A 72,089-nucleotide genomic window follows, 5' to 3' on the forward strand; every position below is an offset into this window, starting at 1 on the left:
TGACTTTCAAAGACGTAGCGGCTTGTGATTGGTCGCGTGGCCGCGACCAATCAGAAGCCGGGACGTGATTCTCAGGTCCTAAAAGCGCTGATTTTGAACAACGAAGCCTGCCGGTTACCCGCGCTGAGTCCAGGGGCCGCCGGAGAGGTAAATATATCAATATTTTTTATTTTAATTCTTTATTTTACACATCTCTATGTATCCGATACCGATACCCGATACCACAAAAGTATCGGATCTCGGTATCGGAATTCCGATACCGCAAGTATCGGCCGATACCCGATACTTGCGGTATCGGAATGCTCAACACTACTGGAGACCAATATATAACGCAAGGACACTGCGGTCAACTCTTTCCTTCATGCCTCTTCTTCCCACCCATGCATGACAAGCCACACTCCGGGGAAACCTGGACTGAAGATGAATTACGAGCCATATCCATTCTTGAGGAGCTCAGCGATGAGCCGCCAGATCCAAAACCCGCAGGTAAATTCACACCTCCCATCCCTAAAAAATTTCCACCCCTTAATTTATATCCTAACATCAAACTATTTGTCAAGCTTGTAACTCAGGAGTTCGAACGCATCAAAACCTCCGGATCCAAGCAAAACCTTACACCCCCCACAAAGTGCAGCCCTTATTGAATTAAAAAATCTCAAAGAGGTGGTCATTAAGCAAGCTGATAAGGGGGGCAACGTGGTGGTTTGGCCTGTACACATGTACGAAAAGGAAGCTTTCAGGCAGCTAAGGGAGACAACCTGCTACAAAAAACTAACCTTCAACCCTTCAGTCAAATTTAAGGGGGAACTACAAGACATTTTGGACAAAGCTTTTGATCTGGGCCTTATAACAGCAGACCTCAAAAACCATCTAATCCCCTTATACCCCAGAATGGCTTGTATATATTTTATCCCTAAAGTACACAAAAATGCAAATTATCCACCAGGGCGCCCGATTGTTTCCGGCAATGGCAACCTGTCTGAAATTGTCTGAAAATATCTAGTCTTTCACCTCAAACCGTTGGTCACCGATCTCCCGTCATACGTTAAAGACACTGTGGATGTCCTCAGAAAGATTGAGGGCATCCCGTTAGATCCTGATATGTGTCTGGTGACCATGGACGTAGAATCCTTGTACACCTCTATTCAGCACCGAGACGGCATCCGGGCCACCAAAACTTTTCTCGAGATGTCAGAGTACCAGCCTGACTTTATAGAGTTCCTCCTTACCTTACTCAAATTTGCCCTTGAACACAACTTCTTCATATTTAAATAGAGCATCTACCTGCAACAACAAGGGACCGCAATGGGGGCGGCCTTCGCATTCTCATATGCAAATTTGTTTATGGGCATGTGGGAGAGAGACATCTTTTTCTCCAAACCTGTGGCCCATATTGAGCGGGTCCTGTTCTGGGCCCGCTACATAGATGATATCCTCATGGTGTGGCAGGCCCGGAGCAGGACCTTCTCGACTTTATCAGGCTTCTAAATAACAATGCATACAATATCAGATTGTCCCACAAACATAGCCAAACGTCTATTGATTTCCTTGATATCCAAATTACGGACTCTCTTGCTGGCTACCTGGAGACCAATACATAACGCAAGGACACTGCGGTCAACTCTTTCCTTCATGCCTCTTGTTCCCACCCATATCCTCTTATTTCCAGCATACCTGTTGGACAAGTCCTTAGAGCCAAGCGAATATGCTCAAATGAAAAAAACTGAGCAGGCTAGTATCCTAACTACCCGATTTCAGGAAAGAGGATACTCTAATAGAAGTATCAAGAGGGGCCTAAAGAGAGCTGAAAAGGCCAACCGGATGGAGTTGCTAAAACCACGTACTAAGACCACCTCTGACACCCAAGTACAATTCATCACCACATACAGTAACGGTTGGCAAGACATGAAGATGGCTCTGGTAAAGTATTGGCTGTTATTAAAGATAGACCGTACTCTCTCCAAGCATCTGTCTGGTGACCCCTCCATCACATACAAGAAATCTCCCAACCTCAAGGACCAGCTAGTCCGGAGTTACTATCCCAGTCCCTCTTTGGAAAAGGCTTTTTCCTCAAGGGGGCCTGTTATGATAAGGTAATTCAGTACAACAATGGACATAGAAGTCAGAGCACATACAGTGACCTGACAATAACCCAAAAACATTGAACGAGCTCTGAGACGTGGGAACTCTGCTGACCGCAATCCCTAATCCTCTCCAACCACACTAGAGGCAGCCGTGGATTGCGCCTAACGCTCCCTATGCAACTCGGCACAGCCTGAGAAACTAGCTAGCCTGAAGATAGAAAATAAGCCTACCTTGCCTCAGAGAAATACCCCAAAGGAAAAGGCAGCCCCCACATATAATGACTGTGAGTTAAGATGAAAAGACAAACGTAGAGATGAAATAGATTTAGCAAAGTGAGGCCCGACTTTCTGAACAGAGCGAGGATAGGAAAGGTAACTTTGCGGTCAACACAAAACCCTACAAAAACCACACAAAGAGGGCAAAAAGACCCTCCGTACCGAACTAACGGCACGGAGGTACACCCTTTGCGTCCCAGAGCTTCCAGCAAGCAGGAAAAAACAAATAGACAAGCTGGACAGAAAAAAACAGCAAACAAAATAGCAAAGCAGAACTTAGCTATGCAGAGCAGCAGGCCACAGGAACGATTCAGGAGGAAACAGGTCCAATACTAGAACATTGACTGGAGGCCAGGATCAAAGCACTAGGTGGAGTTAAATAGAGCAGCACCTAACGACTTCACCACATCACCTGAGGAAGGAAACTCAGAAGCCGCAGTACCACTTTCCTCCACCAACGGAAGCTCACAGAGAGAATCAGCCGAAGTACCACTTGTGACCACAGGAGGGAGCTCTGCCACAGAATTCACAACAGTACCCCCCCCTTGAGGAGGGGTCACCAAACCCTCACCAGAGCCCCCAGGACGACCAGGATGAGCCATATGAAAGGCACGAACAAGATCGGGAGCATGGACATCAGAAGCAAAGACCCAGGAATTATCTTCCTGAGTATAACCCTTCCACTTAACCAGATACTGGAGTTTCCGTCTTGAAACACGAGAATCCAAAATCTTCTCCACAATATACTCCAACTCCCCCTCCACCAAAACCGGGGCAGGAGGATCAACAGATGGAACCATAGGTGCCACGTATCTCCGCAACAATGACCTATGGAATACGTTATGTATGGAAAAAGAATCTGGAAGGGTCAGACGAAAAGACACAGGATTAAGAACCTCAGAAATCCTATATGGACCAATGAAACGAGGTTTAAACTTAGGAGAGGAAACCTTCATAGGAATATGACGAGAAGATAACCAAACCAAATCCCCAACACGAAGTCGGGGACCCACACAGCGTCTGCGATTAGCGAAACGTTGAGCCTTCACCTGGGACAAGGTCAAATTGTCCACTACATGAGTCCAAATCTGCTGCAACCTGTCCACCACAGTATCCACACCAGGACAGTCCAAAGACTCACCCTGCCCTGAAGAGAAACGAGGATGGAACCCAGAGTTGCAGAAAAACGGCGAAACCAAGGTAGCCGAGCTGGCCCGATTATTAAGGGCGAACTCAGCCAAAGGCAAAAAGGACACCCAGTCATCCTGATCAGCAGAAACAAAGCATCTCAGATATGTTTCCAAGGTATGATTGGTTCGTTCGGTCTGGCCATTAGTCTGAGGATGGAAAGCCGAGGAAAAAGACAAGTCAATGCCCATCCTACCACAAAAGGCTCGCCAAAACCTCGAAACAAACTGGGAACCTCTGTCAGAAACGATATTCTCTGGAATGCCATATAAACGAACCACATGCTGGAAGAACAATGGCACCAAATCAGAGGAGGAAGGTAATTTAGACAAGGGTACCAAATGGACCATCTTAGAGAAGCGATCACAGACCACCCAAATGACTGACATCTTTTGAGAGACGGGAAGATCTGAAATAAAATCCATAGAGATATGTGTCCAAGGCCTCTTCGGGACCGGCAAGGGCAAAAGCAACCCACTGGCACGAGAACAGCAGGGCTTAGCCCGAGCACAAATCCCACAGGACTGCACAAAAGAACGCACATCCCGCGACAGAGGTGGCCACCAAAAGGATCTAGCCACTAACTCTCTGGTACCAAAGATTCCAGGATGACCAGCCAACACCGAACAATGAACCTCAGAGATAACTTTATTCGTCCACCTATCAGGGACAAACAGTTTCTCCGCTGGGCAACGATCAGGTTTATTAGCCTGAAATTTTTGCAGCACCCGCCGCAAATCAGGGGAGATGGCAGACACAATTACTCCCTCTTTGAGGATACCCGCCGGCTCAGATAAACCCGGAGAGTCGGGCACAAAACTCCTAGATAGAGCATCTGCCTTCACATTTTTAGAGCCCGGAAGGTACGAAATCACAAAGTCAAAACGGGCAAAAAACAGCGACCAACGAGCCTGTCTAGGATTCAACCGCTTGGCAGACTCGAGATAAGTCAAGTTCTTATGATCAGTCAAGACCACCACGCGATGCTTAGCTCCTTCAAGCCAATGACGCCACTCCTCGAATGCCCACTTCATGGCCAGCAACTCTCAATTGCCCACATCATAATTTCGCTCAGCAGGCGAAAACTTCCTGGAAAAGAAGGCGCATGGTTTCATCACCGAGCAATCAGAACTTCTCTGCAACAAAACAGCCCCTGCTCCAATCTCAGAAGCAGCAACCTCGACCTGGAATGGAAGCGAAACATCTGGTTGACACAACACAGGGGCAGAAGAAAAACGACGCTTCAACTCTTGAAAAGCTTCCACAGCAGCCGAAGACCAATTGACCATATCAGCACCCTTCTTGGTCAAATCGGTCAATGGTTTAGCAATACTAGAAAAATTGCAGATGAAGCGACGATAAAAATTAGCAAAGCCCAGGAACTTTTGCAGACTTTTCAGAGATGTCGGCTGAGTCCAATCATGGATGGCTTGGACCTTAACAGGGTCCATCTCGATAGTAGAAGGGGAAAAGATGAACCCCAAAAATGAAACCTTCTGAACACCAAAGAGACACTTTGATCCCTTCACAAACAAAGAATTAGCACGCAGGACCTGAAACACCGTTCTGACCTGCTTCACATGAGACTCCCAATCATCCGAGAAGATCAAAATGTCATCCAAGTACACAATCAGGAATTTATCCAGGTACTCTCGGAAGATGTCATGCATAAAGGACTGAAACACTGATGGAGCATTGGCAAGTCCGAATGGCATTACTAGATACTCAAAATGGCCCTCGGGCGTATTAAATGCAGTTTTCCATTCATCGCCTCGCTTAATACGCACAAGATTATACGCACCACGAAGATCTATCTTGGTGAACCAACTAGCCCCCTTAATCCGAGCAAACAAATCAGATAACAACGGCAAGGGGTACTGAAATTTAACCGTGATCTTATTTAGAAGGCGGTAATCTATACAAGGTCTCAGCGAACCATCCTTCTTGGCTACAAAAAAGAACCCTGCTCCTAATGGCGACGATGACGGGCGAATATGCCCCTTCTCCAAGGACTCCTTCACATAACTCCACATAGCGGCGTGCACAGGCACAGATAAATTAAACAGTCGACCTTTTGGGAATTTACTACCAGGAATCAAATCGATAGCACAATCACAATCCCTATGCGGAGGTAGGGTATCGGACTTGGGCTCATCAAATGCATCCCGGTAATCAGACAAGAACTCTGGAACCTCAGAAGGGGTGGATGACGAAATAGTCAGAAATGGGACATCACCATGTACTACTGTTGTGAATTCTGTGGCAGAGCTCCCTCCTGTGGTCACAAGTTGTACTTCAGCTGATTCTCTCTGTGAGCTTCCGTTGGTGGAGGAAAGTGGTACTGCGGCTTCTGAGTTTCCTTTCTCAGGTGATGTGGTGAAGTCATTAGGTGCTGCTCTATTTAACTCCACCTAGTGCTTTGATCCTGGCCTCCAGTACTGTTATGATAAGGTAATTCAGTACCACAATGGACATAGAGGTCAGAGCACATACAGTGACCGGACAATAACCCAAAAACATTGAACGAGCTCTGAGACGTGGGAACTCTGCTGACCGCAATCCCTAATCCTCTCCAACCACACTAGAGGCAGCCGTGGATTGCGCCTAACGCTCCCTATGCAACTCGGCACAGCCTGAGAAACTAGCTAGCCTGAAGATAGAAAATAAGCCTACCTTGCCTCAGAGAAATACCCCAAAGGAATAGGCAGCCCCCACATATAATGACTGTGAGTTAAGATGAAAAGACAAACGTAGAGATGAAATAGATTTAGCAAAGTGAGGCCCGACTTTCTGAACAGAGCGAGGATAGGAAAGGTAACTTTGCGGTCAACACAAAACCCTACAAAAACCACGCAAAGGGGGCAAAAAGACCCTCCGTACCGAACTAACGGCACGGAGGTACACCTTTTGCGTCCCAGAGCTTCCAGCAAGCAGGAAAAAACAAATAGACAAGCTGGACAGAAAAAAACAGCAAACAAAATAGCAAAGCAGAACTTAGCTATGCAGAGCAGCAGGCCACAGGAACGATTCAGGAGGAAACAGGTCCAATACTAGAACATTGACTGGAGGCCAGGATCAAAGCACTGGGTGGAGTTAAATAGAGCAGCACCTAACGACTTCACCACATCACCTGAGGAAGGAAACTCAGAAGCTGCAGTACCACTTTCCTCCACCAACGGAAGCTCACAGAGAGAATCAGCCGAAGTACCACTTGTGACCACAGGAGGGAGCTCTGCCACAGAATTCACAACAGGGGCCTAAATGGGGCTTCTACCCATGCGGCGACTGTATCGCTTGCCCCAACATGCTGCGGTCCACCACCTTCCAATCTTGTGATGGAAAAACAACATTCTCCATCACGCAACATATCACATGCAATACTATTGGGGTAATTTACTACATCTTTTGCCCTTGTCCTAAAGTATGCGTAGGCCTTACTTCCAGACCCCTGAAAACAAGAATCAGGGGGCACTATCGAGACATTGTGAACGCTCGTGAGACAGATGATCTCGCACTTCTCAAATCAGTGCCCAAACACTTCAAGATGGCCCATGATTGTAATGCCTCCCTCCTGAAGGCCATATGCATAGATAAAATACATATAGACACTAGGGGAGGGAATTGGAGGAAATCACTTGCCCAATTGGAAGCCCGATGGATCTACAGGATAGGATCAGTTCAACCAGTTGGTCTAAACGAGATTCTCAGTTTTGCCCCATTTCTCTAATATAACTGTTATTTTTAGCTGTTTTTATTATGGTTTTAACTTTTTTATCTCTCCTCTTTCAATAGATCGCGTTATGATTTGCCCACCTATTTATGCTGCACCTTCCCTCATATCACTGTCTACTGTGGACATTCCTGGCACCTGACAATTGGTCTCTGCAGAAACTCCTGGCACCTTTAATATGGACCATCCTCTGATGACACTGCTGCCATTGATGCCGGACTCTGGGCTGACCCTGTATTGCGGACAATGAGTTTTCATTTATACGTTTATGTCTTTCACCCCCCTTTTTTTTGGTTTGTGTCTTTATTATTTCGGTTGCTTAATACCACTGCCCTTAGTAGCATCCTTTACATTTTCCCGTCTCTCTCTCTCTCTCTCTCTGTATATATATAACATAACATAGTAACATAGTAACATAGTTAGTAAGGCCGAAAAAAGACATTTGTCCATCCAGTTCAGCCTATATTCCATCATAATAAATCCCCAGATTTACGTCCTTCTACAGAACCTAATAATTGTATGATACAATATTGTTCTGCTCCAGGAAGACATCCAGGCCTCTCTTGAACCCCTCGACTGAGTTCGCCATCACCACCTCCTCAGGCAAGCAATTCCAGATTCTCACTGCCCTAACAGTAAAGAATCATCTTCTATGTTGGTGGAAAAACCTTCTCTCCTCCAGATGCAAAGAATGCCCCCTTGTGCCCGTCACCTTCCTTGGTATGAACAGATCCTCAGCGAGATATTTGTATTGTCCCCTTATATACTTATACATGGTTATTAGATCGCCCCTCAGTCGTCTTTTTTCTAGACTAAATAATCCTAATTTTGCTAATCTATCTGGGTATTGTAGTTCTCCCATCCCCTTTATTAATTTTGTTGCCCTCCTTTGTACTCTCTCTAGTTCCATTATATCCTTCCTGAGCACCGGTGCCCAAAACTGGACACAGTACTCCATGTGCGGTCTAACTAGGGAATTGTACAGAGGCAGTATAATGCTCTCTTCATGTGTATCCAGACCTCTTTTAATGCACCCCATGATCCTGTTTGCCCTGGCAGCTGCTGCCTGGCAGATATATATATATATATATATATTTATTTTTTTTAATACACTTTGGATACGTGAATAATACTTTAAATTTTCCTTTTTTCCATGCATTCTTTATGGACCTCACTTCCCCTACCTTTCGCCACCCCTTATTACTTTATTTCCCTGGGTTAATGTTCACCCTACTCAGGGTACACGCAAGGCCCCATTTCTGGCCTCCCCCGGTTATCTGCAATAAGACAGTTGGCCTTAGTCATCCCTCAGTTATCTGCTATAATGCAGTTGGCCACTTAGCGCACTCACTCACTGCACTCCCCCTCTCACTGTTAGAATCTATGTCCTCCTCACTGTCTCCGCATCCAGGATCATCGCTCCATAGCCCTTACTGCAGTTCTAGCGGTGAGCGCTCCATCCAGGCTTCCTGCTTTAGAGTTGCCGTGGCGGCGCGTCTAGAGCGGCCCGGTGCCGCTTCCCTGCTCTGACGCGTCTAGTGGGGAGGAGTTCCGACGCCGCATGATGCTGAGACCCGATGACGTCGGCGGATCCTCCCGGCTGGAGCGCCGCTACACAGCCGCTGCCACTAATGTCCGCCTTGTGCATGGTATAAAGCTCCCAGCACATAGCACACATCACCACTGCCCCTCGAAAAAGCTGCACGCGAAACGCGCGTCGAGGAAACGGTCCACCCCAAAGAGGTAATGTGCCTTCGCCACTGGGCGGTATAGTTACTGGGTTGTATATGGCTGCTTTGATTAGCTTGGGTTAACTTAACCCCTTGGTTCTTTATTAGGCTGCACCTGCACCTTGCAATTAGACACCTTACCACTGTGGATAACAGCACTTTCTTTTTTACTTGTCATCAATTCCCCCTCCGGGAACAGGATGTACAAGGACAGAAAGGGCTTATTTTAATTCCGATATTTTTGTCCCATAGACTTGCATTGGTTTCCAGTATCGGTATCGGCGATATCCGATATTTTTTGGATATCGGCTGATCCAATCCGATACTGATATTTCCCGATATCGGAAGGTATTGCTCAGCACTACTTGAGACACATTATTCTATTCTTATTTTAATTCTTAATATCAATAAAAAGTGTTTTTAGGCATTATAGTCTCTCCACATTTCTTGACACTGGATTTTATTCCTGTGTCAGTGTCCAGTAATGTAATATGAAGTGTTACCTTGCAGAGTCAAAGGTTTTGGACTAATATGTATATTAACCAATAATATATATTTTTCATTGAATCGATTATTAACCGGATAAAACCCTATTGTTCTTCTAATTGCTTCCTTATCATAAAACTGGGGTCACTGAGCTCTGGAGTAGCTCGTTTTATTGGTTTTTTCCACAATGCAAGTCAATGACCTAAAAAAGTTAACGTGGAAACTCGGTCTAAGTCAGTCCTACACTATAATGATATTGAGATGAATCTGCATGTCATGTCCCAATCTATACAGTAGAGCTGACAAGTAAATGTAGAATTGCCAGCTCATTGACAGCTCATTGACATTCTTGTTAACAACATTGGAATATGTCACTCTGCTGAATTTGAAGAGGAGACATTTCAGTCAGGGCAGCTGCAGATGGCCATAGAGTCTCTTATCCAGAAGTATCAGGCTGATTATGCAAATGACCCTGTGATCAGAGTGCAATCTGATTTTCACAAATGAGAAATTGAATAAAACGTCTTCATCTCCACCTTTCTGTGAATGCCGAGTGCAGTCTGATGGTTTCCACTGACTCATTGACTTGACAGCAGAGTACTATACAAATATTGGATCAAACATCCAATATACATCCAACATCCAACAGATTAATTACCTGCATCCTAGATGAAGAAGCATTATTAGGACGTCCCTGGAATTTTTTAGGTGTTAAACTTCTTTTAGAAAAATGTTTTTTGCGTAAATTATAGGTGCGCTGGTGAGAATCGCCACTTTCCCGTGAAGATATGGAATATATAGAGGAGGAACGCGTAGGGGTTCTTTCACGCCTACCACCTGATGGCCATTTGTAGACAGAGCCATTATTGAAGTAATTTAGGTCCCTTTGAAATTTTTTGGCCTTTGTTTCTTTAACCTCTTTCTCCCATATAGTAAATTGGTTGTCAAGATTCTTGTTGATGGCTTCAATTTCAGTTGACGGGAGATTATCTAGTAGTTTGAGGCTGGTTGATTCAATGTCAGTGTCCAATTTCTCAAGGGCTTTTTTGTTATTCCCTATGAGGAGTTCAATTAGCGACTTAGAACAAGAGGTACAGGATTCCTCCCATCTTGTTCTAAATGCGGGATCTTCGATGGAGAAGGAAGGCATAATGTGTATGCTTTCCTATTCCCTTCCCTTACTGTGAACTTTATATTGATCCCTTGTATACTCATACGTTGTTTACCTACCATATAACCCGTAGCGCCATTACTTCTTAGGCTGGTCCGACCATAGTTTGCACATTGAGTTTTCACGGATTTTATATATTCCTTGTTACTTCTTTGCTAAACGTGTTGTTTTTAAAAAATGTTTGGAATAAAATGTTAATATTTTAAGGCTATAGCTTTTTTTTCGTTTTTCGGATGTATGTACTTTCCGTAAGCTTTGAAAGAAGGAATATAAACCAGCTCACCCATGATGCAAGAACCAAACCTCGGAAGCACGGACCCGCTGTATCCAGGCGTACAAAGTCCAAAAAAAAGAAAGGAATGTCCAGCTTCACCGAGTCCATAAAAAAGAGTTTTCTTTATTCACAAACTTTAAACATGGAGGATACAGACTTCAGCACAACCATACGGGTAAGAATCTCAACGCGTTTCTGGAGACTAAGCTCCCTTAATCATGACAGCATGAACTCTTTTTTACGGACTCGGTGAAGCTGGACATTCCTTTCTTTTTTTTTTTGGACTTTCCATAAGCTGCCTAAACCTAGGCATGGTATACTTTTGAGGTTATTAAATATTGGATCAAACATGGGCATGTATCAATTTTTTTCCTTCCTTGTATATTCCGTACCAGAGGAAAAATCGGACATGTGCACGACCCAATAGAATAACATTATTCTGAGTTCAATCCGATACATTGTCAATCGCACTCAGATAGCAAATACGGTCATGAGCACGAGCCCTTAGAAGGTGGATTTTGTCCAGATAAACATAATTTTGTGGAATTGAGACCAAGTTCAGTGAGTTGACTGTCAGCTCTATTGTGGTTTTTTTTTACATGATTTTACTCCCTCTATAGCCCCATTACTTCCACAGCGATTTACGGACATCATCGATTTCTACAATGGGACTTACATTCTAAATACCCTATCAGTATGTCCTTGTAGCCTGGGAGGAAACTGGAGAGATGAAGAGGAAACCCACACAAACAAAGGGAACACCAAGGACCCCAACGGTTGAAAACATCAGTGCTGACCACTGAGCCATTCTGTTGCCCAGGTTTTATCGTGTAGGGGAAGAGTGAGATGGTTGTATAACTCGGATGCCGATTGCAATGCAATGCTTGTACTGACCATTGACTAACCCGACCCGAGCGGGAGAGCAAGTATTTCCATACAGCTGTCTGAGAGCCACCGGCCTGTCTGAGCATTGGAGCTATAGGTCTATTGTCCTCAGATTTGTGTAGAATCTGACAGAAAAGTCCCATGTATTCCTCTGTATGAGTGACACCCTGGGGACTTTCTACTACAGATCTCTGCACAGAACCATAATGTGGACATCTAGATAATGGATCAATGCACCAAGGATGTAAAAACAGCAACAAGTGGAGAACTATAAAACCCCGGTGGTTTCTACATCGGAGGAATGTCACTTTTCTACTGTAATTAATTCCGGGACACATTAACATTGTAGAAATGTATATTCTTGTAGACATGTCTAAACTAAGTCTTCATGGTAAAGGAATCCATCCGATGCCCGGGGCACTTCTTACACAGACTTATTCACAACACCTCATTACACTTGGCAGCTCGCTGGCTCTTCGAGGCGGAGAATCTTGCTCACCAATGCCATTCATTTCCTGATAGTTTCACCACTTTTTACGATATAAAACTTTGAAATCTCCATTATGACAAAGCTTTTCATGAAGATAGTAACTCATCAATCTCTGGAAATTTGGCCTCTCCATTTCATCCAGAAGTCTTTCACCCTGAAGAAGAGGAAGAACACAACTTGATCTGACCTGGACCATTAGTGAGTTGATGTTTCCCGGTGAAACGAGCCTCCTGAGTGTTACCTAGTGTCACCGAGAGGGTTGGGACTAAGCTTGGTTTAGTGTGGACTATTTTAGTGTTTTGGGGCTTGTATGCTGATGCGTCTGAGATCTTATAGATACATTTGATCATAAATATGTTTTGTAATCTCATAATCCTCAACTACATCGTTGTCAATCAAGGAGTAAAGACAACTGCATTCATTCCATCTAGTATGGGTCCAATGAAGGAGAAGGAGAGACAGTTTGACTTCATGGTGACCCACTTGTTACTTTGTCTCCTCGTGAGGGGTAAGATACATCAACAATGACAACTTACATGATAACGGTATCCTGTAAGCAGAGACTGACAGCAAGCAACAAAAACTTCTATTATCTTGTCCACTACAGGCAATTGTATCCACCTCTACCACTGTCTGAGCATTCGGTTAGTGACTAGAGGGAGCCAAACTCTGCATTCATACTCCTACAATGTATCTGCTGGAGTTTCCCTCATGAGGTTGGATGGAGGTCAGAAGACCCACATTGCTCACAAAGTTGTACCTCCCACATCCTGTGTCTATACCATAACTGACATCAGGGACCTATGGTGATAGAAATCAGACAAACGTATCCCTGCAGTCTATAAAAAAAATCAGCATCAGGTATAATCACGGCATCATAGGCCCTATACATGATGAAAGCTATGCCATATACAGGACAGATTCCGTGCCACCCATTATATTCAGTGACAGATACACTACATGTATGTAGTGAGCTCCCCCTAGTGGCTGTATAAACGTGTATGCAGTGAGCTCCCCCTAGTGGCTGTATAAATGTGTAGGTAGTGAGTTCTGTCCAGTGGTGCCTGGATAAATCTGTATGTAATAAGCTCCATCTAGAGGTCGCTGGTGGTTACATAAATCTGTCTGAAGTGAACTCCCCCTAGTTGTGTTTGGCTAAATCTGTATGTAGTGAGCTCCCCTAGTCACGGTTGTATAAGTCGGTATATAGTGAGCGCTTTCTAATGGTGTCTGGTTAAATCTGTATGCAATGAGCTCCCTCTAGTGGTGGCTGTATAACTTTGTATGTTGTAGGCTCCTCCTAGTGGTGCCTGTATAATTTGTATGTAGTGAGCTCCCTCTAGTAAAGGCTGAATAAATTTGTATGTAGTGCGCTCCCCCTAGTGGTGGCTGTATACAGTTAGGTCCATATATATTTGGACAGAGAGAACATTTCTCTAATTTTGGTTATAGACATTACCACAATGAATTTTAAACAAAACAATTCAGATGCAGTTGACATTTGGACTTTCAACTTTCATTTGATGGTATCCACATTAAAATTGGATGAAGGGTTTAGGAGTTTCAGCTCCTTAACATGTGCCACTCTGTTTTTAAAGGGACCAAAAGTAATTGGACAGATTCAATAATTTTAAATAAAATGTTCATTTTTAGTACTTGGTTGAAAACCCTTTGTTGACAATGACTGCCTGAAGTCTTGAACTCATGGACATCACCAGACGCTGTGTTTCCTTCTTTTTGATGCTCGGCCAGGCCTTCACTACAGCGGTTTTCAGTTGCTGGTTGTTTGTGGGCCTTTCTGTCTGAAGTTTAGTCTTTAACAAGTGAAATGCTGCTCAATTGGGTTGAGATCAGGTGACTGACTTGGCCATTCAAAAATATTCCACTTCTTTGCTTTAATAAACTCCTGGGTTGCTTTGGCTTTATGTTTTGGGTCATTGTCCATCTGTAGTATGAAACGATGACCAATCAGTTTGGCTGCATTTGGCTGGATCTGAGCACACAGTATGGCGGCTCTGAAGACCTCAGAATTCATTCGGCTGCTTCTGTCCTGTGTCACATCATCAATAAACACTAGTGACCCAGTGCCACTGGCAGCCATGAATGCCCGCGCCATCACACTGCCTCTGCCGTGTTTTACAGATGATGTGGTATGCTTTGGATCATGAGCTGTACCACGCCTTCGCCATACTTTTCTCTTTCCATCATTCTGGTAGAGGTTGATCTTGGTTTCATCTGTCCAAAGAATGTTCTTCCAGAACTGTGCTGGCTTTTTTAGATGTTTTTTAGCAAAGTCCAGTCTAGCCTTTGTATTCTTGATGCTTATGAGTGGCTTGCATCGTGCAGTGAACCCTCTGTATTTACTTTCATGCAGTCTTCTCTTTATGGTAGATTTGGATATTGATACGCCGACCTCCTGGAGAGTGTTGGTCACTTGGTCGGCTGTTGTGAAGGGGTTTCTCTTCACCATGGAGATAATTCTGCGATCATCCACCACTGTTGTCTTCCGTGGGCGCCCAGGTCTTTTTGCATTGATGAGTTCACCAGTGCTTTCTTTCTTTCTCAGGATGGACCAAACTGTAGATTTTGCCACTCCTAAAAGTGTGGCAATATCTCGGGTGGGTTTTTTCTGTTTTCGCAGCTTAAGGATGGCTTGTTTCACCTGCATGAAGAGCTCCTTTACCGCATGTTTACTTCACAGCAAAACCTTCCAAATGCAAGCACCACACCTCAAATTAACTCCAGGCCTTTTATCTGCTTAATTGAGAATGACATAACGAAGGGATTGCCCACACCTGTCCATGAAATAGCCTTGGAGTCAATTGTCCAATTACTTTTGGTCCCTTTAAAAACAGGGTGGCACATGTTAAGGAGCTGATACTCCTAAACCCTTCATCCAATTTTAATGTGGATACCCTCAAATGAAAGCTGAAAGTCTGAACTTCAACTGCATCTGAATTGTTTTGTTTAAAAGTCATTGTAGTAATGTCTATAACCAAAATTAGAAAAATGTTGTCTCTGTCCAAATATATATATGGACCTAACTGTAATTCATATATAATGAGCTCCCCCTAGTTGTGGCTGTCTAAATCTGTATGTAGTGAGCTCCCCTTAGTGGTGTCTGTCTAAATCTGTATGTAGTGAGCTCCCCCTAGTGGTGGCTGTATAAATCTGTATGTAGTGAGCTCCCCCTAGTGGTGACTGTATAAATCTGTATGTAGTGAGCTACCCCTAGTGGTGTCTGTATAAATCTGTATGTAGCGAGCTCCCTCTAGTGGTGTCTGTATAAATCTGTATGTAGCGAGCTCCCTCTAGTGGTGTCTGTATAAATCTGTATGTAGCGAGCTCCCCCTAGTGGTGACTGTATAAATCTGTATGTAGTGAGCTCCCCCTAGTGGTGGCTGTATAAATCTGTATGTAGTGAGCTCCCCCTAGTGGTGTCTGTATAAATCTGTATGTAGTGAGCTCCCCCTAGTGGTGACTGTATAATTCTGTATGTAGTGAGCTCCCCCTAGTGGTGTCTGTATAAATCTGTATGTAGTGAGCTCCCTCTAGTGGTGTCTGTATAAATCTGTATGTAGCGAGCTCCCCCTAGTGGTGACTGTATAAATCTGTATGTAGTGAGCTCCCCCTAGTGGTGGCTGTATAAATCTGTATGTAGTGAGCTCCCCTTAGTGGTGGCTGTATAAATCTGTATGTAGTGAGCTCCCCCTAGTGGTGACTGTATAAATCTGTATGTAGTGAGCTCCCCCTAGTGGTGGCTGTATAAATCTGTATGTAGTGAGCTCCCCTTAGTGGTGGCTGTATAAATCTGTATGTAGTGAGCTCCCCCTAGTGGTGTCTGTATAAATCTGTATGGAGTAAGCTCCCCCATAGTGGTGTTTGGATAAATCTGTATGTAGCGAGCTCCCCCTAGTCGCGGCTGTATAGGTCTGTATATAATGAGCGCTTCCTAATGGTGTATGGATAAATTTATATGTAGTGAGTTCCCCTTAGTGGTGGTTGTATAAATCTGTATGCATTAAGCTCCACCTAGTGTTGGCAGTATATATCTGTATGCAGTAAGTGCCCACAAGTAGCTGTATAAATCCTTATGTAGTGAGCTTCCTCTAGCAGTGGTGACTTTATGATTTTTTTACGTAGCAAACTTCCCCTAGCGGTGGCTATATAATTCTGTATGTAGTGAGCTCCCCCTAGTGGTGTCTGAATATATCTGTATGTAGTGAGCTCCCTCTAGTGGTGGCTGTATAAATCTGTATGTAGTGGGCTAATCCTAGTGGTGGCTGTATAAATCTGTATATAGTGAGCTCCTCCTAGTGGTGGCTGTATAAATCTGTACGTAGTTAGCTCCCCCTAGTGGTGGCTGTATAAATCTGTATGTAGCGAGCGCCTCCTAGTGGTGGCTAAATAAATCTGTATGCATTGAGCTCCCTCTAGTGGTGGCTGTATAAATCTGTATGTAGTGGGCTAATCCTAGTGGTGTCTGTATAATCTGTATATAGTGAGCTCCCTCTAGTTGTGGTTGTATAAATCTGCATACAGTGAGCTACCCCTAGTGGTGTCTGTATAAATCTGTATGTGTATGACTCTGCTTAGTTTTTTACTTGTATCCCCATCTTCTGATTTGGTGCTGCTCCATCCTCTCTGGCTTCTAACCCCTCTGCTTGTTCGTGACATTGGCTTCTGCCTCCTCCTTGTATATCTACACTCCCGGCTGGTTCACGACCCCCAGGCTTGTCACTTACCATGCTCCCATCTCTTCCTCTCAGCCACCGAACCCCCGCTGTACTCCGGCATCTAGATTCATTTTGGTCGCCGCTCTTGTCCTCAGTTCAGGTGCCGGACATTCGGCGCTCTCCTCACTGGCCGGGTCACGCCACATTATCATTCCTTAGATCTTGCCTCCGGCACCATCGCACTACCTAGTGGTCACTGCAGTATCGTGCACTGTGCGACCGGACACTGTATAACTCTGTATGTAGTGGGCTGCTCCTAGTGGTGTCTGTATATTCTGTATATTAGCTGTTTCCAGCCAGCTAACGCTCGGCACGCTCATTGCTATCTAATATAAACCTTGTGATATCTCTCTCTGTCCTTATCAATCTGCTCAGGTGTTCGTTGTTGATAACCAATCCTACGATTTTGTCGATATTGTTGTTGTCGATCAGCTACTGCATCATTGTCCGGATTTTCCTGCGGCCTGTGAGATGGACCTGGCGACTTTTCTTGGCTCATTTTGTTTGGGAGAAGGTGGATGCAATTAAATGTACGTTTACCTTGGCTGAAGTGGTTGAATTACATAGAAAGGAAGTGCTGCTTGTGGTAATGTGGGGGACGGAGTCTCATATGGTAATGTTTGGGGGCGGAGCCTCGTATGGTAATGTGTGGGGACAGAGCCCCGTGTGGTAATGTGTGAGGAGGAAGCCTCGTGTGGTAATGTGTGGGGATGCAGCCTCGTGTAGTACTGTGTGAGGATGAAGCCTCATGTGGTAATGTGTGGGGGCGGAGCCTCGTATGGTAATGTGTAGGACAGAGCCTCGTGTGTTAATGTGTGGGGACAGAGCCTCGTGTGGTAATGTGTGGGGATGCAGCCTCGTGTGGTAATGTGTGGGGACAGAGCCTCGTGTGGTAATGTGTGGGGACGCAGCCTCGTGTGGTAATGTGTGGGGACGCAGCCTCATGTGGTAATGTGTGAGGACAAAGCCTCGTGTGGTAATGTGTGGGGACGCAGCCTCGTGTGGTAATGTGTGAGGACGGAGCCTTGTGTGGTAATGTGGGGGACAGAGCCTCATGTGGTAATGTGTTGGGATGGAGCCTCATGTGGTAATGTGGGGGGTGCGATTATGTGAAGGGTGGGATTATGTGTGGTAATGTGGTTGGGGGCGGGATTATCTGTGGTAATGTGGTGGGGGTGGGATTATGTGTGGTAATGTGGTGGGGGCGAGATTTTATGTGGTAATGTGGTCGGGGGCAGGATTATGTGTGATGATGTGGTGGGGGGGCGGGATTATGGGTGGTGATGTGGTGGGGGGGCGGGATTGTGTGTGGTGATGTGGCGGGGGGCCGGATTATGTGTGGTAATGTGGTGGGGAGCGGGATTATGGGTGGTGATGTGATGGATGGGTGAGATTATGTGTGGTGATGTGGTGGGGAGGGGGGATTATGTGTGGTGATGTGGTGGGGGCAGGATTATCTGTGGTGATGTGGTGGGGGGTGGGATTATGTGTGGTGATGTGGTGAGGGGGCGGGATTATGGGTGGTGATCGGGTGGGGTGCGGGATTATGGGTGGTGATTTTTATGGGTGGTGATGGGGTGGTGATGGGGTGGGGGGCGGGATTACAGGTGGTGATGGGATGGGGGGGCGGGACTATGGGTTGTGATGGGGTGAGGGTGCGGATTTATGGTTGGTGAAGGGATAGGGGCGGGATTATGGGTAGTGAATGGATGGGGGGTTGGATTATGGATGGTGAAGGGGTGGGGGGCAGGATTATGGGTGGTAATGGGATGGGGGCGGGATTATGGGTAATGATGGGGTGGGAGGGCAGGATTATGGATGATGATGGGGTGGGGGGCAGAATTATGGATGGTGATGGGGTGGGGGAGCGGGATTATGGGTGGTGATGGGTTGGGTAGGGCGAGATTGTGTGCGGTGATGTGTTGGGGTGGGATTGTGTGTGGTGATGGGGTGGGGGCATGATTGTGTGTGGTGATAAGTTGGGGGGCAAGATTGTGTGTGGTAATGTGGTGGGGGGGTGGGATTTTGTGTGGTGATGGGTTCGGGGGTGAGATTGGGTGTGGTGATGTGTTGGGGGGCCGGATTGTGTGTGGTGATGGAGTGGGGGCGTTATTGTGTGTGGTGATGGGTTGGGGGCGTGAATGTGTGTGGTGATGGGTTGGGGGGCGAGATTGTGTGTGGTGATGGGTTGGGGGGCGAGATTGTGTGTGGTGATGGGTTGGGGGGTGAGATTGTGTGTGGTGATGTTTTGGGGGCCGGATTGTGTGTGGTGATGTGTTGGGGCGTGATTGTGTGTGGTGATGGGGTGGGGGGCGTGATTGTGTGTGGTGATGGGTTGGGGGCGTGATTGTGTGTGGTGATAAGTTGGGGGGCGAGATTGTGTGTGGTAATGTGGTGGGGGGGCGGGATTGTGTGTGGTGATGGGTTGGGGCGAGATTGTGTGTAGTGATGTGTTGGGGGCGGGATTGTGTGTGGTCATGTGTTGGGGGGTGGGATTGTGTGTGGTGATGTGGTGGGGGGCGGGATTGTGTGTGGTGATGGGGTGGGGGGCAATATTGTGTGTGGTGATGTGTTGGGGGGCATGATTGTGTGTGGTGATGTATTGGGCGGGCGGGATTGTGTGTGGTGATGTGTTGGGGGCGGGATTGTGTGTGTTGATGGGTTGGGGGTGTGATTGTGGGCGGTGATAAGTTGGGGGGGCGAGATTGTGTGTGGTAATGTGGTGGGGGGGCCGGATTGTGTGTAGTGATGTGTTGGGGGCGGGATTGTGTGTGGTGATGTGTTGGGGGTGGGATTGTGTGTGGTGATGTGGTGGGGGGCGGGATTGTGTGTGGTGATGGGGTGGGGGGCGAGATTGTGTGTGGTGATGTGTTGGGGGGCGTGATTGTGTGTGGTGATGTTTTGGGGGGTGGGATTGTGTGTGGTGATGTGGTGGGGGGCGGGATTGTGTGTGGTGATGGGGTGGGGGGCGAGATTGTGTGTGGTGATGTGTTGGGGGGCGTGATTGTGTGTGGTGATGTTTTGGGGGGTGGGATTGTGTGTGGTGATGTGGTGGGGGGTGTGATTGTGTGTGATGATGGGTTGGGGGGCGAGATTATGTGTGGTGATGGGGTGGGGGGGCGCCATTATGGTTGGTGATGGGTTTGGGAGCGAGATTGTGTGTGGTTATGTGTTGGGGGTAGGATTGTGTGTGGTGATGGGGTGGGGGGCGTGATTGTGTGTGGTGATGGGTTGGGGGTGTGATTGTGGGCGGTGATAAGTTGGGGGGGGAGATTGTGTGTGGTAATGTGGTGGGGGGGCGGGATTGTGTGTAGTGATGTGTTGGGGGCGGGATTGTGTGTGGTGATGTGTTGGGGGTGGGATTGTGTGTGGTGATGTGGTGGGGGGCGGGATTGTGTGTGGTGATGGGGGGCGAGATTGTGTGTGGTGATGTGGTGGGGGGCGGGATTGTGTGTGGTGATGGGGTGGGGGGCGAGATTGTGTGTGGTGATGTGTTGGGGGGCGTGATTGTGTGTGGTGATGTGGTGGGGGGTGTGATTGTGTGTGGTGATGGGTTGGGGGGCGAGATTATGTGTGGTGATGGGGTGGGGGGGCGCCATTATGGTTGGTGATGGGTTCGGGGGCGAGATTGTGTGTGGTTATGTGTTGGGGGTAGGATTGTGTGTGGTGATGGGGTGGGGGGCGTGATTGTGTGTGGTGATGGGTTGGGGGGCGTAATTGTGTGTGGTGATGGGTTGGGGGCGTGATTGTGTGTGGTGATGGGTTGGGGGGCGAGATTGTGTGTGGTGATGGGTTGGGGGCGGAATTGTGTGTGGTGATGGGTTGGGGGGCGAGATTGTGTGTGGTGATAGGTTGGGGGGCAAGATTGTGTGTGGCGATGTGTTGGGGGGTGGGATTGTGTGTAGTGATGGGTTGGGGGGCGTGATTGTGTGTGGTGATAGGTTGGGTGCGAGATTGTGTGTGGTAATGTGGTGGGGGGCGGGATTATGTGTGCTGATGGGGAGCGGGATTATGTTTGGTGATGGGGTGGGGGGCGGGATTATGGGTGGTGATGGGTTGGGGGCGAGATTGTGTGTGGTGATGTGTTGGGGGTGGGATTGTGTGCGGTGATGGGGTGTGGGTGTGATTGTGTGTGGTGATGGGTTGGGGGGCGAGATTGTGTGTGGTGATGGGTTGGGGGGCGAGATTGTGTGTGGTGATGTGTTGGGGGGTGGGATTGTGTGTGGTGATGTGTTGGGGGACGAGATTGAGTGTGGTGATGTTTTGGGGGCGTGATTGTGTGTGGTGATGGGTTGGGGGGAGAGATTGTGTGTGGTGATGGGTTGGGGGGGCGAGATTGTGTGTGGTGATGGGTTAGGGGGCGTGATTGTGTATGGTGATGTGTTGGGGGGGTGAGATTGTGTGTGGTGATGGGTTGGGGGGCGAGATTGTGTGCTGTGATGGGTTGGGGGCGAGATTATGTGTGGTGATGGGTTGGGAGGCGGGACTGTGTGGTGATGTGGTGGGGGCAGGGTTGTGTGTGGTAATGAGGTGGGGGGCGGGATTGTGTGTGGTGATGTGGTGGGAGGCGGAGCTACTGTGCAGGGGGCGGGATTAGCGAGTAATCACGATGCCTATTATATATATAGATAGTGAGCTCCCCTAGTGGTGGCAGAATAACTACATATGTTGCTACTTTAGGGGTTTTCACTAGTGAAGAGTGAACATACTCGATACTCGAGATTTCTCGAGCACGCTCGGGTGTCTTTCGAGTATTTTTTAGTGCTTGGAGATTTAGTTTTTATTGCCGCAGCTGAATGATTTACATCTGTTAGCCAGCATAAGTACATGTGGGGATTCCCTAGCAACCAGGCAACCCCCACATGTACTTATCCTGGCTAATAGATGTAAGTCATTCAGCTGCGGCAATAACAACTAAATTTCCGAGTACTAAAAAATACTCGGAGGACCCCCGAGCATGCCTGGGAAATCTCGAGTAACGAGTATATTCGCTCATCACTAGTTTTCACGCCTGTTTGAAGTTTGAAGCAACTTCCCCAAAATGTGTGGGGCGGCACAATGAATGATCTGAGGCGGCACGGTGCATGATCTAGGCTGGCATAAGGCAAGATCTGGGGCGGTACGGGACGCAGCATGGCTTCACCAGCCCATCAAATTCAGGAGATGTGCCTGCACTTCATGCGCCAGAAATGATGCTTCAGTTTCTGACCTGGGGAGAATTTCTGTGAAGACATATGCCACAGAGATGATGCACAGAATCCATTTATGGTGGCATTATCTCATGAAGGCTCTGCATCACTTGCATGTTAGGCTACTTTCACACTAGCGTCGGATTCGGCCCGTCACATTGCGTTGGGCCGAGATTCCGACGCTAGCGTTTGATTTCTCCGGCGCATCCGCTGCCCCATTGGGAGGTGCGAGGAGGTGGGGTGGAGTTCCGGCCGCGCATGCGCGATCGGAAAAAGCGGTCCGTCGGCAGCAAAAAACGTTACATTTAACGTTTTTTGCTCCCGGGGTTCCACCACAACACAGCGCAACCGTCGCACAACGGTTGCGACGTGTCAATATGTCGCAATTCATCGGTAATGTTACTCTATGGGGCAAAAACGCATCCTGCAAGCAACTTTGCAGGATGCGTTTTTTCCCTTAAACGAGGCATTGCGACGTATTCAAAAAAACGCCAGTGTGAAAGTAGCCTTAGTCCTCAGGTAGCACCAGAGCTTCTCTGCTTTGCACCTTGTGTCCTAATGAGTCACCTGCACATAATCTTGGCTCTTTCCTCTCACTTCACCTTGTAACACACAGGAGGAGGCGGGAGGTCTCGTGTAGGCCCCAGCCCAACACTGACGTCTGATGACATCAAGTCTTCACTTTTTTAGTGTTTTTGTGGTGAGGATCTGCTCTTCCAATGGTTCAGTCTGGAAATGAGGTAATGTTCTCCTTCCTCCCTTCTTGCTGAAGTTCTGTCTCTTTGTGCTGTTTCCATCAATGGAGTCTCACTGTTCAAGATCACGTTGGGTCACACGGGTGGTGGGAGAATGGCCACAGACTTCATGTATTGAATCCCGAAGCTGCACAATTTCCATCGTTTACTTTATTTTTTAAACCACTGCAAACTTAATTCCTGCAATCTTTTGATATTTTTTTGTAAACTGTTGACTTCAATTGAAGAAAAAGTGGTGGAAAACATGGTGTAAAGTGGTTGGACGTGCCACGGGCCACCAGTTCTGATAGTGTTGTGATACAATGTTATATATAGGCTGTGAGACCTCCATTAAAGACCATCTTAAGCCTAGGGTGTGGCTGCCCACCAACATGAACTCTTTGCCTTGACCTCTAGGGTGGAAATATACTTTGCTCTGAGGTTTTTCACCTAATTTTTCTCCTAATACATAAACATTTTAAAAATACAGCTTTACTCCTCATCTTCTAAGGGTATGTTCACATTGTGTTTTTTTGTTTGCCAGCATTTTGCTTAGAATAAATCTTTAAAAAGCTCTGAGAAATGCTTGAAATAACTTTCCTATTTACTTTCTATGGTAAAACAATTTTACTCTTCACATATTCAGACTTCTAAGTGCCAGTGAAACACAGAATATAAAGGTGTATTTCGCAACTGAGAAACTGCTGATGGAAAACTGTCTAAATTGGGCAAAATTTAATCAGAAAGCAAAAGAAACAAACAAACAATAAATTAAAAGCTTCAGGAAAAATACTATGCAAAAATAATTGAAAAACTCTTTAACATGTCTGCAGGGAACACATCCAATTTTTTTCTGAAGTTTTCAGACCAAAAACTGAAAACTCAGCAAATAAACTGCCTAGGAATGTTTTTTTCTGTAAAAGCTCAGGGGAAAAAAGCTGTGGGAAAAAACCTGATGAAGAAAAAAAAAAATAAAGCATGATAAAAACGCTGAAAAAATTACTAAAAAAAAAAAATTAAAAAATAAATCACCCTGACACACCCTGGCAAAAACCTCCACAAAATCACAAAAAAGCAACCACAAGAGAAAAAATGACTGCATGTTTACAAAACTCTTAACGAAAGGGGTTTCCTGAAGTGTCTTCTGCTTGAAAGATGGATGCTTTTGAAAAAGAAACATCTGCAATGTGAACATACCCTAAGGCTATGTTCCAAGGATGAGCTGCAGGACGCAGTCAGACGGCCTTATCCAGGGCCGGACTGGGACTAAAATTCAGCCCTGGCATTTGAAGTTACACAGGCCCACTTGTCACATGGTGACTGTATAATATCTTTGTACACTTGTAGGCAGGGCCGGTTTTATGCAAAGTGGGGCCCTAGGCAGAGTTTAAAATTGGGCCCCAAATGCTAACATATTGCACATCACACAAAAGTATTTCGTTTGTATTTACGAGCGCTGAGTTCAGGCCGCTAAATGAGTTTCATCGACAATCCTGAAGTTGTTCAACGCTTGTTTCCCGGCTTCTTTCCACCAGCTGAGGAATAATGATGGGACAAAACGATCACTAATAGATCACTAACACATCACCATACAGTATCATGTTATCAGCAGCACATCTACAGTTTACACCGGCGATGTGGTGCCGAGAACAATGATTTTTGTTCCAGCAAAAACAATCTGAATATGCAGCATTTTATTTGTTTAGTAAAATACACTCCATAGTCCTCCATATATTATAATATGCACCACAGTCCTCCATATAGTATAACACACTCCCTATAGTCCTCCATATATTAAAATACACTGCTCAGTCCTCCATATAGCATAATACACTCCTCATAGTGCTCCATATAGTATAATGCACCACCATAGTCACCCATGTAGTACAATTCACTTCCCATAGTATAATGCACCCCATAGTTCTTCATATAGTATAATGTATTCCCCATAGTCCTCAATACAGTATAATGCAGCCCACATATAGTATAATGCAGCCACCTCATAGAATATAATGCAGCCCTCCTCATAGTTTAATGCAGCCCCCTCATAGAGTATGATGCAATCACCCCTCAAAGAATATAAATATAATACAGCCCCCATAGAATATAATGTAGCCCCAAATATTATTATTTATTATTATAGCGCCATTTATTCCATGTCGCTTTACATGTGATGAGGGTGTACATAATAAAAACAGTTACAATAATCTTGAACAATACAAGTCACAACTGGTACAGGAGGAGTGAGGATCCTGCCCGCGAGGGCTCACAACCTACAAGGGATGGGTGAAGATACAGTAGGTGAGGGTAGAGCTGGTCGTACAGCGGTTTGGTCAATCGGTGGTTACTAGGGTTGAGCGACCTTGACCTTTTTAGAGTCGAGTCGTGTTTCGCGAACCCCGACTATCTTAGAAGTCGAGTCGAGTGGAATCGGCCGATTATGGCAAAAAGTCGGGTATCGCCCGAAACACGAAACCCAATGCAAGTCAATGGGGGAGCATAGTTGGCAGTGAGTGGAGGCCAGGAAAACACCTACACTGCCCATTTTAATGGCAAAAACATCCATTCTTGTTACAGAAGCTTGTCAATCGTAATTTAGCTTATAATAATTGGAAGGCATTTGAAATTGGGGGTCATTTGGCTAAAGTTGTGGGGGGTAGGGCTGGTTCAAGTAATTAGTGTGCCCAGTAAATCTGGACCACGTCACGGCAGTGGAGCAGGGAGAGGTAAGTATTTCAACTTTGCAAGTGCTGTGATCCTGAGCAAGCAGGGGGGGCCCACTCGTTGGCATTGGCACTGGCACAGGGCCCCTCAAAGTACAGCGGTGTGTTTGCACGGCGGGGGCGCCTCCCACCGGCAGCAACACTTTTGCGTACTATGAGAGGCCCTGTGCCAGTGACGTCGCCAACTAGTATTCCTCCCCCCACCTGATGAAGGAACCTGCACTTTCATCTGCACCTTCCTCTTTGTCCCCGTGTAAGGTGGTATGGTATGCGGGAAGAGGAACCTGACTTTCAGCAGGGTCACAATCTTGCTGTGTAGCATGCACGGGGAATTTTGCGTTATTGGTCAATGTACCAGCAGACTCATCTATCACTGGCTGGGCAATGGGCAGGATGAGGAGGAAACACAGATATAGGCCCAAAGAATAAAGTTGGCTAAATGCAGTTCAAAATTGGTAACACAGGACTAACCAGGGGGCATTGCAGTGGAGGACAACTGGAATGAGAGGCTGACACAGAGAGTAGGCCCAAATCAGTAAGTAGTCGAAATGCAGTTCAAAATTGGCAACCGTAGTAAACAGGCGGCACAGCTTTGTTCAGTGGAGGAGAACAGCAAGGAGTGGCAGACACCGATAGTAGGCCCCAACCCAACTAGTAGGCCAAATGCAGTCTAACATTAACAACTACTTAACGAGAGCCTGAAAATGGAATTTCAGGGCAGGAAACCAGGAGAACAGCAAGGAGTGGCAGACACCGATAGTAGGCCCCAAACCAACTAGTACGCCAAATGCAGTTGTTCCATTTAACCACAATTTAATGAGAGCCTGAAGATAGAAGTTCAGGAAGGCAACCTGGAGAACACCTTGGAGTGGAACACACCATCTCTCTACACCCCATACCCAATTTGTAGGCCTAATGCAGTGTAGTTTCCAACAACTACTAAACGAGAGCATGAAGATCGAAGCAATGGAGAGGAAACCTGGGGAACACCTTGGAGTGTAACACACCATCTCTCTACACCCCATACCCAATTTGTAGGCCTAATGCAGTGTAGTTTCCAAGAACTACTAAACGAGAGCCGGAAGATCGAAGCTCAGGAAAGGCAACCTGGAGAACACCTTGGAGTGGAACACACCATCTCTCTACACCCCATACCCAATTTGTAGGCCTAATGCAGTGTAGTTTCCAACAACTACTAAACGAGAGCATGAAGATCGAAGCATTGGCGAGGAAACCTGGGGAACACCTTGGAGTGGAACACACCATCTCTCTACATCCCATACCCAATTTGTAGGCCTAATGCAGCGTAGTTTCCAACAACTACTAAACGAGAGCCAGAAGATCGAAGCTCAGGAAAGGCAACCTGGAGAACACCTTGGAGTGGAACACACCATCTCTCTACACCCCATACCCAATTTGTAGGCCTAATGCAGTGTAGTTTCCAAGAACTACTAAACGAGAGCCGGAAGATCGAAGCTCAGGAAAGGCAACCTGGAGAACACCTTGGAGTGGAACACACCATCTCTCTACACCCCATACCCAATTTGTAGGCCTAATGCAGTGTAGTTTCCAACAACTACTAAGCGAGAGCATGAAGATCGAAGCAATGGAGAGGAAACCTGGGGAACACCTTGGAGTGGAACACACCATCTCTCTACACCCCATACCCAATTTGTAGGCATAATGCAGTGTAGTTTTTTACAACTACTAAACGAGAGTCGGAAGACCGAAGCAATGTGAACGAAACCTGGGGAACACCTTGGAGTGGAACACACCATCTCTCTACACCCCACACCCAATTTGTAGGCCTAATGCAGCGTAGTTTCCAACAACTACTAAACGAGAGCATGAAGATCGAAGCAATGGAGAGGAAACCTGGGGAACACCTTGGAGTGGAACACACCATCTCTCTACACCCCATACCCAATTTGTAGGCCTAATGCAGTGTAGTTTCCAACAACTACTAAGCGAGAGCATGAAGATCGAAGCAATGGAGAGGAAACCTGGGGAACACCTTGGAGTGGAACACACCATCTCTCTACACCCCATACCCAATTTGTAGGCCTAATGCAGTGTAGTTTCCAACAACTACTAAACGAGAGTCGGAAGACCGAAGCAATGTGGACGAAACCTGGGGAACACCTTGGAGTGGAACACACCATCTCTCTACACCCCATACCCAATTTGTAGGCATAATGCAGTGTAGTTTTTTACAACTACTAAACGAGAGTCGGAAGACCGAAGCAATGTGAACGAAACCTGGGGAACACCTTGGAGTGGAACACACCATCTCTCTACACCCCACATCCAATTTGTAGGCCTAATGCAGCGTAGTTTCCAACAACTACTAAACGAGAGCATGAAGATCGAAGCAATGGAGAGGAAACCTGGGGAACACCTTGGAGTGGAACACACCATCTCTCTACACCCCATACCCAATTTGTAGGCCTAATGCAGTGTAGTTTCCAACAACTACTAAGCGAGAGCATGAAGATCGAAGCAATGGAGAGGAAACCTGGGGAACACCTTGGAGTGGAACACACCATCTCTCTACACCCCATACCCAATTTGTAGGCCTAATGCAGTGTAGTTTCCAACAACTACTAAACGAGAGTCGGAAGACCGAAGCAATGTGGACGAAACCTGGGGAACACCTTGGAGTGGAACACACCATCTCTCTACACCCCATACCCAATTTGTAGGCCTAATGCAGTGTAGTTTCCAACAACTACTAAGCGAGAGCATGAAGATCGAAGCAATGGAGAGGAAACATGGGGAACACCTTGGAGTGGAACACACCATCTCTCTACACCCCATACCCAATTTGTAGGCCTAATGCAGTGTAGTTTTCTACAACTACTAAACGAGAGTCAGAAGACCGAAGCAATGTGGACGAAACCTGGGGAACACCTTGGAGTGGAACACACCATCTCTCTACACCCCATACCCAATTTGTAGGCCTAATGCAGTGTAGTTTCCAACAACTACTAAACGAGAGCATGAAGATCGAAGCAATGGAGAGGAAACCTGGGGAACACCTTGGAGTGGAACACACCATCTCTCTACACCCCATACCCAATTTGTAGGCCTAATGCAGTGTAGTTTTCTACAACTACTAAACGAGAGTCGGAAGACCGAAGCAATGTGGACGAAACCTGGGGAACACCTTGGAGTGGAACACACCATCTCTCTACACCCCATACCCAATTTGTAGGCCTAATGCAGCGTAGTTTCCAACAACTACTAAACGAGAGCATGAAGATCGAAGCAATGGAGAGGAAACCTGGGGAACACCTTGGAGTGGAACACACCATCTCTCTACACCCCATACCCAATTTGTAGGCCTAATGCAGTGTAGTTTCCAAGAACTACTAAACGAGAGCATTAAGATCGAAGCAATGGCGAGGAAACCTGGGGCACACCTTGGGGAGGCAGACACCGTTAGTAGGCCCTACCAAAGTTGTACCCCCAATGCAGTTTTAAAATTCCTAGAGGCTGAAAACAAGACTATTGACACTCAGCTTTTTTCAAAGGAACACAACTGAATTGAGTGGCGCAGACAGACACAGATAGTAGGACTTAACCCAAAAATGTGGCTCACTGCAGCTTAAAAAAGTTACAGGGGTACACAAGCAGCAGGGCTCTGGGCAGTGGAGGACAATTTCAATAGTGGACCGCAGACAGACTTTGTACGCCTACTATTAAAAAAAGGATGCTCTATGCAATTAAAAATAGGTTCCAGGGGTCCACGGGCAGCAGTGGTGTGGTCAGTGGACGAGTATTGGAAGGAGGGACCGCAGACAGGCGTAGTAGGCCTAACATAACAAAATTAGGCTGTAGACACTGTAAAATTGGTTCCAGGGGTACACGGGCAGCAGTGGTGTGGTCAGCGGAGGAAAATTGGAATTAGGGACTGCAGACAGACTTTGTAGGCTGTCCCCTGTGGACCATGCATCCAACACATTAACCCAGTGCGCCGTAATGGACACGTAACTTTTTGTGGACATGCCTACTGGTCCATGTGTCTCTTGTCAGGTGCACCTTTCTACTGTTTGATTGCCTGAGTGCTATGACAATGCAGACTTTTTCATGCCGGTGGAGGGCTGGGATGGCTTTTCTCGCAAAAGAAATGTCGACTGGGTAGCTTGAACCGTTGCACAGCGTAGTTCATCTGGGCTTTCTAAATATAAAACAAAGAAAAATAGGAGGCTACATGCACTTTCAGCTGGGTTCCAGGGGTACACGGCCAGCATTGGTCTGGTCAGTGGAGAACTATTGGAAGGAAGGACCGCAGACACGCTTCGAAGGCCTAACATAATAACAGATGGCTGTAGGCAATGTTAAATTGGTTCCAGGGGAACACGGGCAGCAGTGGCCTGGTCAGTGTAGTAGTAGTAGAAAGAACGGACCACAGACAGGCATCGAAGGCCTAAAATAAAAAAATTGGGCTGGCTGTAGGCAATTTTAAATTGGTTCCAGGGGTACACGGGCAGCAGTGGTCTGGTCAGTGGAGGCCTAGTGGTAGGAGTGACCGCAGACAGGCATCGAAGGCCTAACATAATAACACATTGCTGTTGGCAATTTTAAATTGGTTCCAGGGGAACACGGGCAGCAGTGGCCTGGTCAGTGTAGTAGTAGTAGTAGAAAGAACGGACCGCAGACAGGCATCGAAGGCCTAAAATAAAAAAATTGGGCTGGCTGTAGGCAATTTTAAATTGGTTCCAGGGGTACACGGGCAGCAGTGGTGTGGTCAGTGGAGGCCTAGTGGAAGGAGGGACCGCAGACAGGCTTCGAAGGCCTAACATAAAAAAACAGGGCTGTTGGCAATTTAAAATTGGTTCCAGGGGTACACGGGCAGCAGTGGTCTGGTCAGTGTAGTAGTAGTAGAAAGAAGGGACTGCAGACAGGCTTCGAAGGCCTAACATAACAAAATTGGGCTGTTGGCAATTTAAAATTGGTTCCAGGGGTACACGGGCAGCAGTACAATGGTCAGTGGAGGCCTAGTGGAAGGAGGGACCGCAGACAGGCTTCGAAGGCCTAACATAACAAAAATGTCAATACAATGGTATTGTCAGTGCCAGGCATTGAAGGATGTCAGCGCATAGACTAAACATTGGTGGAGCTGTGAGAGATAATTTTGCAAGTGGTAGAGCACTGTTTGAGCTGGGGGGGGAACTGTCTTGTGGCCGGCGGTACAGGCCCAGGGCCCCTCATATTACACCGGTGTGTCTGACGTTGGGTGCGCACCACCACCACCAGAGACACTTTATTGTACTATGAGGGACCCAGTGGCAGTGCCGTCGACCAAAAGCGGGCACACCCACCTCTTCAGAAAAAAAACAGCACTCTCACGGGTGCTGGCGCCAAGTGTCGATACCACGGCCCCGTGTGGGGAGTTTGGCCATTTAGGGAGGTGTAAACATGTCGTATGCTGGACAATCAGGTGCAGCAAATTACGATATTGGAAAAGTCATTCATAATAGTCCACAGGCAAGACCTTTTCATAGGAAAGCTAGGTGTCAGCCGGGCAAGGTGGGGCAAAAGATTTCGAAATCCAGTTGTGGTTCATTTTAATGAAGGTTAGATCATCTACATTTTGGGTAGCCAGACGAGTCCTTTTTCTGTTAGTATTAAACCTGCAGCACTGAATACTCTTTCTGATAGGACACTAGCTGCCGGGCAAGCAAGCTCCTGCAATGCATATTCTGCCAATTCTGGCCAGGTGTCTAATTTGGATGCCCAGTAATCAAATGGGAATGACGGTTGAGGGAGAACGTCGATAAGGGATGAAAAATAGTTTGTAACCATACTGGACAAATGTTGTCTCCTGTCACTTTGAATTGATGCTGCAGTACCTGTCCTGTCTGCGGTCATAGCAAAATCACTCCACAACCTGGTCAGAAAACCCCTCTGGCCAACGCCACTTCTGATTTCTGCCCCTCTAACACCTCTAGTCTGCTGACCCCTGCAGCTCGTGTGAGAACGATCACGGGCGCTGTGTGCAGGGAATGCCAGAAGCAAACGGTCAACAAGAGTTGATTGTTTGGTTGCTAATATTAGTTCCAAGTTCTCATGTGGCATTATATTTTGCAATTTGCCTTTATAGCGAGGATCAAGGAGGCAGGCCAACCAGTAATCGTCATCATTCATCATTTTAGTTATGCGTGTGTCCCTTTTGAGGATATGTAAGGCATAATCCGCCATGTGGGCCAAAGTTCCAGTTCTCAAATCTGCGGTTGTGCTTGGTTGAGGGGCAGTTTCAGGCAAATCCACGTCACTTGTGTCCCTCCAAAAACCAGAACCCGGCCTTGCCGCGCCAACAATTTCCAGTGGCCCCGGAAAAGCTTCCTCATTAAAAATATAATCATCCCCATCATCCTCCTCGTCCTCCTCCTCCTCTTCGCCCGCTACCTCGTCCTGTACACTGCCCTGGCCAGACAATGGCTGACTGTCATCAAGGCTTTCCTCTTCCTCAGCTGCAGACGCCTGATCCTTTATGTGCGTCAAACTTTGCATCAGCAGACGCATTAGGGGGATGCTCATGCTTATTATGGCGTTGTCTGCACTAACCAGCCGTGTGCATTCCTCAAAACACTGAAGGACTTGACACATGTCTTGAATCTTCGACCACTGCACACCTGACAACTCCATGTCTGCCATCCTACTGCCTGCCCGTGTATGTGTATCCTCCCACAAAAACATAACAGCCCGCCTCTGTTCGCACAGTCTCTGAAGCATGTGCAGTGTTGAGTTCCACCTTGTTGCAATGTCTATGATTAGGCGATGCTGGGGAAGGTTCAAAGAACGCTGATAGGTCTGCATACGGCTGGAGTGTACGGGCGAACGGCGGATATGTGAGCAAAGTCCACGCACTTTGAGGAGCAGGTCGGATAACCCCGGATAACTTTTCAGGAAGCACTGCACCACCAGGTTTAAGGTGTGAGCCAGGCAAGGAATGTGTTTCAGTTGGGAAAGGGAGATGGCAGCCATGAAATTCCTTCCGTTATCAGTCACTACCTTGCCTGCCTCAAGATCTACAGTGCCCAGCCACGACTGCGTTTCTTTCTGCAAGAACTCGGACAGAACTTCCGCGGTGTGTCTGTTGTCGCCCAAACACTTCATAGCCAATACAGCCTGCTGACGTTTGCCAGTAGCTGCCCCATAATGGGAGACCTGGTGTGCAACAGTGGCAGCTGCGGATGGAGTGGTTGTGCGACTGCGGTCTGTGGACGAGCTCTCGCTTCTGCAGGAGGACGAGGAGGAGGAGGAGGGGGTGCGAACGGCTACAGCCAACTGTTTCCTAGACCGTGGGCTAGGCAGAACTGTCCCAAAATTGCTGTCCCCTGTGGACCCTGCATCCACAACATTCACCCAGTGTGCCGTGATGGACACGTAACGTCCCTGGCCATGCCTACTGGTCCATGCATCTGTTGTCAGGTGCACCTTTGTGCTCACAGATTGCCTGAGTGCATGGACAATGCGCTCTTTAACATGCTGGTGGAGGGCTGGGATGGCTTTTCTGGAAAAAAAGTGTCGACTGGGTAGCTCGTAGCGTGGTACAGCGTAGTCCATCAGGGCTTTGAAAGCTTCGCTTTCAACTAACCGGTAGGGCATTATCTCTAACGAGATTAGTCTAGCTATGTGGGCGTTCAAACCCTGTGTACGCGGATGCGAGGCTAAGTACTTCCTTTTTCTAACCATAGTCTCATGTAGGGTGAGCTGGACTGGAGAGCTGGAGATCGTGGAACTAGTGGGGGTGCCGGTGGACATGGCAGACTGAGAGACGGTGGGAGATGGTATTGTTGCCACCGGTGCCCTAGATGCAGTGTTTCCTACTACGGAACTGGTGATTCCCTGACCCTGACTGCTTTGGCCTGGCAAAGAAACCTGCATAGATACTGCAGGTGGTGCGGAAAATGGTGGCCCTACACTGCCGGAAGGGATGTTGCGTTGATGACTAGCTTCATTGGCCGAGGGTGCTACAACCTTAAGAGACGTTAGGTAGTTAGTCCAAGCTTGCAAATGCATGGTGGTTAAATGTCTATGCATGCAACTTGTATTGAGACTTTTCAGATTCTGCCCTCTGCTTAAGGTAGTTGAACATTTTTGACAGATGACTTTGCGCTGATCAATTGGATGTTGTTTAAAAAAATGCCAGACTGCACTCTTTCTAGCATCGGATACCTTTTCAGGCATTGCAGACTGAGCTTTAACCGGATGGCCACGCTGTCCTCCAACAAATTTTGGCTTTGCCACGCGTTTTGGGCAAGATACGGGCCCGACAGATGGAACCTGTTGCGATGTTGATGCCTGCTGCGGCTCCTCCGCTTCAGAACTGCTGCCGCCTGCACCCTGTTCCCCCAATGGCTGCCAATCGGGGTCAAGAACTGGGTCATCTATTACCTCTTCTTGTAGCTCGTGTGCAACTTCGTCTGTGTCACCGTGTCAGTCGGTGGTATAGCGTTCGTGATGGGGCAACATAGTCTCATCAGGGTCTGATTCTTGATCATTACCCTGAGGGGGCAATGTTGTGGTCTGAGTCAAAGGACCAGCATAGTAGTCTGGCTGTGGCTGTGCATCAGTGCACTCCATGTCAGATTCAACTTGTAATGGGCATGGACTGTTAACTGCTTCACTTTCTAAGCCAGGGACGGTATGTGTAAAGAGCTCCATGGAGTAACCCGTTGTGTCGCCTGCTGCATTCTTCTCTGTTGTTGTTTTTGCTGAAGAGGACAAGGAAGCGACTTGTCCCTGACCGTAAACATCCACTAACGACGCGCTGCTTTTACATTTACCAGTTTCACGAGAGGAGGCAAAAGAGCTAGAGGCTGAGTCAGCAAGATAAGCCAAAACTTGCTCTTGCTGCTCCGGCTTTTAAAGTGGTTTTCCTACTCCCAGAAAAGGGAGTGTTCGAGGCCTTGTGTAGCCAGTCGACGAACCTGGCTCCACAGCTCCAGACTTAGGTGCAATATTTTTTTTCCCATGACCACCTGATGGTCCACCACTACCACTACCCTCATTACCAGCTGACAATGAACGCCCCCGGCCACGACCTCTTCCACCAGACTTCCTCATTGTTTTAAAAACGTAACCAAACTAACGGTATTTGTTGCTGTCACACAACTTACACGGTGAGCTATAACTTCAGTATGATTTAGCTACCCCTTTACAGGTGGGTGAGACCGCAAGGAAAATCAGGCACAATGTTACACACTCTGGTGGCAACAAATGAGAGAGATGCCACACACGCAGGACTGTCACTGAAGCACAAATGTAAATATTAATCTCCCACTGATTTGTTCTTTTTTTTTTTTTTTTTTCAGGGAGACTTTAGAAAAAAAAATAATAGAATAAAATGAATATTTAAGGAAGAATTTAGAAACCAAATAAAATAAAATGATTTCTTCAGGGAGAATTTAGAAAACAAATAAAACAAAAAATAGGCTTTCTATGGCCCACTGAGTGAGAGATGACGCACACAGGAGTCAGGAGTGGCACACAAGCCCAGAGGCCAATATTGTTCTCCCAATGATTGATGTAGTGATTTTTTCAGGTAGATTTTGGAACCCAAATCAAGCTAAAAAAATAATAGGCTTTCTATGGCCCACAATTGGAGAGAGAGAGATGGCACACCCAGGAGTCAAGACTGGCACACAAGCAGAAAGGGCAATATTAATCTCCTACTGATTTGATTTTTTTTTTTTTTCAGGGAGACTTTAGAAAAAAAAATAATAAAAAAAAATGATTTTTTCAGGAAGAATTTAGAAACCAAATAAAATAAAACGATTTTTTCAGGGACAATTTAGAAAACAAATAAAACAAAAAATAGGCTTTCTATGGCCCACTGAGTGAGAGATGACGCACACAGGAGTCAGGAGTGGCACACAAGCCCAGAGGCCAATATTGTTCTCCCAATGATTGATGTAGTGATTTTTTCAGGTAGAATTTAGAACCCAAATCAACCAAAAAAATAAATAGGCTTTCTATGGCCCACTATTTGTGAGAGAGATGGCACGCTCAGGACTGGCACACAAGCCCAGAGGCCAATATTAATCTCCCACTTTTTTTTTTTTTTTTTTCAGGGAAAGTTTATAAACCCAATAAAAAAAATAATAAATAGGCTTTCTATGGCCCACTATCTGAGAGAGAGAGATGGCACGCTTAGGACTGGCACACAAGCCCAAAGGCCAATATTAATCTCCCTTTTTTTTTTTCAGGGAGAATTTTTAAAACCAAAAAAAAATAAATAAATAGGCTTTCTATGGCCCACTATTTGTGAGAGAGATGGCACGCTTAGGACTGGCACACAAGCCCAAAGGCCAATATTAATCTCCCACTGATTGATTTATTGATTTTTCAGGTAGAATTTAGAACCCAAATCAAGCAAAAAAATAAATAGGCTTTCTATGGCCCACTGAGTGAGAGATGGCACAGACATCCCCACCAAAAAAAAAAAAAAAGGAACTGTCCTTCAATTACTATCTCCCTGCAGTAATCTCAGCCAGGTATGGCAGGCAGCAATAAGGAGTGGACTGATGCACAAATTAAATAAAAAGTGTGGGCAAACAAACAAGATAGCTGTGCAGAAAGGAAGGAACAAGAGGATTTGTGCTTTGAAAAAAGCAGTTGGTTTGCACAGCGGCGTACACACAGCAATGCAGCTATCAGGGAGCCTTCTAGGGCAGCCCTATGAGCTACAGCACTGAGGAAAAAAAAAAAAAATGTAGCTTCCACTGTCCCTGCACACCGAAGGTGTTGTTGGACAGTGCAAATCGCTTCAGCACAAGCGGTTTGGTGGTTAATGGACCCTGCCTAACACTATCCCTGCTTCCGACGAAGCGGCAGCAACCTCTCCCTAAGCTCAGATCAGCAGCAGTAACATGGCGGTCGGCGGGAACGCCCCTTTATAGCCCCTGTGACGCCGCAGACAGCAAGCCAATCACTGCAATGCCCTTCTCTAAGATGGTGGGGACCAGGACCTATGTCATCACGCTGCCCACACTCTGCGTTTACCTTCATTGGCTGAGAAATGGCGCTTTTCGCGTCATTGAAACGCGACTTTGGCGCGAAAGTCGCGTACCGCATGGCCGACCCCGCACAGGGGTCGGATCGGGTTTCATGAAACCCGACTTTGCCAAAAGTCGGCGACTTTTGAAAATGACCGACCCGTTTCGCTCAACCCTAGTGGTTACTGCAGGTTGTAGGCTTGTCGGAAGAGGTAGGTCTTCAGGTTCTTTTTGAAGGTTTCGATGGTAGGTGAAAGTCTGATATGTTGTGGTAGAGAGTTCCAGAGTAGGGGGGATGCGCGAGAGAAATCTTGTAGGCGATTGTGGGAAGAGGAGATAAGAGGGGAGTAGCGATGGAGATCTTGTGATGATCGGAGGTTGCGTGTAGGTAAGTACCTGGAGACGAGGTCACAGATGTATCGTGGAGACAGGTTGTGGATGGCTTTGTATGTCATGGTACTTTTTGTACTGGAGTCTCTGGGTAAAGGGGAGCCCGTGCATGGATTGATAGAGGGGAGAGGCTGGGGAATAGCGGGGGAACGGGTGGATTAGTCGGGCAGCTGAGTTTAGAATAGATTGGAGGGGTGCGAGAGTGTTAGAGGGGAGGCTACAGAGCAGTAGGTTACAGTAGTCGAGGTGGGAGATGATGAGGGCATGCACTAGGGTTTTTGCAGATTCTTGGTTTAGGAATGTACGGATCCGTGAAATATTTTTGAGTTGAAGGCGGCAGGAAGTGGAAAGGGCTTGAATATGCGGTTTGAAGGAGAGATAAGTGTCAAGGATTACCCCGAGGCAGCGAGCTTGTGGGACTGGGGAGAGTGAGCAGCCATTTACTGTAATGGATAGGTTCATTGGGGGGGTCGTGTGAGATGGGGGAAAGACAATGAATTCTGTTTTGTCCATGTTAAGTTTCAGAAATCTAGAGGAGAAGAATGATGAAATAGTGGACAGACATTGAGGGATTCTGGTTAGTAGGGAGGTGATATCTGGTCCAGAGATGTAGATCTGTGTGTCATCAGCGTAGAGATGATACTGAAAACCGTGAGATTCTATGAGCTGTCTCAGGCCAAAAGTGTAAACGGAGAAGAGCAGGGGCCCTAGATCTGAACCTTGTGGGACTCCGACAGATAGGGGGCGAGGTGAGGAGGTGGTGTGTGAATGGGAGACACTGAATATTCGGTCAGTTAGGTATGACGAGATCCAGGATAGGGCCAAGTCTTTGATGCCAAGGCATGAGAGGGTCTGTAATAATAGGGAATGGTCCACTGTATCAAAGGCAGAGGACAGGTCCAGGAGGAGGAGGATAGAGTAGTGTTGCTTGCTCTTAGCAGTTAATAGGTCATTGGTGACCTTAGGGAAGTTTCAGAGGAGGGGTGTGACCAGAAGCCTTATTGTAAGCGGTCAAAAAGGGAGCAGGAAGATAGATGGGGGACAGTTCAAGGTAAACGTGTTGTTCCAGTAGTTTTGAGGCATAGGGGAGAAGTGATATAGGGCAATAGCTAGATACAGAGGATGGGTCAAGAGAGGGCTTTTTGAGGATAGGTGTGATGGATAGGTGTGATGTTTAAAGCTTCAGGGGAAAACACCAGTTGTTAGTGATAGGTTGAAGAGATGGGTTAGAGTTGGGATGAAGACTGTGGCGAGGTTTGGGATGAAGTGGGAAGGGATCGGGTCAAGTGCACAGGCGGTGAGATGCGATCTTGAGAGTAGAGTGGAGAGTCGATCTTCTGTAATAGTGGAGAAGTTGGTTTTGGAGGTGGAGGGCTGGGTAGTTGGGAGGAAGAGCTCTGGGGGAATAGAATATAATACAGCCCACCTCCCCACAGAATATACTGCAGCCCCATCAAAGAGTATGATGCAATCATCCATCATAAAATCTAATTTAGCCCCCATAGAATATAATACAGCCCACCTCCCCATAATAGATAATGCAGCCCCCCATAGTATATAACACAGCCTCCTCCATAGAATATAATATACCCCCATAGTATATAACACGGCCTCCCCTATAGAATATAATATACCCCCATAGTATATAGCAAAGCACGCAGAGTATATAGCACAACCCACATAAGACAGCCCACGTAGTTGTATACAGCACAGCCCACGTAGTAGTATACAGCACAGCCCACGTAGCAGTATACAGCGCAGCCCACATAGCAGTATACAGCGCAGCCCACGTAGCAGTATGCAGCACAGCCCACGTAGCAGTATACAGCACAGCCCACGTAGCAGTATGCAGCACAGCCCACGTAGCAGTATGCAGCACAGCCCACGTAGCAGTATGCAGCACAGCCCACGTAGCAGTATGCAGCACAGCCCACGTAGCAGTATGCAGCACAGCCCACGTAGCAGTATGCAGCACAGCCCACGTAGCAGTATGCAGCACAGCCCACGTAGCAGTATGCAGCACAGCCCACGTAGCAGTATGCAGCACAGCCCACGTAGCAGTATGCAGCACAGCCCACGTAGCAGTATGCAGCACAGCCCACGTAGCAGTATGCAGCACAGCCCGCATCTCTCCTCTCCCACCCCCCCGAGAATGGCCCCACAGTCCAGTCAAAAAAAAAAAACACACTCCTCACCTCTCCTCATGCCCACGTTGCTCCCTGCTCCTGTCTCGGCGGCTGCCGCTGCACTGCCTGGCACACAGTGAGAGCGTACACACCCGCAGTGTCAGAGGCAGAGTGGGGAATGATGGGAGCACCCTGAGAAAGTCTTACAGTGCAGGAACGAGTTCACCAGGAGAATTTCACTGCAGTGAATTTGTATAGCGGTGAAATCTACTCTGCACTGTCTGTGACGGGGTGTACGGCAGAGCAAGAAGGGACAACAGGCCGAGGGATGATTCCACAGATTTATTAACAAGAACGCTGGAACAACACATGCAGGTAGATCTACAGAGTCCACAATTAGTCCAACGGAACAGGTTCGGGGGCACCTCCCGATAATCCTTGTGCCAGCTAACAAAGCAATAATCCACACGAGTCCAAGGGATCCAAAAACAATCTCACAAACGACGAGATATGTCCTCAGCTCAAGTCTCGCCCCGTTCGCTTCCGCAGTCCCAGATGGACATGGGGTCTTGCCTCAGCTAAGAATCCCCACTCCTTCTCCTTCAAGGATCAACTCACATCTGATCTCAAAATAAGAATGGATTGTCTGAGCTCCTGGGATCCGCCCATGAAGGGGGGTAGGGGTCACACCTTCTATTCAATGGTTGGGTCCACCAGAAGATTCTAGACTGGTGGGCTCCAAGTAGTCTATTTAGTATGTACATTTGACTAGCCACCTGCTGTGAGGAAGAATGGCTATTCTTTCACTAGTGGTGTTGACAAAGCTTAATTACATTATAGCTTAGGGCTGCAAGTATTGGGGGAAGGAGACATTGTTACAGGTGAACTCCCAGCCAAGAAAATACATAAATTACAGCTAATAGAAACCAGAGAACAGTTACATACATCAAATGGCATATTATTCAAATACAGGACAGGGCAAAAGTACATATCATGACACTGTCAAACTTTTTTTTTCTCACTGTGCGAGCGGTTATCTCATATGCCATATGACACCATGAGAAACACCCTGGGGGCCGAACCTGAATGGTAACACAGAGTTCCTGGTGATGTCCGTGTTAATTGTCCATGCCAGAACAGTAGGTGTTGGATACGGATGCCGAACTTTACTGTTCAGGTTCTCCCACCTCGAATTGCAAGTACCCAGGGACTCCAATGTACATTTCGCCAGGTGGCTTTCTCAAGGAGTTGACTTCTGAATTCATCTTGTGCCACTGGTTTTTCGCTGTCATTGCCATTTGGTTTGTCTTATTTTCTTTTTGCACACATGAAAAACTGATGAAACTCTGATGGCAAAAACCATGGAGGATCTTTACAAAATTTGATCCAAACAGCTGATGATTATTGAATAAGATAAAATGATGAAAACCAGTCGGTTTTATCAAGTATGCAAAAAAAGATGTGTGATACCAGCCAAAAAGCAGTGGTAAGTTCACGTATGGGTTCTGGTCAAGAGTCATGGTTCAGATATCATGATCTGTACGCAGTCTGTGAAACTCAGATGATTGAAGCCAATCTTATGTAGTCATAATAAAGGGAGACTTGCCTAGTAGAGAATACCGCTCAGAGTAGTCACTCCGCCACAGAGGCTGGAGAATCTGGGAGATACTAAGAATGGAACGATGGACTGAGCCGTCAATGACTGTGAAGAAAAGCAAAAAATACTTAACAGCTTTCCCAGGAATGAATAAGTTCCAAGTTACACAAATTGAGGGAGGCATGCGTAGTTGATTACAGCGATGAGACATGCAGCTACGGCGAGTCAAACATAATATTAGAGCACGCCGAATATACTCTATTAGCACTCCAGCATGCTTGGATAGCACCTTATATGAGCACGCTCTCTCATTGCTACAAGCCACCTTTACTTTCTAGGGCTAGTTTCACATTTGCGTTTAAAAACGCAGCGTTTAAAACGCAAATGCAGGTGGTGAAAAAAATGCATGTTAACGCGCACAAACGCTGCATTTTTTAGACGCATGCATTTTTGCATACGGTTAAAAAACTGCCGCGTTTTTACGCATTTACATGCGTTTTTCCTGCGTTTGCGTTTTTGGTACACATGATGAGAAATTTCACAAGAGAAAAATCAAGATCCAGACACCGCCAATGAGACTATAGAGGGCTTGTGACATGACTCTGTGAACCAAAATATGGAAAAATTGTAGCTCTCAAAATGTGTTAACGCAAAAAAGATTTTTTGGAATAAAAAGCGTCTTTAGTGTGTGACAGCTGCCAATCATAAAAATCAACTAGAAAACCCACTACAAATAGAAATGGCTAGGGTTAGGGTTTGGATCCCTTGGGTTAGGGTTAGGGTTTGGATCCCTAGGGTTAGGGTTAGGATTTGGATCCCTAGGGTTAGGGTTAGGGTTTGGATCCCTAGGGTTAGGGTTTGGATCACTAGGGCTAGGGTTTGGATCCCTAGGGTTAGGGTTTAGATTGCTAGGGGTAGGGCTAGGGTTAGGGCTAGGGTTAGGGTTTGGATCCCTTTATCACCTTGATGGTGGGGGGTGGCTCATCAGTATGTAGACTTGTTTTTCTCTATGGAAACGCATGCGTTAAAAAACGCAACCAAACGCATGTGCTTAAAAATGCATGCGTTTACATAGACAGCAATAAAAAATTTTGTCGCAAAAAAATGCATGCGTTTTTTTGCGGCCAAAAAAACGCCTCAAGAAATTACTACATGTTGCATTTCCGCAACAAAACGCAAGCATAGAAACGACGCATGCGTTGTCAAACGCTGTAAAATGCATACAAAAAAAAGGCATGCATTTTTAATGTTAAATATAGGAAAAAAAACACATGCGTTTATATGCGTTAAAATGCAGCGGCAAAAAACGCAAATGTGAAACCAGCCTAAACCATTTCCTCCCTGTAGATAAGAATTACGTCCAAGATTGCAGACTCTCTTCTTCTCACTTCTACCTTTTGAAAGATAAAGTAGTCAGCCAGTTGTTCAGCCACATCCTCAGTCTGTCCAGGTGGCCTATAGCCTAAACCTACAATAGTGTCCTTTCTGTTCTTCTCTCCTTGTATTCTTAGATGATTCATGCAGGAGTCATCATTTCTCTTCGATCATTTTTAGGTCTTAATCTAAGTTTCTGCTTCTGTTTGAGAGTCTCCATCCAGTGTGGATGCAACTACCAAGTGTTGTGACTTCAGACACCCAAACCATTAAGCATGCAACCTCTAAGCATCTGTGCCTCTCCGTGAGAAATATATATATATTTTTCATATGCCCCAAAAAGTGCCTGCAACATCCCAGCATGATGCACACATTTTTTTCCAAATGTTCTCTCCTTTTCCATTCTGTACTTATGAATGGTCACTTTTGTTTCTTTCTTTCTTTTGTGAACTTTAATCTCGCGAATTAACCTTTTCCATTGTGACTACAATGGAAACAAGGCTATTTGTCTCTTTTAGGATCTTATTGATTATATAGAATATGAATGTTTGATTATGGGGGTCCTACTCCCACCAATCATCTAAATAAAGCTCCCCAATCAATGTTTAGACATGTACACCACCAGTATGCCTACAGTAGCGTTTGGGATTGAGCTGCAGTACAACCGACAGTCACAAACCTATGATAATAATGGAGGATGCACTACTACAACTTTTCCTCTATTTAGCTAGTGATTGAAGATACCAGGTGGTAGATCGATACAAATCTACCACAGTGAGGGTGATCAATGAGTGGAACAGGTTCCCACGAGAGGTGTTGAGTTATCCTCCAGTAGAAGTCTTCAAACAGAGGCTGGAAAGACATCTGTCTGCGATGGTTTAGTGAATCCTGCATTGAGCAGAGGAATTAGACATGATGACTCTGGAGGTTCCATCCAAATTTAACATTCTAGGATTCTATGATTCTAAATCTGTTATTTGCACTGTATCTTCTCATCATCATTACTAAAGTTCTGGAAAACTCCTTATCAATTCTTGCAGCTCTCTGATATATCTTTTGGGGTTGTGCTCGTCCTCTATTATCTCTCTAATGTGTGAATTTATTTTACAGGTAGAACGTGGTCAATGCTGACAAGCGGCCATGACGTCCAGTAAGTAGACTTCATGATGGCTTTTCCTAAAGGGGTTGCCCAGTCCAAATCATTAAGTCTGCAGGCACTCTATGTGACTGCAGACCTTTGAATCCCCCAGTTCATGCACTGTGCGTTGAGGGGATTTGCTGGTTTCTGACCTGGGACCAGAGAGTTTGTATGAGTTATACGTACTACCGGCCAATGGGCATGGCCTCTCTCTCCAAACGCTTGTACTGAGCTGAGGCCGCGACCCGACTAGTGATGCGGCAGTCCAGCAGGAGTGTCCAACTAGAGGGCGCGTCGCACAACACTTGTTTGGTTCAAGGCCCCACCCACTGGCCGGGGGTATGTATAGCTATTACAAAGCCTCCGGAACTGGGTCGGAAACCGATGAATCCCCACAGCACACGGTGCTGGGGAGATTCATATGTCTACAGTCAGAGTGACTGCAGACTTATTGATTTGCATCGGACAACCCCTTTAAGGCCGGCGTCACAATAGCGAGTATTACGGACGTATGAGCACATAAAATACGTCCGTAAAACACACATTACACATGGATCAATGATTCTCAATGGGTCAGGTCCTATCAGCCGTATATAACGCATCCGTATTATGCGGCTTTCTACGGCCGTACAAAATCGCAGCATGCTGCGTTTGACACCGTATTGCACAAATAATACGCCAATGAAAGTCTAAGGGGGCGAGAAAAATACGGATTACACACGGACCAGCAGTGTGACTTGCGAGAAATACGCAGCGGTGTTAGAGAGAAAAGCCGGCAATTCAGTGCGGTGTACAGTAAAATCACACTGACAGCTTACAATAGAATAGGTAGAATAAATGTGTACACATAGAATAGGTGTGTATATATATGTGTGTGTGTCAGTGAGGCACATATATGTGTATATATTAATATTTCATACAGCGCTAGACAGCTTTAAAGCCGGTAATTCAATTGCCGGCTTTTGCTTTCTCCTTCCTAAACCCGACATGTTATGAGACATGGTTTACATACAGTAAACCATCTCATATTCCGATTTTTTTTTTGCATATTCCACACTACTAATGTTAGTAGTGTGTATGTGCAACGTTTGTGCGCTCTAGCTATTAAATTTAAAGGTTAAATGGCGGAAAAAAACTTGGCGTGGGCTCCCACGCAATTTTCTCCGCCAGAGTAGTAAAGCCAGTGACTGAGGGCAGATAGTAATAGCCTGGAGAGGGTCCATGGTTATTGCCCCCCCCCCTGGCTAAAAACACCTGCCCCCAGCCACCCTAGATAAGGCACATTTGTAAGATGCGCCTATTCTGGCACTTGGCCACTCTCTTCCCATTCCCGTGTAGCGGTGGGATATGGGGTAATGAAGGGTTAATGTCACCTTGCTATTGTAAGGTGACATTAAGCCAGATTAATAATGGAGAGGCGTCAATTATGACACCTGTCCATTATTAATCCAATTGTAGTGAAGGGTTAAATAAAACACAAACACATTATTAAAAAGTATTTTAATGAAATAAACACAAAGGTTGTTGTAATATTTTATTGTACTCTCAATCCGCCATTTAACCCTTAAATTTAATAGCTAGAGCGCACAAACTTTGCACATACACACTACTAACATTAGTAGTGTGGAATATGCAAAAAAAATGGGAATATGACATGGTTTACTGTATGTAAACCATGTCACATATCATGTCGGGTTTGTGAAGGAGATAGCAAAAGCCGGCAATTGAATTACCGGCTTTTCACATATCTCGCGCTGAATGAAATATAAATACAGTGTATGCGTGTATATATGTATATGTATATATATATATATATATATATATATATATATATATATATATATATATATATATATATGTATATATATATATATATATATATATAATATATTGTGGTGCAGTGACAAGTGTTGCAGCCAGGGGGCGCTGCATGTGCACTTCGGGATGCACATGGAGACATAATTGGGTTGAAACAGCAACTGGTCATGTGATTGATGGACGCTATGTATCACAGAGGTAGGTGGCCCTGTGATGGAAGCCTGGGTATGTTTTGCTCAAACAGATCTACTACTGAGGGATTTGTTTACATTGGGAAGGCTTCCAGGTGATTGGAGAGATGGGTGGGTCTAGTCACCTACAAACCCACCCAAAGAGGCGTGTCTGAATACGTAAGTTGGTTTTGTGTTGAAGGACCTGTGGTGATGTCACACTCACCTGACTAGCCATGTGACAGGTACCTGGGTGTGGTTACACCTATGAAAAGTAGGTGTGTGTAGCACACGGTGGGAGTGTTTTGGGAGACTGCAACTGTGGACAGACTTCCATGTGTCCTGGCTGGACACTACAGAGTGGCCTGGGTGCTGCAAGGTCCTGGACGGTCGGTGTTGGAGGCTCCTAGGAGTGGAGTCCTCCTGGAAGCACCTGGAGACCGTAGACCTGGATGGTCTGTGTTGAGGACCTGGGACTGACGTGAAGTCAGTGTGAGGAGTGGACTCCTGAAAGGTAAACCTGGACTGGGGGAATTGTAATATACAGCAGAGAAGCCTATCTGCTACATGTACTGTCTGATGTCCTTTAACCCTGCTGTTCTGTTCGGTCTGGGGAGACCTATTTTGAACTTTGGTATTTTTTGGGGTGTTCAAGATGCGGTTCTGAAACTTGTGGTTGATTGACTTAAATGAGGATGGGTCGGTCGGCCACGGGTTTCAGAGCCGCATCTTGAATATTTTAAAGAATATTGAAGTTCAAAGTCGGTCATTTTTGACCAACAGAACAGCAGGGTTAATGTTTCGTGGCTGGATTGCAATGGACTGTACATCATATGGTTTATGCAGTTTAATAAACCAGACTCATGTGAGGTACCGTGCCAGAGTGCTTGAATCTTGTGCCAAGCGAATGTCCCCCAACGCCTGCGAGAAAATATCGCAGTACGGACGCCATACGGATTACATACGGAGGATGCCATGCGCAAAATACGCTGCCACACCCTGCCAACGGAGGAGATACGGATAACTATTTTGGGAACATTTCTGCGTATTACGGCCATATTATGGCCGTAAAATACGGACCGTATTGTCTTACGCCGAGTGTGACGCCAGCCTAAAGAAAATGACAATTGCAATGAGTCTGGAATGTGTGATTGTCTGGAGTTTACATTAAGTTTGTGAATAACAACTTCAAAGGTTCAAATAGAACAAAAGCAAATAATATATAATCTGTGAGCTGTGATTAACTATTGAGCTGTAAGAATTTACTTGGTTCCTAGATGCAGCCACAAGAGTTTTGACTTCCTACAGATTAATGTTAGGCAGTTCTTCTTACACCAAATAACCTTTTTATTAGTTTTTATCACATATCTGTGGCTTTAGATTGGGTGTCTGCAGTGTTTTCAGTGTGCCCACTTTTGTAGCTGATGACCCTACCTTCACAAGGCTCAGCTGTTTTTAATGTTCACCTCACGATGAAGATATCTAGGTGGCATGTCATTTTTTTTTCATTTAGTCGAGGAAATTTACAATTTTGTTGTGGACTATCCAACAACCCATAGATGTTATTACATTTTACAGATCAGAATTCTCCTCTCATCCAAACCCAACCTTTAGGACCATGGAAATCTCGCACTCCATCCACAGACTCTGTTACGTATGGACTGGGAGACCTTACAAAGGTTAGAAATGTTTGTACCATTAAGTTCACAAATGTTATAGTTGAATTCTCCAGGCAAACATTTATCATTTATTTATTACAGGTAGAAGAGATTATATTTAAAGACAAAGGTAAAATAATAGTAGAGTGTTGTCCTTTATGACAAGCCCTTCCACAGCTGGTGGCCACTCGTTCTTGTATGGTCTTCTGATAATCTCTCGAATGCTCAGAAGATTTTATATTGTAGCATGTGATTCAATGCTAGGTTGGAAAAGTTACTGAAAATAAATTCTGAGACCAGGACATCTGAGGTGAACATTTGGGCTAATACTATAAGAAATTGGCTAACAAAGAACCCTTTATCTCTTTGGCATGTTGCATTCACAGTAGTTGTGCTATATATTGATTTTCTCTGAATATATTTTGACAGTACTGTTGACCATGTTTTAGTCTTCCAGACCCGTGATGGACAAACCCTTTATTCAGTGCACTCCGAGAAAGAACAGCCGGGGCCAACCCTAAACCTATACCTTAAGGACTCTTTTGAGAAGGACGTAGTTCGGCTTCATTTGCTTTCATATAATGGATGCGATGACCATGAGACGTATGTAAGTTTTGTGAAGTCTTAGGTAATTTAACCAGATCAGTTAGATCAGTGTGTTAAGTGAGTTCTCAAGTGAAAGGTCACTGGCTCGAATCAAAAATCAGCCATGAATAAGATTACTAAGAAAGAGAAATGGCCTCATCCGCCTCATCGATGGCTGTCTCTCGACCAAGGAAATTGCCAAACTGCATCATGTGTGTGCCATGACAAATGGAAGAATGCGAATTGAAGTCCATCCATCTATATAAAAGCCAAGAAGTGGACATCCAGGCAAAATATCAGTGAACAAGTTGGCTCATCCTAAAGTCTATCAATTCTGACTTGACAAGCACGGCAGTAGAGGTGGCTTGTAAGCTTTGTAATAGTGAGATCACAGATGTCCATGAAAGCACTGTGCCATACACATTACCTGTCTGGAATAGTGGATGGAAGAAAGATGGTAACAGACTTCAATATAGCCAGCGTTGGCTCAAATATTCTAAAAAAACAGGAAAAGTGGTCAGTTGAAGATTTGAAATGGGTGACTTGGAGCGATGGAGTAAAAGTCAATAGACAAGGCCGTGATGGGTGCAAATGGGTCCAGAAGAAACAAGGGAAGAATGGGTTAGAGGATCAAGAAATTGCATTCATTTCAGGGGAGGAAGCCTGATAATATAGGCTTGTTTCACAGCCACAGGCTGTGAGTATTCTAAAAGATGAGTTACTTTGTACCAGGACCGGACTGGGACTAAAATTCAGCCCTGGCATTTGAAGGTACACAGGCCCACTTGTCACATGGTGACTGTATAATATCTTTGTACACTTGTAGGTTGCAAGTGAGGGGAGTGTAACACGACTATATAACATATAATCACAGCTGTATCCAGCATTACAGCTCAGTCCTATTTATTGTTTTTAGTTGCAGTACCAAGAAAAGCCGCTACTTTACCTACATTACTGGATCTCGTAGATAAGGAAGGGATGAGATGACCAAAGGCTATGGAACCTCATTTTGAAGCTCCATAAACTTTGCCTAGAGCCACTTTTGGTACCGCTGAGCAGGACGAGACCCGGTGACTCTGAAGAGCGGTGACATCAGTAATGTCACTCACAGCTCTTCAGATATTCCGGGTCTTGCGCTGAGCTCCGCAACTGTGAAGAGCGGCATTGTTACTACCGTCACCGCTCTTCAGAGTCGCTGGGTCTCGCCAGGTCTTGGCTAGTAGTGGGGATGTCCGAAAGACACCTCTCCATTACTTACATCAGGGATTGATAGCAGCTGACATTACACAGCTGACACTAACCCTAAACATCATTACATATACCAGAATTAAATGCTCTGGCGGCTGGGAAAAGCAGTAGAGTTAGCACTATTCCCAGACGCCGGGTGCTAACTACAGCTGTCATCATCCTTGCCTGGTCTCCCTGCAAAGCATTTCTGTTGTATTTACAGGCGATGATATCAGGCCGCTAAACGAGTGTGATCAACAATACTAAAGTTGTTCACTTGTTTCCCGGCCTCTTTACACTAACTGAGAAAGAATGAAGGGAACAGAACAATCACAATTAGATCAATCTGTTCCCATACAGTATCATGTTATCAGCAGCACAACTACAGTTTACATCTGTGATGTGCTGCCGAGAACAAGGATTTCGGTTCCCACATAAACAATCCAATCACTCGATGAATAGGCAGCATTTTGCTTGTTTAGTATAATACACCCCATAGTCCTCCATATATTATAATGTGCACCTCAGTCCTCCATATAGTATAATACACTCCTCAGTCCTCCATATAGTATAATATACTCCTCAGTCCTCCATATAGTATAATACACTCCTCAGTCCTCCATATAGTATAATACACTCCTCAGACCTCCATATAGTATATTACACTCCCCAGTCTCATCCATATAGTATAATACGCTCCACAGTCCTCCATATAGTATAATACACTCCTCATAGTCATCCATATATTAAAATACACTGCAATTCCTCCATATAGTATATAGAGAATATAATGCAGAGTATATAGAGAATATAATGCAGCCACTCATATAGTATAATGCAGCCCCTGCATATATAATATATGGTAGCCCCTCATAGAACATAATGCAGCCCCCAGAGAATATAATGTAGTCCCTCCATAGAATATAATACAGCACCCCATAGAATGTAATGCAGCACAGCCCTCATAGAATGTAATGCAGCCAGCCCTCATAGAATGCAATGCAACCAGCCCTCATAGAATGCAATGCAACCAGCCCTCATAGAATGCAATGCAGCCAGCCCCCATAGAATGTAATGCAGCAAGCCCCCCATAGAATGTAATGCAGCACAGCCCCCATAGAATGTAATGCAGCCAGCCCCCATAGAATGTAATGCAGCTAGCCCCCATAGAACGTAATGCAGCCAGCCCCCATAGAATGTAATGCAGCCAGCCCCCATAGAATGTAATAGATCCCCCCCATAGACTGTAATGCAGCCAGCCCCATAGACAGTAATGCAGCCAGCCCCCATAGAATGTAATGCAGCACAGCCCCCATAGAATGTAATGCAGCCAGCCCCCATAGAATGTAATAAATCCCCCCATAGAATGTAATACAGCCCCCCCAATAGCCCTACAATCCAGTTATCACTCACTGATATATTTAAAAAAAAACACTCTCCTCACTTCTCGTGCGCCATGCTGCTCCCAGCTGAGGTCTCAGCAGCTGCAGTCTGCCCGCCTGACACACAGTAGGTGCTCTATGTTATGACATCATCGTGCACCCGCAGTGTCGGAGGCAGAGCGGGGAATGATGGGAGAGGGAGCGACAGGAGACGCTCTCTTCTCCATCATTGCATTCATAGACGCCGGTATAGTTGAATGCGGTGGCGCTGGTGAGGTGGAGTCGGCTGTGAGGGGGAGTCGGCCCGAAGGCCAGTCCGGCCCTGCTTCATACACTCGAGTACTATGGGAATGAAAAGAACTACAGTGTTTCAGCAATGACCCAAATCATATGTCAAGATTGGTGAAGAAATGGTTCAATGACGATGAAGTAGAGATGCTGGATTGGCCTCCACAGTCCCCAGACCTCAAACTGATTGAACAGTTCAAGTTACAGTTGAAGAAAAAGCTGTAGACATACCCAAGTGAGTTGACCAGTATGCATCAACTTTGGGAACATGTAGAAGAAACCTGAGATCAGATTTCGGTTGAGATATGCTTGAATCTGATTGAACATGCCTGGAAGGATTCAGGCAGGGATAAAGCCAAAGGTGGATTTACAAAATAATGAAAATTCAAATTTAGATTTTTTACGAGCAAAACTTTAGTCTCACGTTCAAAGCCAGAGCGGAGAGATATGGAGCTTGAATGTCAAAAGATGGAAACATTGCTATCCTTTCGCTCATCAGTGTAAATGAATAGTGGACTCACAGAGTCAATGTTACTGGTGGGCCTTTAGCACCCCAGCCTGACACCGTACAAGCTATCTACTCGGACACATGCTCCATTTTTTTCTCTCTCTCTTGTTGCAGATTGTTGCCCCTTCGAATCATCCTGTGGGCCATGTAAAAATTGATTCTATATCTGGAAATCTGAATATTAGCATTCAGATATCTGAGGACACATCTACATATATTGCTAGCCTTCCAATGTTTCTACACACGCAGAAGAGCACTTCCGTAGAGGTGAGTGAATTCATCAATGAAAGAACATTGATAGGATAACGATACATTGGTTGGATGAGCAGATTGAAGGATTTTATCTCACCTCCTGACCAAGGTTTAATAGCAATGTGCTCCAGGGCTGGCGCCATCCCAGAGGGTTCATTTTTGGTCTTCCCTCGTGCCTGTGTAGCGTGTCCATCTACATTATTTTACTTTGTATATGTATGTTTACTCTGTTACGAAATTACATAGCGATATGGTTTGTTTTATTTTTAGTACCTTTTCACGGTTGCCTCTTTTGCATATTGGTTGGAAGGGCAGATAAAACAGTTTTCATCTTTACCCTTTTATATAACCGATATATCTTCCAGCATTATTAAGGCAGAAATTCTATCTACGTCATATAATTCTAAGAACAAGTTTCTTCTTTTCATCCCCAAGATACTAAACGTGAACGGGTCTCATCAAGTAGCCAAAATAACAAGAGAGAGAGAATTGAATTCGGCGCATGTCGTCTTCCAGTTCACTGAAGACCTGAATTCCTGTACAAAAACTGTATTCCTCGGGGCTTTTCTCTACTTGGTGAGTGTCTACAGCATTCAGCTATGATACAGAGCAAGAAAAGAGCCAAAGGTATAAAATATTATTCAATCTGATTTCTGGATCTTTTCTCTTAGGAGTTGTTCAATTGACCACCTGCCATGTACCTTTCTCATGTGAAAATATGACCAAACACTCAATGGGACCCTTAGACCCCAGTCCAGAGCCTCTCACCTAGCCAAATCAGTTCTTATGCTTCTCACTGACGAGGGCCAACAGCCCGAAACACCATGTCTGCAAATTGAGATACTGATTTGGCTTTTATCCTAAGTCATATTGCACGTCTCTTTAAAGGGTTGATTGTGACTTGCAGGATCGCTACTTCCAACAGCTGGCGCTATAGGGTTTAAGTCCTCTTTTTCTCGGAAGAGGCAATTTGCATATTCAATGGGATTTAGTAATTATGATGATTTAATCCCTGTTAAACCCATGTAATTATGCTTTTCACAATTGAAGTTACTCTAAAATGTAGTTACTCAAAAACTTTTCCCTGAAAGTTTGAGTCAAATGTATTCACCACAAAATTAATGTTCCTTATTATGCTCTGGGTTTTCTTCAAACCTCAGAGCATAATAAACAGAAGTTAAAAACAAATAATACCTTCCTGATCACTTTTCCGGCTGCTTACTGCCTGCCATTCGATTCTCAAGACCTCCATCTGCGACTAAGGCTACTTTCACACTAGCGTTAACTGCAATCCGTCACAATGCCTCATTTTGCAGTAAAAACGCATCCTGCAAAAGTGCTTGCAGGATGCGTTTTTCCCCATAGACTTGCATTGACGACGGATTGCCACACGTCGCATCCGTCGAGCGACGGATGCGTCGTGCTTTGGCGGACCGTCGGGAGCAAAAAACGCTACATGTAAGGTTTTTTGCCCCTGACGCGCATGCGCGGCCGGAACTCCGCCCCCACCTCCCCGCAACTCACAATGGGGCAGCGGATGCGCCAGAGAAATGCATCCGCTGCCTCCATTGTGCAGTGCGTTAAACACTAGCGTCGGAATCTCTGTCCGACGCATTGCGACGGGGAGATTCCGACGCTAGTGTGAAAGAAGCCTAAGCCTCAGAAGTTCCAACACATTGTAAGGTGAGGTGACACTGTAGATGATGAAGGTGAGTAGTGAGTTGACACTGTTCAAGACGTAGGTAAGCAGTAAGTGGACGCTGTGGATGTTGATGAGCAGTGAGGTGACACTATAGATGATGGAGGTGAGCAGGGGCGGTTCCATGTTGTTGAGGGCGCCGGGCGAAAGAGTCTCAGTGGGCCCCCCCTTTAACACATACCAAGATTCATGATGCACAGATACAGCAGAGAAATCTAGGTATAGTAAAATGCCAGATTTCACTTCTTACATGAGTGACCGCTATTGTAAATTCTACAATACCATACAGCAGAGGGGCTTTATATAAGTCAACCCCTTATATGCCAATTTTTGTGACCTACTCCCACTTCCTCAGTTACCAGTAGGCATTTTATCGTTAGCTAAACTTGCTGTAATGAAAAAACTGCATACATTGAATATGACAATTTTTTTACGGAAAACTTTGTAAAGTAAACATTAGAAAGTATTAACATAGAATATTTGTAAAAGTGCAAAATGGTAGCATATAATACAGCCATGTAGTATATAATACAGCCACATAGTATATAATACAGCCATGTAGTATATAGCACAGCCACATAGTATATAACACTGCTAAGTAGTATATAGCACAGCCCACGTAGTATATAGCACAGCCCACATAGTATATAGTACAGCCATGTAGTATATAACACAGCCCACATAGTATATAACACAGCCATGTAGTATATAGGATAGCCCGCATCTCTCCCCCGAGAGTGGCCCCACAGACCAGTACTCACTGTTATAGTAAAAAAACAAACACGTGGCTGTGTTATATACTATGTTTGCTGTGTTATGTAATGTGGCTGTGCTATATACTACATGGGCTGTGCTATATACTACGCGGACTGTGCTTTATGCTTTGTGGGCTGTGCTTTATACTATGTTGGCTGCATTATATACTATGTGGCTGTGCTATATACTACATGGCTGTGTTATATACTACGTGGGCCATGCTATATACTATGTGATTGTGTTATATACTACGTGGGCTGTGTTATATACTATGTGGGCTGTGTTATATACTACGTGGGCTGTGTTATATACTATGTGGCTGTGCTATATACTACATGGCTACATTATATGCTATGTTGGCTGTGCTATTGTAGCACCCCAGAAGTTTGGGTACCACAGTAGTGCTTCCTTCCTCTCGGGGAGGGTAGTGCTATGCCTGAAGACAAGTGATATTCCCTTTGGCAGGTTATCACAGACACACAGCTTCTAAATACAGACCAGGAGGGGGAGTTCAAAACCCTATTTTAGGGCAGCTTCCCTGGATAAAGATCCTGGTTTGGAGGAGGTGTCAGTTCAGTTTGTACAGACAGTCTGTGAGCGAGGACAGACAGGAAAGGAGCAGAGGAGAGATTCAGGGCTCAAGGAGGCTGAGAATAGGCCTCCGAGGAGTCAGTACGCAGAGACCGGATACCGGGAGCCCGAGGCTAGGGTGGAATTACAGGACACTCAGCAGAACGAGAGGGCATAAGATCACACAGACATTGTCCAAACTATGACACTAGATGTAGGTGAGCAGTGAGGTAACACTAGATGATGTAGGTGAGCAGTGAGGTGACACTGTATATGTAGGTGAGCAGTGAGTTGACACTGTAGATGATGTAGGTGAGCAGTGAGATGACTGTAGATGATGTAGGTGAGCAGTGAGTTGACACTGTAGATGATGTAGGTGAGCAGTGAGATGACTGTAGATGATGTAGGTAAGCAGTGAGTTGACACTGTAGATGATGTAGGTGAGCAGTGAGATGACTGTAGATGATGTAGGTGAGCAGTGAGTTGACACTGTAGATGATGTAGGTGAGCAGTGAGATGACTGTAGATGATGTAGGTGAGCAGTGAGTTGACACTGTAGATGATGTAGGTGAGCAGTGAGTTGACACTAGATGATAGAGATGAGCAGTGAAGTGACACTGTAGATGATGTAGGTGAGCAGTGAGGTGACTATGTAAATGATGTAGGTGAGCAGTGAGTTGACACTAGATGTACGTGAGCAGTGAAGTGACACTGTAGATTATGAAGATGAGTAGTGGTGACACTGTAAATTTGAGTATAATTCAATTTTACTCAAATTTGCAGATTCCACGGTCGTAGTCATGATGAGACCCTCACTTACAGCACAAATTACGGGAGAGAGGAGCACAAGTTATGCACTGGAGGGCACACAGTAGAGGACAGGCTTGATAGAAATCATTGCTGTAAGATCATTTGGATAAAATCTGAGTGCTTCTGACCCCAGCAGCTCTTGGGTAGAAATAAGTTCATTTTTCCCTGTAGCTGCCCTTTCCGTGAGGGCAGCATTGTAATGCTATTAATTTCAGATGAACCCTCTATCAGCAGGTAAGAAGTGTTATCTGATGTGACTGGTTCCTGTGACATTAATAGTTACATGGTTTTTTCTATCTGTATTTTAGAGCTTTCACCTACATGAGATTTCAAGATTGGAAAATTCCTCTCCAACTTTTAAAGACGTATGGATCATTGACAGTGTGGACTGGGAGGATCGATTTGGTTTTAGCAGCCAATCTTGTGAAAAACGGAGGGATGTAGATGTGGACATTTCCAGTGACCAAAGTGGCTGCTGCAGTAGTTGTGGCGCTGAATGTATGGCTTGTCTGTGCTGTATTGGGGAAGTATTTCTCCGTTGTGCTGAATGCTGCAATTGCTGTTTAGGTTGTCTTCTGCTCGTGCTGTGTTGTAGTGACTGATTGTATTTATTAAAAAAAAAATGTGCATTTGATTATCAAGCTGTTGTTTCTTTGTCCTTGAGGGCTGAGGCATTGAGGTTAGCAATCATTCAGCTATTTTCCATTGGTAACACAAGTTTTCAGCTTAAAGGTTGACATAACTATGCAGTGTGCTCACCCTATAACCTAACATATTGATCCAGAGGAAGGCGATTCCCATAGGGAAGATGCAAATATCTCCTTTTTAGGGGAAAAATACTTCCGGGCTCCAGATAGAGCAATCAGACTAGTTCCATAGATAATCGTCCCATCACATACTCTAATGCCCGTAACATTATATTAATCAGGAAAGGTACCCAGGTCTCTTTGTATTTTTTTTAATGAATAAATCATTACTACATGATGTGGAACAGAGATCTATCATCTCACTGCTCTTACAGTAAAGAATCTACATTTGTATTTATGATTAAACCTTCTTTCCTCCAGACAGAGGAGAGCACTTGTCACTAGGGTTGAGCGAAACGGATCGGACAAATTCAAAAATCGCCGACTTTTGGCAAAGTCGGGTTTCATGAAACCCGACCCGATCCTAGTGTGGGATCGGCCATGTGGTCGGCGATCTTCGCGCCAAAGTTGGGAGGAGGAGGAGGATTATTTCCCATTGACTTGCATTGGGTTTCGTGTTTCGGTCGATCCCCGATTCTTCGTGATAGTCGGCCGATTTCACTCGACTTTTGAGAAAGTAAAAGTCGCTCAACCCTACTTGTCACCATTGCAGGCCTGGTTGTAGAAAGATCCTTCTACGGATCTCTGTTCTGAAATGCATTTTGGCACAGAGACTCACCGGACCTCTTTGCTGAAATAAAAGTGTTCTGCCCATCTTATTGTGCAGAAAGTTAATTATCTTGTAATTCAAGTTGTGGCCACTGGAGGTCATCAGTTGCCTACTTTTCATGTTGTTTACCAACCTTTCACTCAGAACAGCAATGTCTTCTGGGTAAGTTCCGCCCTCATTCTTTTTGTGGAAGACAAGCTTCAGTAGCCATTTTCCTCTGTCTCGCTTACTGTCTCGCTTACTTTCTTACCCCTGTCCTAACGGATCTCGGTACGTTTATAAAGGTTTAATGCATCTTATGTTTGTGTTAGTATTTAAGCCTTATGCAGCTCCTATAGTCAGATATAGTTAGGCAGATTGTGATTTGCAGCTTGCAGTTAGGTTAATGTGTACTCTGCATTTAGATAGAAACATCTTTGTATAGAATAGGGCAGTGCTGCAGAATTACTGTGTAATGCACTCTGTATAATTTCTGCTGTAATGTCCCAGTTATTTGTGATTGCACCCTGTATGTGCATATACTGAAATGCTGTTATTCTTTACAGTTTTTCACCAGTCATCCACTATGATCAGTCATCCACTATGATCAGTCATCCACTATGATCAGTCATCCACTATGATCAGTCATCCACTATGATCAGTCATCCACTATGATTATTCACTGAACATCCACTTTGTACATCAACATCATTCACTATTCGATCATCTACTATGAATACTGTCCACCATTGTTGTTCAACGTTATAGTTTTGGTTATCATCACCCTAATAAATAAGACTTAAGCATCAACGCAGTCTGTTTACTGGGATGTGGATGAAGGTTTAGCCGTATGTTGGAATCCACACAGCATCCTACGTGGAGGAAGACAGAACAGTGAAAAACGAGACCACCAGTCGCAGGCGGTGATTGTAAAGTAAGAACAGATTAGCTGCCTTCAGTGAAACTGATAGCAGGTCGCAGGCTGTAGTTGATCAGACTGTACGGAACCGCTAACACACACACTGCTCCGCATTCGGCTATCACAGCAGCCGCCATACAGACTATACTGCATCTCGCCAAGAAGAGCTATATCATTCCCGCCACGCGGAAGCTCACCGCACACAGACTCAGTTTCCCGCCAAAAGACTCAGCAGTACGCAGCTAAGCGCACAATGTCTCGAAACAGCACATCCTCACTCAAGACGAGGTCACGAGCAAGCTCTAGCAGGTCATCATTAGCAGAGCTGGCTGCTGTCGCTCGTGCTGAAGCTGAAGCAGCCAAAGCGAGGTCTTCCTTCGCCGAGAAAGAAATGCATCTAAAGCTGAGACAAACAGAGCATGAAGCAGAAAATGCATGTTTGCGGGCAGAGCAAGAAGCAGAAGGTGCGCGCCTGCAAGTGTCTCTAGAAAGACTTATGGTAGACAAAGAGGCAGCAGCTGCAATAGCTAAGGCAGAGTACTTGGAAGCCATGAAGGATCCTGATTATGAGGGACGCAGCAACGTTCTTGGAACAGATCTAGAGCAGCAAGATCCAGCTCAGCGCATCGCAGAGTACGTTCATCGACACTCCAGCATGGACAACACCCTAGATAGACTACAACGATCAGCCTACGCCGATTATCATCGATCCAACCCCGAACTTCACTACTACAAACAAGAAGACGTCCAACACAGAGGAGTCGACCACAGCTACCATTCCACTGAGAAGAAGGTACAGCTCCCACCTCACCTCAAAGAGACATCTTCTTAACCAGAAAGGTACTATGCAGACTGTCCGAAGCCAAGAGCGTCTCACAGGTATGGTGATGCACCACACACTAGACATGGCTATAACATACCGGCTCGTACCAACACTGATCAAGCCAAAGTTCTTTGCCCGCCGAGAACTGGTAACAAAAGGACTTGTAAAGTTCACTGACACAGCTGAAAACTACAGGTCATGGCGAGCTTCGTTCCAGAACGCCATTCAGGGACTGGACCTTTCTAGTAGTGAGGAGTTAGATCTCCTGGTAAAGTGGCTTGGAACTGAATCGGTTGAGCACGCTAAAAGACTAAGAGACATTAACATAGAATACCCACACATAGGTCTATGTAAAGTGTGGGAAAGACTTGACGAATGCTATGGGTCCATAGAAGTAATAGAGAATGCTTTATTCAAAAGAATTGATGATTTCCCTAAGATAGGGCCCAAGGGTTATCAAAGACTTAGAGAATTGAGTGATTTATTGATAGTTACAGGTCGCTCAGAAGGAAGGTCACTTGGCTGGATTGGCATTTTTAGACACTGCTAGGGATGTCAATCCAATAGTACAAAAACTTCCTTACAATCTTCAAGAAAGGTGGATTATACATGGTTCACGGTATAAACAAATTCATAACATACCATTCCCTCCTTTTACTGTATTTGTTGAGTTTGTCACCCAGCAAGCCAAGATCAGAAATGACCCTAGTTTTGATTTCACTGTCATGTTCCACTACCCCTGGTGTCAAACCCAGTAAGACACCCGTGGCAGTCCATAAAACTGATATTGATTCCACAGGTCCTCCACACAAGACAACTAAGCCCCCTACGGAAGAGAGCAAACCTCAGGATGTCAGTAAGCAGTGTCCTATACACAGGAAACCACATCCTCTACTAAAGTGCAGAGCCTTCAGGGAGAAGACTTTAGAGGATCGCAAAGGTTTCCTCAAGGAAAACAACATCTGCTTCAAATGCTGTGCTACAACCTCTCACTTCGCCAGGAACTGTGGAGCTAGCGTGAAATGTGCAGAATGCAGCAGCACGGATCACAATACAGCCTTGCATCCTGGACCACCTCCAGGAGTGTTGTCACAAGCAGAGGAGCACGATGAGAAACAGAAGAACACCGACGAAGACACCCCTGCGGTCACCTCCCAATGTACGGAGATCTGTAAGGGACTCAAGGGAGGAAGATCCTGCTCAAAAATCTGCCTTGTCCGAGTCTATCCAACAGGCCACAGAGACAAAGCGCTCAAGATATATGCAATCCTAGATGACCAAAGTAATAGGTCTTTAGCCAGGTCCATCTTCTTTGACAACTTCAACATTGTAGGCCCCCGGTTCTCCCTACTCCCTTAGGACATGTTCAGGTACCGTCGAGACGGCGGGGAGGAAAGCAACCGGATACAAAGTGGAGTCCATGGATGGCCAGACCCGTCTGTCACTACCGACCATCCTGGAGTGCAACCAGATTCCTGACAACAGGTCTGAGATACCTTCACCAGAGGTGGCAACGTATCACCCCAACCTGAAGCGTATAGCCCACCTGATACCTGAGTTGGAACCAGAAGCGCCAATAGCTTTACTTCTGGGAAGAGATATACTACGAGTCCACAAGACTAGAGAATATATCAACGGCTCACAGAATGCTCCATACGCGCAGAGGCAAGACCTTGGATGGGTCATTGTAGGAGATGTCTGTCTAGGAGGAGCACACAAGCCGGTCTCAGTCAACAGTATGCTTACCAGCACACTAGAAAATGGACGTCCATCTCTCTTCCAGCCGTGTCACAATAGTCTGCTGGTAAAGGAACTACCGAGCAGCACTCCCCTACCTTGCCCTTTCTCAGTTCCTATCAACGAAGACAACGCCTGTGAAGGTGAACAAGACCACATAGGATGTACAGTCTTCCACAGGACGAAGGAAGACAACAAGGTAGCGATGTCTATAGAAGACAAGATATTCCTGGACATCATGGACAAACAAATAGTCAAGGATACGTCGAATAGTTTGGTCGCACCTCTACCATTTCAACCTCAGAGGAGACGCCTACCCAACAACAAGGAATTGGTCTACAGCAGATTCATCTCCCTAAGACACAAGCTTCAGAAGTCACCTGAGACAAAGGAACATTTCTTTACCTTCATGGGAAAGATATTCCAGAACAACCACGCAGAGATTGCACCTGCACACGGAGAGGAGTGTTGGTACCTGTCCATCTTCGGAGTGTACCATCCTAAGAAGCCAGGTCAAATTAGAGTGGTATTCGACTCAAGTGCCAAATGCGAAGACATGTCATTGAATGATGTCTTACTGTCGGGCCTAGACCTCAACAACAGACTTCTGGAAGTATTACTCTGTTTCCGTAGATATTCAGTGGCATTTATGGCTGACATACAACAGATGTTCCACTGTTTTCTCATCAAAGAGGAACACAGAAACTACCTGAGGTTCTTCTGGTACCGTGACAACGACCCGGACGAACACATCGCAGAGTTCCGGATGCGGGTACACATCTTTGGGAACAGTCCTTCCCCAGCGGTCGCAATCTACGGCCTCCGACATTCTGCCAAAAAGGGTGAAGAAGAGTATGGCTCGGATGTCAGGTCCTTTGTGAAAAAGGATTTTTACGTGGATGACTGTTTGAAGTCCACACCGACAAGTGAGGCTGCAATCAGTCTACTAAAGAGGACTCGTGACATGCTCGCTCAGTCTAACCTAAGGTTACACAAGATTTCTTCCAACGGCCGAGAGTTGATGAAAGCCTTTCCCTCTGAAGACTATTCCAGTGATCTAAAGGATTTAGACCTCAGCATCAACCCCCTTCCCATGCAGCGGAGCCTTGGATTGCTGTGGGACCTGAAGACAGATACCTTCACCTTTCAGATCAGCAAGGATGAGAAACCCTTCATGCGCAGAGGAGTTCTTTCCTTCGTGAATAGTTTATACGACCCCTTGGGGTTCGTAGCTCCAGTAACCATCCAAGGGAAGCTGATGCTCAGGGACTTCACCCAAGACACTACTGATTGGGATGATCCACTTCCAGCGGGAAAGGCTGACCTGTGGGCAGAGTGGAGGAAGTCTCTTGAAGCCCTGACCAACCTTCGTGTGAAACGACCGTATGCTCCTGTGCCATCCACAGAGGTCAAAACGCAAACACTTTGTATTTTCTGTGATGCATCAGTCAAAGCGATTGCAGCAGTAGCGTACCTCAAATCCACAGACGTAAGCGCACAATGCCATATCGGGTTCGCTATGAGCCAGACGAAATTGGCGCCACTTCGTGAACACACGATACCCAGACTGGAACTCTGTGCTGCTGTCCTCGCAGTTGAGTTGGCCGAAGTCATCTCGGATGCGATGAGCCTGAAGATCAAGGATGCAGAGTTCTACACTGATAGCAAGGTGGTACTGGGGTACATCTATAATGAGACACGACGTTTCTACGTCTATGTCAGCAACCGGGTACTTCGGGTAAGAAGTTCCACCGACCCTAATCAGTGGCACTACGTACCCACTCACCACAATCCTGCGGACCACGCGACTAGATCCGTTGCACCCAGTCATCTGAAGGACACTTCATGGTTCACAGGTCCTACCTCTTTGTACCGTTCGATGTCCCACATTAGCAGGCCTGAAACTTTTGAACTAGTGGGTCCAGATGCAGACGAAGAGATCCGACCTCAAGTGTCTGCTCTACATACAGAGATTTCAAGCTGCCACCTCGAATCTCACCGGTTCAGCAGGTTCTCCACCTGGAAGTCACTTGTTCGAGCTATAGCTTGTCTATTTCATGTAACCCAGTCCTACAAGACAGCACTTTCTAGAGATTCTGGAGATCCATCCATCCTTACTCCTGCAATTTTACTCACACAGAAAACCTGTGTCCCGAAAGCTCCACTCGGAGAATTGAAGGACAAAGACCTCTACAGATGACAATGGAGGCAAGTACAAAGTGTGTCCAACGTCTTCTGGAATAGATGGAGGAAACAGTATCTCTCCACTCTGCAAACCAGGACAAAGTGGCAGAAAGACCGCCCAAACATTCAATCTGGCGATGTTGTACTCGTCAAAGACAGTCAGTTACATCGGAACGAGTGGCCACTCGGCCTAATCATTAAGACGATTCCCAGTAAAGATGGGAAAGTGCGGAAAGTAGAGGTCAGAATGTGCAAGCTTGGAGAAAACAAACTGTTCCTCAGGCCCGTTACCGAGCTTGTATTATTATTTTCCCCAAAAGAACCTAATTGTGGCATCTATTGACGCCAAGCTGGGAGTGTTCTGCCCATCTTATTGTGCAGAAAGTTAATTATCTTGTAGTTCAAGTTGTGGCCACTGGAAGTCATCAGTTGCCTACTTTTCATGTTGTTTACCAACGTTTCACTCAGAACAGCAATGTCTTCTGGGTAAGTTCCGCCCTCATTCTTTTTGTGGAAGACAAGCTTCAGTAGCCATTTTCCTCTGGTCTGAAGAGAGGCACACGTGCTCATGTCTCGCTTACTTTCTTACCCCTGTCCTAACGGATCTCGGTACGTTTATAAAGGTTTAATGCATCTTATATTTGTGTTAGTATTTAAGCCTTATACAGCTCCTATTGTCAAATATAGTTAGGCAGATGTGCTTTGCAGCTTGCAGTTAGGTTCAGGTGTACTCTGCATTTAGATAGATGCATCTTTGTATAGAATAGGGCAGTGCTGCAGAATTACTGTGTAATGCACTCTGTATAATTTCTGCTGTAATGTCCCAGTTATTTGTGATTGCACCCTGTATGTGCATATACTGAAATGCTGTTATTCTTTACAGTTTTTCACCAGTCATCCACTATGATCAGTCATCCACTATGATTATTCACTGAACATCCACCTTGTACATCAACATCATTCACTATTCGATCATCTACTATGAATACTGTCCACCATTGTTGTTCAACGTTATAGTTTTGGTTATCATCACCCTAATAAATAAGATTTAAGCATCCACACAGTCTGTTTAATGGGATGTGGATGAAGGTTTAGCCGTATGTTGGAATCCACACAGCATCCTACGTGGAGGAAGACAGAACAAAAAGCCTCTGACCAATCAGAGACTGACGTTGGTATTCCCGCGAGTATGACATTTTTTTATCATTATAAAGAGCTAACATATTCCACAGCTCTTTACAGTTTGCACACATTATCATCACTGGGGGCTCACAATCTAAATTCCCTATCCCTATGTCTTTGGAATATGGGAGAAAATCCACGCAAACATGGGGAGAACATATAAACTACTTGCAGATGCTGTTCTTGCTGGGATTTGAACCTCGGACTCCAGCGTGCAAGGCTGCAGTGCTATCAACTGAGCCACCGGGCTGCCCATTGCTTGCAGCTGTCAGCTTCAAAAGAGGACATCACATGTTATTGGAGGGGATCAAGGTCAATAGAATTGTTTCATTTTTTATATGTTAAAGAACAACAAGGCATATGTATACCAGGATGGGCTCAAGATGTGGAACACATATATATCAGGATGGGGAACAAACAGTATATATAAGGAGTATACAATATATAACAGGATGAGGGAAATGTATACCAGGATGGGCTCAGGATGTGGAACATATACACTTATCAAAAAAAATAAAGGGAACACTAAAATACCACATCCTAGATATCACTGAATGAAATATTCCAGTTTTAAATCTTTATTCATTACATAGTGGAATGTGTTGAGAACAAAAAAAAACTAAAAATGATCAATGTAAATCACAACTAATATCCCACAGATGTCTGTGGTTGGACTGATGCTCAAAATCAAAGTGGAAAATGAAGTTACTGGCTGATCCAACTTCAGTGGAAATGCCTCATGACAAGGAAATGATGCTCAGTAGTGTGTGTGACACCCATGTGCCTGTATGATCTCCCTACAATGCCTGTGCATGCTCCTAATGAGGTGGTGGATAGTGTGAGGGATCTCCTCCCAGACCAGGACTAAAGCATTTGCCAACTCCTGGATAGTCTAGGGTGCAACATGAAGTTGGTGGATGGTGCGAGACATGATGTCCCAGATGTGTTCAATCAGATTCAGGTCTGGGGAACGGGCGGCCAGTCCATAGCTGCAATGCCTTCATCTTGCAGGAACTGCTGACACACTCCAGCGACATGAGGTCTGGCATTGTCCTGCATTAGGAGGAACCCAGGGCCAACCGCACCAGCATATGGTCTCACAAGGGGTCTGATGATCTCATCTCGGTACCTAATGGCAGTGAGGCTTCCTCTGGAGAGCCCTTGGAGGGCTGTGTGGCCCTCCAAAAGAAATGTCACCCCACACTATTACTGACCCACTGCCAAACCGGTCATGCTGAAGGCTGTTGCAGGCAGCAGATTGCTCTCCATGGCCTCTCCAGACTCTGTCACGCCTGTTACATGTGCTCAGTGTGAACCTGCTCTCCTCTGTGAAGAACACAGGGCGCCTGTGGCGAATTTGCAGGGTGTTCTGTGGCAAATGCCAAGCGTCCTGCACGGTGTTGGGCTGTGAGCACAACCCCCATCTGTGGACGTCAGGCACTCAGACCATCCTCATGGAGTCAGTTTCTAACCGTTTGGGAAGACACATGCCCATTTGTGGCCTACTGGAGGTAATTTTGCAGGGCTCTTGCAGTGCACCTCCTGATCCTCCTTGCAGAAAGGCTGAGGTAGCGTTCCTATTTCCCCCTCCACATTTCCTGGTGTACTGGCCTGTCTCCTGGTAGCACCTCCAGCCTCTGGACACTATGCTGACAGACACAGCAAACCTTGCCAAAGCTCGCATTGATGTGCCATCCTGGATGAGCTGCACTACCTGAGTCACTTGTGTGGGTTGTAGAGGCCATCTCATGCTACCACGAGTGTAAAAGCAGAACCAACATTCAAAAGTGACCAAAACATCAGCCAGAAAGCATTGGTGCTGAGATGTGGTCTGTGGTCAACACCTGCAGAACCACTCCTTTATTGAGGGTGTTTTGATAATTGATAATAATTTCCATCTGTTGTCTATTCCATTTGCACAACAGCATGTGAAATTGATTGTCAATCAGTGTTGCTTCCTAAGTGGACAGATTGATTTCGCAGAAGTTTGATCTACTTGGAGTTATATTCTGTTGTTTAAGTGTTCCCTTTATTTTTTTGAGCTGTGTATATACCAGTATGGAGAACATATAGTATATTCTAGGATCAAGAATATACAGTGTATATCAGGATGGGGAACATATATAACAAGATAGAGAACATAGAGTACACACTAAGATGGATTCAGGATATGGAACATATATACCAGGATCGGGAATACACAGTATATACCAGGATGAGGGACCTGTATACCAAAATGGACTCTGGATATGGAACATATATAACAGGATAGTGAAAATACAGTATATATCAGGATGGGGAACATACAGTATATACCAGGATGTGGCCTGGATGAGGGACATATATACCAAATTGGGTCTAGAAAGGGGCAAATTACCACATAATTGGGAAGAGGACAACAACATGTATGTCCTCTTAGAATGCTACACAGGCCTTTACATCTAAGTAACATGATGGGGCAAATTTCGCACAGAGGCTATTGGACTCTAGATATACCACTGGCTGCCCCTGCTGTTGTGCTTTGCTTGATTGGGGGCATATGGCATTGCACCTTTCAGGCTAGGGACCACGTGAGAGGTTCACTGTGTCGTAGCAGAGTCTTTATACAGCCTGATTAGAATAATGGAAACAGGAACACATGGGCTACTTGCACAGTGAACAAGTCTGTATGATCATGTTCACACACCTCCTCTTGGGCTATCTGCACAAAAGCTGTTCTACCCTGTATGCACACATGGATTTTTCCTCTCTGAACCCTGTTCACACAGGTTATATACAGATGATCAGGTTTTTAAATACATCAGATAGGGATTGCATACATTAGTTAGGACTGCTCTGATAAGGGTATACCGTGAAGATTGGTAGAGCAGCTTAGTATACATTTTTTGCAAAAAACGTATCAACCAAATACCCTGTTTTTTACATCTTTTACTAGCACTTGCGGATTACTGCAACATTTTTTCAAACTGAGTGTTTTTGGTTTTACTATTCTCTTTTGTGTCTTCAGGTTTCTTGGTGGTGTGTGAACATGATCATACAGACTTGTTCACTGTGCAAGTAGCCCATGTGTTCCTGTTTCCATAATTGTTCTCTTGTGTCTACAAGACTGGGGAGTTCCACCACTCCTCTTGGGCTATCTGCACAAAAGCTGTTCTACCCTGTATGCACACATGGATTTTTCCTCTCTGAACCCTGTTCACACAGGTTATATACAGATGATCAGGTTTTTAAATACATCAGATAGGGATTGCATACATTAGTTATGACTGCTCTGATAAGGGTATACCGTGAAGATTGGTAGAGCAGCTTAGTATACATTTTTTGCAAAAAACGTATCAACCAAATACCCTGTTTTTTACATCTTTTACTAGCACTTGCGGATTACTGCAACATTTTTTCAAACTGAGTGTTTTTGGTTTTACTATTCTCTTTTGTGTCTTCAGGTTTCTTGGTGGTGTGTGAACATGATCATACAGACTTGTTCACTGTGCAAGTAGCCCATGTGTTCCTGTTTCCATAATTGTTCTCTTGTGTCTACAAGACTGGGGAGTTCCACCACTCCTCTTGGGCTATCTGCACAAAAGCTGTTCTACCCTGTATGCACACATGGATTTTTCCTCTCTGAACCCTGTTCACACAGGTTATATACAGATGATCAGGTTTTTAAATACATCAGATAGGGATTGCATACATTAGTTAGGACTGCTCTGATAAGGGTATCCCGTGAAGATTGGTAGAGCAGCTTAGTATACATTTTTTGCAAAAAACGTATCAACCAAATACCCTGTTTTTTACATCTTTTACTAGCACTTGCGGATTACTGCAACATTTTTTCAAACTGAGTGTTTTTGGTTTTACTATTCTCTTTTGTGTCTTCAGGTTTCTTGGTGGTGTGTGAACATGATCATACAGACTTGTTCACTGTGCAAGTAGCCCATGTGTTCCTGTTTCCATAATTGTTCTCTTGTGTCTACAAGACTGGGGAGTTCCACCACTCCTCTTGGGCTATCTGCACAAAAGCTGTTCTACCCTGTATGCACACATGGATTTTTCCTCTCTGAACCCTGTTCACACAGGTTATATACAGATGATCAGGTTTTTAAATACATCAGATAGGGATTGCATACATTAGTTAGGACTGCTCTGATAAGGGTATACCGTGAAGATTGGTAGAGCAGCTTAGTATACATTTTTTGCAAAAAACGTATCAACCAAATACCCTGTTTTTTACATCTTTTACTAGCACTTGCGGATTACTGCAACATTTTTTCAAACTGAGTGTTTTTGGTTTTACTATTCTCTTTTGTGTCTTCAGGTTTCTTGGTGGTGTGTGAACATGATCATACAGACTTGTTCACTGTGCAAGTAGCCCATGTGTTCCTGTTTCCATAATTGTTCTCTTGTGTCTACAAGACTGGGGAGTTCCACCACTCCTCTTGGGCTATCTGCACAAAAGCTGTTCTACCCTGTATGCACACATGGATTTTTCCTCTCTGAACCCTGTTCACACAGGTTATATACAGATGATCAGGTTTTTAAATACATCAGATAGGGATTGCATACATTAGTTAGGACTGCTCTGATAAGGGTATACCGTGAAGATTGGTAGAGCAGCTTAGTATACATTTTTTGCAAAAAACATATCAACCAAATACCCTGTTTTTTACATCTTTTACTAGCACTTGCGGATTACTGCAACATTTTTTCAAACTGAGTGTTTTTGGTTTTACTATTCTCTTTTGTGTCTTCAGGTTTCTTGGTGGTGTCTGAACATGATCATACAGACTTGTTCACTGTGCAAGTAGCCCATGTGTTCCTGTTTCCATAATTGTTCTCTTGTGTCTACAAGACTGGGGAGTTCCACCACTCCTCTTGGGCTATCTGCACAAAAGCTGTTCTACCCTGTATGCACACATGGATTTTTCCTCTCTGAACCCTGTTCACACAGGTTATATACAGATGATCAGGTTTTTAAATACATCAGATAGGGATTGCATACATTAGTTAGGACTGCTCTGATAAGGGTATACCGTGAAGATTGGTAGAGCAGCTTAGTATACATTTTTTGCAAAAAACGTATCAACCAAATACCCTGTTTTTTACATCTTTTACTAGCACTTGCGGATTACTGCAACATTTTTTCAAACTGAGTGTTTTTGGTTTTACTATTCTCTTTTGTGTCTTCAGGTTTCTTGGTGGTGTGTGAACATGATCATACAGACTTGTTCACTGTGCAAGTAGCCCATGTGTTCCTGTTTCCATAATTGTTCTCTTGTGTCTACAAGACTGGGGAGTTCCACCACTCCTCTTGGGCTATCTGCACAAAAGCTGTTCTACCCTGTATGCACACATGGATTTTTCCTCTCTGAACCCTGTTCACACAGGTTATATACAGATGATCAGGTTTTTAAATACATCAGATAGGGATTGCATACATTAGTTAGGACTGCTCTGATAAGGGTATACCGTGAAGATTGGTAGAGCAGCTTAGTATACATTTTTTGCAAAAAACGTATCAACCAAATACCCTGTTTTTTACATCTTTTACTAGCACTTGCGGATTACTGCAACATTTTTTCAAACTGAGTGTTTTTGGTTTTACTATTCTCTTTTGTGTCTTCAGGTTTCTTGGTGGTGTGTGAACATAGTAACATAGTAACATAGTAACATAGTTAGTAAGGCCGAAAAAAGACATTTGTCCATCCAGTTCAGCCTATATTCCATCATAATAAATCCCCAGATCTACGTCCTTCTACAGAACCTAATAATTGTATGATACAATATTGTTCTGCTCCAGGAAGACATCCAGGCCTCTCTTGAACCCCTCGACTGAGTTCGCCATCACCACCTCCTCAGGCAAGCAATTCCAGATTCTCACTGCCCTAACAGTAAAGAATCCTCTTCTATGTTGGTGGAAAAACCTTCTCTCCTCCAGACGCAAAGAATGCCCCCTTGTGCCCGTCACCTTCCTTGGTATAAACAGATCCTCAGCGAGATATTTGTATTGTCCCCTTATATACTTATACATGGTTATTAGATCGCCCCTCAGTCGTCTTTTTTCTAGACTAAATAATCCTAATTTCGCTAATCTATCTGGGTATTGTAGTTCTCCCATCCCCTTTATTAATTTTGTTGCCCTCCTTTGTACTCTCTCTAGTTCCATTATATCCTTCCTGAGCACCGGTGCCCAAAACTGGACACAGTACTCCATGTGCGGTCTAACTAGGGATTTGTACAGAGGCAGTATAACGCTCTCATCATGTGTATCCAGACCTCTTTTAATGCACCCCATGATCCTGTTTGCCTTGGCAGCTGCTGCCTGGCACTGGCTGCTCCAGGTAAGTTTATCATTAACTAGGATCCCCAAGTCCTTCTCCCTGTCAGATTTACCCAGTGGTTTCCCGTTCAGTGTGTAATGGTGATATTGATTCCCTCTTCCCATGTGTATAACCTTACATTTATCATTGTTAAACCTCATCTGCCACCTTTCAGCCCAAGTTTCCAACTTATCCAGATCCATCTGTAGCAGAATACTATCTTCTCTTGTATTAACTGCTTTACATAGTTTTATATCATCTGCAAATATCGATATTTTACTGTGTAAACCTTCTACCAGATCATTAATGAATATGTTGAAGAGAACAGGTCCCAATACTGACCCCTGCGGTACCCCACTGGTCACAGCGACCCAGTTAGAGACTATACCATTTATAACCACCCTCTGCTTTCTATCACTAAGCCAGTTACTAACCCATTTACACACATTTTCCCCCAGACCAAGCATTCTCATTTTGTGTACCAACCTCTTGTGCGGCACGGTATCAAACGCTTTGGAAAAATCGAGATATACCACGTCCAATGACTCACCGTGGTCCAGTCTATAGCTTACCTCTTCATAAAAACTGATTAGATTGGTTTGACAGGAGCGATTTCTCATAAACCCATGCTGATATGGAGTTAAACAGTTATTCTCATTGAGATAATCCAGAATAACATCCCTCAGAAACCCTTCAAATATTTTACCAACAATAGAGGTTAGACTTACTGGCCTATAATTTCCAGGTTCACTTTTAGAGCCCTTTTTGAATATTGGCACCACATTTGCTATGCGCCAGTCCTGCGGAACAGACCCTGTCGCTATAGAGTCACTAAAAATAAGAAATAATGGTTTATCTATTACATTACTTAGTTCTCTTAGTACTCGTGGGTGTATGCCATCCGGACCTGGAGATTTATCTATTTTAATCTTATTTAGCCGGTTTCGCACCTCTTCTTGGGTTAGATTGGTGACTCTTAATATAGGGTTTTCATTGTTTCTTGGGATTTCACCTAGCATTTCATTTTCCACCGTGAATACCGTGGAGAAGAAGGTGTTTAATATGTTAGCTTTTTCCTCGTCATCTACAACCATTCTTTCCTCACTATTTTTTAAGGGGCCTACATTTTCAGTTTTTATTCTTTTACTATTGATATAGTTGAAGAACAGTTTGGGATTAGTTTTACTCTCCTTAGCAATCTGCTTCTCTGTTTCCTTTTTGGCAGCTTTAATTAGTTTTTTAGATAAAGTATTTTTCTCCCTATAGTTTTTTAGAGCTTCAGTGGTGCCATCCTGCTTTAGTAGTGCAAATGCTTTCTTTTTACTGTTAATTGCCTGCCTTACTTCTTTGTTTAGCCACATTGGGTTTTTCCTATTTCTAGTCCTTTTATTCCCACAAGGTATAAACCGCTTACAGTGCCTATTTAGGATGTTCTTAAACATTTCCCATTTATTATCTGTATTCTCATTTCTGAGGATATTGTCCCAGTCTACCAGATTAAGGGCATCTCTAAGCTGTTCAAACTTTGCCTTCCTAAACATGATCATACAGACTTGTTCACTGTGCAAGTAGCCCATGTGTTCCTGTTTCCATAATTGTTCTCTTGTGTCTACAAGACTGGGGAGTTCCACCACTCCTCTTGGGCTATCTGCACAAAAGCTGTTCTACCCTGTATGCACACATGGATTTTTCCTCTCTGAACCCTGTTCACACAGGTTATATACAGATGATCAGGTTTTTAAATACATCAGATAGGGATTGCATACATTAGTTAGGACTGCTCTGATAAGGGTATACCGTGAAGATTGGTAGAGCAGCTTAGTATACATTTTTTGCAAAAAACGTATCAACCAAATACCCTGTTTTTTACATCTTTTACTAGCACTTGCGGATTACTGCAACATTTTTTCAAACTGAGTGTTTTTGGTTTTACTATTCTCTTTTGTGTCTTCAGGTTTCTTGGTGGTGTGTGAACATGATCATACAGACTTGTTCACTGTGCAAGTAGCCCATGTGTTCCTGTTTCCATAATTGTTCTCTTGTGTCTACAAGACTGGGGAGTTCCACCACTCCTCTTGGGCTATCTGCACAAAAGCTGTTCTACCCTGTATGCACACATGGATTTTTCCTCTCTGAACCCTGTTCACACAGGTTATATACAGATGATCAGGTTTTTAAATACATCAGATAGGGATTGCATACATTAGTTAGGACTGCTCTGATAAGGGTATACCGTGAAGATTGGTAGAGCAGCTTAGTATACATTTTTTGCAAAAAACGTATCAACCAAATACCCTGTTTTTTACATCTTTTACTAGCACTTGCGGATTACTGCAACATTTTTTCAAACTGAGTGTTTTTGGTTTTACTATTCTCTTTTGTGTCTTCAGGTTTCTTGGTGGTGTGTGAACATGATCATACAGACTTGTTCACTGTGCAAGTAGCCCATGTGTTCCTGTTTCCATAATTGTTCTCTTGTGTC

At 45.2% G+C, this 72,089-nt stretch overlaps 1 protein-coding gene across 4 annotated transcripts; it reads left to right on the forward strand.

Annotated features, from left to right (window-relative positions):
* Window positions 1-12,286: 12,286 nt before the first annotated feature.
* LOC138677391 (uncharacterized) lies at window positions 12,287-55,691 on the forward strand. Of its 4 annotated transcripts, none has more exons than XM_069767477.1 (8): window positions 12,288-12,512; window positions 43,300-43,339; window positions 46,894-46,994; window positions 47,076-47,103; window positions 47,423-47,580; window positions 51,078-51,230; window positions 51,651-51,791; window positions 55,359-55,691. In XM_069767477.1, the coding sequence occupies exons 2-8, from the start codon at window positions 43,330-43,332 to the stop codon at window positions 55,650-55,652; spliced, it is 885 nt and encodes a 294-aa protein (XP_069623578.1). In that variant the 5' UTR covers window positions 12,288-12,512; window positions 43,300-43,329; the 3' UTR covers window positions 55,653-55,691. The 4 variants fall into 4 exon arrangements, with proteins under 4 accessions (XP_069623580.1, XP_069623578.1, XP_069623581.1 ...); XM_069767478.1 differs by lacking the exon at window positions 12,288-12,512 and adding an exon at window positions 12,571-12,788; XM_069767479.1 differs by lacking the exon at window positions 47,076-47,103 and having other exon boundaries at window positions 12,287-12,512.
* The last annotated feature ends 16,398 nt before the right edge of the window (window positions 55,692-72,089 follow it).

The sequence above is a fragment of the Ranitomeya imitator genome, chromosome 4 (assembly GCF_032444005.1).
Source record: "Ranitomeya imitator isolate aRanImi1 chromosome 4, aRanImi1.pri, whole genome shotgun sequence".
In the NCBI taxonomy this organism is placed as follows: domain Eukaryota; kingdom Metazoa; phylum Chordata; class Amphibia; order Anura; family Dendrobatidae; genus Ranitomeya; species Ranitomeya imitator.

What these genes read in the sequence shown, in the direction of transcription:
- LOC138677391 (XM_069767477.1), top strand. An exon ending in GACTGGGAGACCTTACAAAG is followed by an intron (nt 46,995 to 47,075) that starts GTTAGAAATGTT and finishes TATTTATTACAG; the next exon opens with GTAGAAGAGATTATATTTAA. An exon ending in TCGGGGCTTTTCTCTACTTG is followed by an intron (nt 51,792 to 55,358) that starts GTGAGTGTCTAC and finishes TCTGTATTTTAG; the next exon opens with AGCTTTCACCTACATGAGAT.